This window comes from Rosa rugosa, chromosome 5 (genome assembly GCF_958449725.1).
Source record: "Rosa rugosa chromosome 5, drRosRugo1.1, whole genome shotgun sequence".
Lineage (NCBI taxonomy): Eukaryota > Viridiplantae > Streptophyta > Magnoliopsida > Rosales > Rosaceae > Rosa > Rosa rugosa.
This window is the reverse complement of record NC_084824.1, coordinates 5,228,697-5,289,644: the sequence shown is the minus strand read 5'-3', so window position 1 is coordinate 5,289,644 and position 60,948 is coordinate 5,228,697. Positions and strand designations below refer to the sequence as shown.

The window sequence follows — 60,948 nt, the reverse complement described above, 5'->3', positions numbered from 1 at the left end:
CTATATGGTCTTTAGGTCTTATATGTTGGAAAAATTTGAGTTGGGTCTCATTCCTAATTCATTACGTGAGCTATTTGCATTGGGTTTAATGGTTGATCGTAACCCCAATTGAGAGAACTATGAATTGCTTGTTTCTATGCCTCTCTTTGGTCTATTTGGCAAATAAGGAATAAGGTGAGATATGATGGCATTACTCCAGATGTTGTTATGGTTTGCAGGTTAATTAATGACCATGTTCATGCTTCTAGTCGCATAGCTACTGGACATATATTTAACAACATACAAGAGTTTTGTGTCTTGAAGAGGTTTGGTGCTACTTGTAGGCCACGTTGTGCCCCAACAATTTGCGAGGTTAATTGGCATCCACCCATTATTGGTTGGTTCAAAGTTAACATGGATGGTGCTTGGAAGCGAGGGGAAGATCGTTTAGGTTATGGTGGAGTTTTTTGTGATTTTCACGGGGAGGTTGTCGGTGCTTTTTCATCATCCCTTGATATTTCTAGTTCCATTGCTGCTGAGGTAATGACAGTGATCAAGGCAATCGAGCTTGCATGGGTTCGCGATTGGAAGCATATTTGGCTTGAAATTGACTCGTCCCTATTCTAAATTTTCTCCACTCTCCCCAAATGGTACCTTGGCAATTACAGGTGGCATGGAAGAATTGTATGAATCGCATTTCAATGATGCAATTTCATTGTTCACATGTATTTCGTGAAGGAAACCAAGTGGCTGATGCATTGACCAATTTTGGTGCTTCAGGTACGGGCTTTACTTGGTTTGATTCATCTCCAAGCTTCATTAATCAATTTTGTTTAAGAGATAAGTTGGGCCTTCCTAACTTTCGTTTTAGATGATTTCTTTTGTTTTGGAATGTGGGATGTTGTTTGTCACTCCTCATAAGTATTGTTTGGCTCCAGTTTTGGCTGCAGCTGTTCAACAGTCTCTTTTCTGCGCGGGATTGCCAGCACCTTTCGGGTGCGGTTTTTGGGGGTGTCCATTGACCTGACTTCTTTTGAGCGACTATAGACGAGGAGAGCACCAACCTCGTCGTGGGGGTCTTCTGTGCCTCGTGGCGAGGACTTTATCTTGTGTTACCAAGTCGATACTCAACGTTGTAGGTTAAGAAGAGCGAAATCACCGGGAAGTAGAGAGAACTTGCTAAAGCGTGACTTTAGCTTGGCTGGTTTGCGAGGGCGTTACCCTTGCTTAGCTGGTTCCGTAACCGTTGTGGTCGCTGTACTACAGTCGGCTCCCGAGGAGACTAGGACCGAAGCACATTGACAGAGGGTTTGGTGGCACTGACAGTTGGCTCTTGAGAAGATTAGGACTGGAGTGTGATCACAGGTAAGAGAAGGAGAGGAGTTGCTCTTACAGAGGGGTTGCTCTAGAGAGGCTTGGATAATCTTAGAGATTGTTGTTGAATTGTGTTGTTTCTTGTTACTTGTTGTAGCCTCTATATATAGGCTACCAAGCCATAGTGGTTGGCCTTAAACAAATCATGATGAGTTAGGTTTGAGCACTTAAAACACTAATAGAATGTTAGGTTTAAGCACTTAAAACACTAATGGAATGTTAGGTTTAAGCACTTAAACACTAATGGAATGTTAGGTTTAAGCACTTACTGCTCCAATTTTGCCGCAGCTATATCTCCACCAAGAACTCAAAATGGGCCTTTGAATTCTTCATATCAGATGATTTACAATGAGTGTACATCATTGTGGCAAATTTTCAGAGCTTTTTTCCATGTGGTTGGGCCGGAAATGCTGCTGGCCTCCTTACAGGTCTAGTTTTCCAGTTTTGCTTATGCAGAAAATTAGACTGATTGTTTGAAGGCTTTCCACTCATAAATAGCTCTGGAACTTTGCATAAGAAATGATCATTGTGATGTCTAGAATTAATCTGGAAAGTTTTAGCTCATTTGGATTTCATTTGATTAGTCTGCCGCCCCTCCTTCCTTGTTTAGCTCGGTTTCTCCTAGCCGAAGTAGGAAAATGTGCTAAAGTTGACTTTTCATTTGCATGCTTCCATCATTTCCTTTTCTTGCAGCTCGCATAATCTTCCATAGTAGGCTTTATTTAGCCTCTAAATAATATATTTCGAACTTGTCGACAATATATAGCTTGAGCCACTGATTTTAGCTTAATTTCTCCAAGACACGCATTGTCAGGCCAAAATGCTCATTTTGGGTCCAAACAAGTATTACTTTACTTTTGGAAGGTGTATGATATTTCCTCTTCTCCTACTTGTATTTCCCTTTTATTTTTAAGGATCTTTGACCCAAAGCACCAAAATTGGCCAAACTTATCCCACTTACCCCAGCAACAAATTTTTATTCCCAGTTACCCTGTTTCAAGCAAAATGACAGTTTTGCCCTTGATATAATTAATAAACTACATTTTATGCCTCTCATCTCTCTCTCTCTCTCTCTCTCTCTCTCTCTCTCTCTCTCTCTCTCTCTCTCTCTCTCTCTCTCTCTCTCTCTCTCTCCCCCCCCAGCATGACACTTCTCTCTCTACAGACGCTGGCTCCTTCTTTCTCTCCTCGTCAGAGTTGATGTCAACTGCCCAGCTTCCTCCCGTCATTCCGTATCGCGCGCCAACAAGCCAGACCTCCCAGATCTCTGGCTCATCACGACGACATCCTCAGGCTGCTCCGAATCAAATTCTGACAAGCTCCGTTCATTTCCGTCGGCGAAGGAATAATGGTCAGATATGAAGGCGTGCTTCACAAAATCAACACCGAATAGTCCAGGAGCCGTGGCTCCGGCTCGACTCAAACTCCGGCTTATTCTCTACCATCAGCCCCGTCAAGCTCGGCTCCGGTGTGAGATTTCCGGTAGCGTTCGTGCTCTTGCTCATTTTCCCTTTTGCCTCTTCAGGTTGCTCTGAGTGAGAGGTTTGTTGGCTGCTGAGCTGCTGCCTTCGAGTGTTGGAAGCTTGGAAATGAGAGGTTTTAAATTCAACTTCGATTTTGTTGAATTTAATCTGTCTTTGAATTAATTTTTGATACAAGATATGATAGATGTGGTTCCTGGGTCTGCAACCGCCGAAGAAGGGAGGAGAATAGGAAGACATAGGTGCCCAAATCAAATTTTTTTTGTGTGGGTAAAATGGAGGCAGAAGGTTCGGAAGGAAAGAAAGATGAAAATAAAATTTTTCTATTGGGGGGCAATAGACGTCTATTGGAAGGCAATAAATATTTTTAAACTGATATAATCTCTTATTTTTTTCTTTAATCAAAGTTTTATTTGTCTAATTTTAGGAAGATTAATTCTCATTCCGGCTATCGAAAGTTCTATTAGGGGGCATAGACGTCTATTGGGGGCAATAAACCTTTCCGGTGACCGGATTCCGACGAAAGTTGGCCGGAATTCGGCTGCCAGTGACGGGGCTCCGGCCAAGTCTCCTATGGTTTCTCTCTCTCCCTCTGTCTCTCTCTCTCTAAGTAACAAAGGGGTGAGAGTAAAATAGTCTTACAAATAAAAAAAAATTAATGGAGAATTAGGGAAGACTTCCTTAGGCCTCGTTTGGTTTGCGGAAAGGAAATCAATTCCTTAGGAAAGCTCATGGGAAAGGAAAACAAATTTCCCACTAGCTTTCTTTTCCGTTGTTTGGAAACATTAGGAAAGCAACTAGAAAATATATGTTTGTTTCCATCTTAGTGTTTGTTTGTGTAAGGAAATGAAACTAAATTATGCTAATATTCCATTTATATCCTCATATATTAAAACACAAATCATAAACTTTTCAAATAAAATTGTCAATAACAATTTTCAACTAGGATATAAATATATTTTTATTATGTAATTAATACACATTTAGTGCTAAAAAAGTGGGAGGGAAAATGAATCATTTGGAGGATGAGAGGATTCACTTTCCCCCATATTTTCCCTTCTTAATGGGGTAAGTGGAAAAAAATCCCTAAAAATGGGGTAAATAAACAAAAACTCTATTTTAATAAATCTTTTTCCTGGAATTTGTGAGGTTTGATTAAAAAAAAAAAACTTTTTGTAGATGAATATGTATTTTTAATGTTTTTCATTGTTGAGAGAGAAATATAGATCAATAGATGAGTATCATGATCTACTCAAACTGGTGCCACTTCTAGCCAGCTCCCACCCATTAGAAAAAAATAATGATAACAATTTCCTGACTTCTCCCTAAACAAAGAACAATGTAGATAGAGATAGCCAGATAGGAACGGCAGTGTAACTTTTGTGGAAAAATTTTGTAGTAAAAATAGTACTTGGTGATGTGCATCGTTAAGTTTGAAGATTCTTCAACAATTAACGGCTCCCATCCCATTCCTTTTATTTTTTTTTTGTTTTTTTTTTGTCAGTGTCAAACTTGATATATTTGTCAAAATGAGAAACGTGTATGTTTGCTCATAAAACTAAAATGCAAGTGGGTAGGGAATACCAATACATGCAGTGGTGTTCACCTAGTCAGTAAGTCAGTAAATGACCATAAAAACAATGTTCAATCATTGTTGGATATAAATTTAACGGTGAAAAATAAAATAACTCAATTAAAATATAATTATTTTCACCGTTGGATTTACATCCAAAAATGGTTGAGTAAGATATTCTTGATCAGTAATTAACCAAATGAACATTATTGCCAATACATGATCAAACTTAAGAAACTTAAACAGAGGCACTTGGTCATGAGAATCTAAGATTCACCATCATACATACCTAACTCTTTGACTCAATTTGTTATCTCAGTAGTAGCCTGGTCTTGATCAATTATCAACCAAGTTTACGGTTTTCCCTTCTCTTCTATGATTATTCAACCTGAAATGTTACTCAATGACAATTCTGTTCATATAGAAAACGACCTCCATGATATGGTTAATTATGATCAATAATGTTAACCTAATCAGTTATTGACTAAGAATATCTTGCTCAACCACCATCGGATGTAAATCTAACAGTGAAAATAATGATTTTTAAGTTGAGTTGTTTTATTTTTTCTAATGGCGATTAAGCATAGATTCATGGTCAGTTATTGACCAGGAGAACACCATTGTGGTTATGACATTTTGAAAATAGTTGAATATGGTTATCAAATTATTAAACTGAAAATTGATACACTTAACTCTATTAATAAAAGCTAAATTTTATTTCTTGTCGTAATTATCCATTAATTAATGATAAATCTCATAATTGAGCTAAGTTGACTCTAAGGTTTTGTAAAAGAGCATCTAATTTAGACAGACAGTAATGTGCCAAAGGACTTGGCCTAATTAGAGTACGTAGTGTTGAAACTGCATGGCAAATAAAAGTCAAGCTCTTCAAGCCGAACGTTCCGCCCACGCACGTTCTTCTTTGTTTGAACCTCTCTCGGCAAAAAGATGAGACCTGCCTACTAGTAGCCTATGGACTTCTTCGATTAGTTTTAAAATTAAGTTTCCCTAAATAATGAATCGAAGGAACTCAGATGCACTGTACTCAAAATTAACACCCTTTCTTCGTTAAACAACAATCAGAATTCTTACCAATTGTACGCCCACTTACATGCAGGGAAGTATTCCTCCCTACCCTAACCCTCACTTTGCAGACATAATGTTAGTAACTGAAAAGGGGTTCTCCCATTGCATGTGAACTGTAACAAGAACGGCATAGGAAACGTGCAATACTCAATTTGTTGAATGTTGAGGGAAAAGGCTGAAAGTTTAGGGTTAGGGGAGACATTGAGCGGGAATTAATTTTGTGTTGTCTAAAATACCCTCGTTGGTGGGTCCGGTCAATAGGAATCGAAAGGCCAAACATGTCACATAGGCAAGTTAACAGTTGTTTTAACGGAATGTCTAACGGAATTAAGATTTTGTAGGATTAAGAATAGCTCGAGTATTTATTTGAAAGATTTTATAGGTGAGGTATTTATTTGAAATGACCTCCAAAGTTTAGGTATTATTTTGTAGTTTTCCCTATATATATACAGACTTGCTCTGCTAAGGAACGAATTTCCATATTTTGGCCATTTTTCGATCACATATTAACCGTTCAGTTTTTGGGTCTTAATGTATAAATCATTTATGCAAATTTTCAGCCAAATTGATAATCGTTAAAGTATTGAACTAGTTTAAATCAATGGACGAACCGAATCTATCAAACATGAACCATTCATGTTTATAACTTATGGGGAGTTACAGTGAAAGAGTGTGAGGATCAATTTTATGATACCAGGGAGGACCTATCTTCTGTGTCAGATTGGGGTGCAGATTGCTCTGAGCAGATTTGGATATCTCAATAGAAACACTCAAGTTAGAAAATTTCGGAAATAGTAAAATAGTATTTTTGGTGCTGGAAAGAAATTGTCATATCATGATTAAGTAAAAGTGACATTTAGAAAATTTTCACGTCATATGAAGAAAATAAAAGAAGAATTGAAGAATTCATAAAAAAAAGTAATGCCCCACAAACATAGAGGGGTAGTCCTACAATGTTGTACCATGTTTGAATGAAAAACTTTTTGGCCGTCAAATTTTTGGTAACATAGGAAGAATTTTCTAAACTCTCGTTTAAACAACTTGCACAAAAAATGATACGAGTTAATAAATTAGATCGTAACATTGTCATTTTGTTCAAAGTTTGACAAATATTATTGAAAATATAATATTAATTATATCATTCAACATAAATGTTGTACAACATGATCAAAATATCCCGCGCTGGATATGAGGTGAAACTCATGAGTTGATCGCCTCGTGTCTATTTTTATGTTTTTGTAATTTGTAGAAAACGGATTAGTTAAGTAAAACATACGTACAAACTTATCCAAAAGTTGCACAGGCATAGTTGGGAAACTGCATTTTCTTCTTAAGATGGTCGACGGTTGGTTATTCTTCGAGGGGGAAGTAATAATTTGACCCGATTGGAAAGAAACAGATAGAAAGCAGTTAGCTGCAGAGAAGGCACTGGATCGATCACCTTTGAAGAATGTTCAACAATGGCTCCCATCCCATTCTTTGTCCAGAGGCCATGCACCTTTCAAGATTACGAGGCAACACCATCCAGACCAAAATTATATCCAAATCTGATTTTTTTTTTTTTTTTTTGGAGGGGTTATGATTTCCGACATAATCTATCAGCTGCATGTATGCCTGACCTTTTTTTTTTTTGGCTAAAAGATTGTGGATAGGAGAGGAAAAAGCCTCCCTATCGCACCATTTTATTAATCAAAGAAGAAGAGTGAAGGAGAAGGGTCAAAATCAAAACCTCCTAGAAAAAAAAACAAACAACAGACTAATTAAAACGAAATTGAGATAGACCTATACATGTTCATGTTTCTTTCAGGCATGCCGCCTAAATAGTAAATATTTAATTAGAGCCTTAATTAAGCGTGTTTAAGTGTGAAAGCAACAAGTTAATTGATTCTCGATCATCTAGGTTATTAAACACCAAATTAAAGACCTGGTCATGATACTCTAGAATCATTGTTAGAAAATTAGTCCAGATTCATTTCCTCTTAACTGGATTCTTTAGTCAATTATCATGGCAGTGTACGTAGACTGATGTCGATTGTTTTTTTTTTTCTAATAACTATCTTGGTAATCATAGTACTTTATACAAGTCAATGGGTTGAACATGACATTACCGTACCATATATTCAGCTTAAAGCCTATGATTAAGCTCAGAAAGTCAGAATAGATAACTATTCCCTTATTAAGTAGATAGTTAAATATTAATAATGAAAGTGAAGTGGGAAAATGCTGCATGGGACTTGGCTTAATTAATTACAATGGAACTAAACTTAGTGCATTATTTGTTGCCTCGGCACACATTGTGTAGGGCATACCGCAAAAGTGATCAATTTAACGATTCTTAATTTCAAAATAAATAATGTTAGGCGAACCACATTTTTAGACACCACATGCATCATACTTTACGTGAGACTTGATGTGATACAGTCACATCATTTAATAAAATTATCTTATTGATTGGACTTTGTGTTATATCAACTGTCACATAAAATAAAGAACATATTCACCTAGCATTACTCTTCCGAAATTTCAATATTTTAAAACACCGTAAAATTTTTAAAAGCGTTTTCAGAAACTGCATGGAGAATAGTAATGGGGAGTGAAATTTGCACTCCTCTTTTTGTAAACTGCACTCCCATTTCCTATTTTGTTCATTAAACTTCCCAAATTGCCCCTATGATCTTCTTATATTTTCCTTGTGACCCATTCCGTTTCACACTCACTTTCACATGACAACTACAGCTCCTCTTTCTCTATCATCTTCTCTCTCTTCCTAGATCATCTTCAAGGACTCAGATTCTCTGTTATGATTATACTAAGATTTGCTATATTTTATACGAAAGGCTTCGAAGCTAATCCTCTATCTTCTTTCAAAAACACAGACTGAATGCAGGCTGCTGCCATAGCTGAAAGCTCTTAGCTGATTACAACCCAAATAAGAGTTGTAAGATCACAGAACCCAGATGAAATTGAGCAAACCCACTTGAAATTATTCAAGTGTTTATTGGAAATGGAATACATAAAGAGCAAATCGATGATAGATAAGTTGTACCCAAAAAACAAAAACAAAAAACGATGATAGATAAGCTTGAACATTGAGGCTCTTGAGATTCTTGATTTCTGGTGGCCAAGTTAGCTTAAGTTCCTCTTCTTCTTCTCTGTAATATTTGTCCTTGTTCTTCATATACTTAATTAATTGTTATTATACTTTCTTAATTATCAAAGACAGGGGGCTATATTCCAGTACGTATCCCCAATATGAAATGGAATTAGTGAGGAAATCGTTGTTTCAATTGTTTGTTATCATCATGATTTCTTGTGTCCCTTTCGAGTTTCGAAGCCGCCGTCTGCATCATCTGCAATCTATGTTCTGCACCGCCAGACACTTTCAGGTGTGTGTATAGCTCAAGTTGAGAGAGAGAGAGAGAGAGAGAGAGAGAGAGAGAGCTAATAAGGGGTGTTTTTGGAATAGACAAAAGGGTGTGTAGTTTACAAAAGGGGAGTGCAAATTTCACTCCCCGTAGTAATTAATACATCACGAGTAAAATGTTCCATTGTGCTTCTTGTTAGTTTAAGTCTCTCTACGTACTGTAACTCAAGTCTCATGGATAATTAATGTCGTCAACCGTGACTGCTTCCACGCGTAGCATGTGATTACTTATATTTTGGTCACCATCATATCTATTATTTTATATATCTCTGCAATGGAGCACAGTCAAGTTCAGTCGTCGCTCACTGCTGAAAGCCTCAAACTATTTGGTCGTCCCTGTACTGCCAATTAAAAAGTATTTTTAGGAAAGGAATTCTTATAGACCTAGTAGCACTATGGCGTTCTGTGTTAAATTTTGAAACTTCCCGCATAATTGTTCAACCAGAAAAGAGGAGCCTCTGCATTATATATAGACTTCACTTCGACCTCATTAATTGTCATTTCTGACTTGGTTTTGCATTTTATTTCCAACTTACTAGCTCATTGTTTGTTGCTTCAAAATGAAGTTTGGGAAGGAATTTGCAGCACAAATGGTGCCAGAATGGCAAGAAACATACATGAACTACAACTACCTAAAATCACTTATAAAAGACATTCAACACTCAAAGCAAAGAAGCAAGCCTCCTCCTCCGGCGACCACCACACCGCCCCACCACCTAAAGCGGAGGCTTACATTATACAGAGCCTTCAGTGGTCTCACCAGAAGTCGGCATCACCAAGAACCCATTAGCCCAAGTCCGGACATCGAAAACCAAGCCATCCTTGTAAACCCTGTGATATCAGCAGGGTCGAATCACGAGAGTTACCAGACCACTTTCTTAATGGCTGCCGAGGAAGGCGGGGTTATGGAGTTGGAGTATTTCAGAAGGGTTGATGATGAGTTCAACAAAGTTGAGAAGTTTTATAGGGGAAAAGTTGAAGAGGTCATGAAAGAAGCTGCTGTGCTTAACAAGCAAATGGACGCTTTGATCGCTTTTCGGATTAAGGTGGAGAATCCTCAGAGGCTGTTTGATTGGTCTGGCGAGATGACTCGTCTTGCTTCGGATGTTGCAGCTTCCACAGCTCAGTTGGCTGCTTCAACTCCTAGAGGTGCCAAAGCAAGCAGTAAGTACTAATTACATTGTTATTTTGTTCAAGACAAAATGAACTAATTATAAGAAAATGATTAAATGTCTTGTGCATAATATTATGCTTCATTTTAGGACATGCGGCTATGGCTATGGATGTGATTGAGGAGGGTGGACCAAGCAGCCAAGGGGAAAATTCCGGTGAGGATGATAAAGATGAGAAAGTGAAAGAAGAACATGTTGATAGAAAGGTTGAGGTAGAGAAGCCAAAGAAGTTTAGAGGGTCTACACCTGCCCCACTAGATGTTCTAAGTCGTGTGACAATGAATCAAACCACTGAGACTCCACGTTCGACTATTAAAGGTTTCCTCAATGTGCCTCAGCAGACCGAGCTCAAATTCAGCAGGGAAAATCTCAGTAAAGTTGAAGAACAGCTTAAGAGAGCTTTCGCCGTATTTTACCAGAAACTTAGGCTTCTAAAGAGCTTTGTGTAAGATAATTTAACATGTGATGGTTGGTTAGTTTTCTTTATTTTAAGGTAACTGGTAGCTAATTAATATTTTTGATGAATGGAACAGGTTCTTGAATACATTGGCATTTTCAAAGATCATGAAGAAATATGACAAGGTATTTCCCCTGCCAATATATAGACGATTGTTAATAGGCATAGAATACAAGAAATGAACAAAAGAAAGTTCTTCAACTTTGTTCGCTTTTTTTCTTTGGTGAGTGATTTGGTTTGTAATACTTGTACTCATACCTCATTAATTTTTCAGGTTACTTCAAGAAATACATTAAAACCGTACATGAAGATGGTAGATGACTCCTATCTTGGCAGCTCTGATGAGGTCAGAATTATTGTTGCTTAAATCTTTGCGCATAGTGTTGAAAGATAATGTATTGCAAACTTTGTTGTTTTGTCCAATTGCCTTTGTTTCTTCTCTTAATTTGGCACTGCAGTTTCTTTTCTAGTCTCATATGAAATTTGTAATAGTACAGGTTACCAAGCTTATAGAGAGGGTTGAAAGTACATTCATCAAGCATTTCTCTAACTCAAATCGCCGGAAAGGGATGGCTGTCTTAAGGCCAAAGCCAAAGATAGAAAGACATAGGATAACATTTTTCATGGGTAAGACCTCTAACTAAATCAATAAATATAGAGTTAAAAGTTTCTTAGACTGATAAAAAATTTATATTGTACGTTTCCTTTCCTCTGAATCTGTTTATTGCAAAACTTTTAGGTTGCTTTGCTGGCTGCACAGTTGCTCTCACATTAGCCCTGATTTTGATTGTACGCGCTCGCGACATTATGAATAAGTCAGGGAGGACCCAGTATATGGAGAACATATTTCCCCTATACAGGTAATGTAACTAAGGTTTTGTTTTGCTTTAATTTCATCTGTCCAACTTTTAAAGAAAGGGGGTAGTAATATTCGATTGCTTGACATGTTAAACTTCCAAATGCAGCTTGTTCGGATTCGTTATTCTACACATGCTTATGTATGCTGGGAACATATACTTCTGGAGACGTTACAGAGTCAATTACTCTTTCATCTTTGGTTTCAAGCAAGGAACTGAGTTGGGATACAGAGAGGTCCTCCTTGTTAGTTTTGGTCTGGCAGTGCTAGCACTAGCTGCTGTTCTCTCAAATCTGGACATGGAAATGGACCCCCAGACCCAAGACTATAAAGCACTAACAGAACTACTCCCTCTCTTCTTGGTTTTGGTAAGATCATTGAACTATTTTAGGTGCTTTGCCTTGCTACATCATATTTCTAGAACTCTAAACTAAACTAGCTAGATTCTTTATCTGCAGTTTGTAGTTGGGATATTACTATGCCCATTCAACATCATTTATCGCTCAAGTCGCTATTTCTTCCTTGTTTGTGTGTTCCATTGTATCTGTACTCCTCTATATAAGGTAAAATTCAACTTCAGGCACCTTATTTAGTGATCAAAGTGAATTAACATCACTAACTAACAGGGTCTAACTAACTCAATAATTTGGTTGTTTTCCAGGTCACACTGCCAGATTTCTTCTTGGCTGATCAGTTCACTAGCCAGGTTAGTAAAATGTACCAATATGCGCCCCTCCTAATCTGACATTGCAGTGATATCATTTTCCTTCTTTCATTTTCTCTCTTTGAATTAATAAATGAGTGCTGAATTGGTTTTTAATTTTTTATGAATGTAGGTGCCAGCCATTAGAAGCTTGGAGTTCTACATTTGCTACTATGGTTGGGGAGACTATAAACGCAGAGAAACTAGTTGCAGATCAAGCGATGTTTTCAACACTTTCAGTTTCATCGTTGCTTGTATTCCATATTGGTCCCGCCTTCTTCAGGTACAACCAACATCCCTGGTAGTACGTTGTTGGTTCATTCCATAACAGTGTCCTAAGCTTCATTCTCAGCCTTTAGTCACTTGCTAATGTTTGCCATTTCACTAATTTTTCAGTGCATCCGCCGCCTGTTTGAAGAGAAGGATCATCACCAAGGTTACAATGGACTCAAGTACTTCTTCACAATAGTAGCTGTTAGCATGAGGACAGCTTACAGTCTTAATAAGGATGTAAACTGGAAAATTCTTGCCGGGATATTTTCAATTATTGCTGCACTGTATGGAACATATTGGGATCTTGTTGTAGACTGGGGGCTTTTGCAACGTAGTTCAAAGAATCGTTGGTTGAGAGACAAACTCGTAATCCCTTACAAAAGTGTATATTTTGGAGCCATGGTGAGTAGCATATACAAACGAGCTTCCCTTGTGTTAAGGGACCAACATTTTCTGACTGGTTAATTTTGTTAATGGGAATTGCAGGTGCTGAATGTGTTGCTGAGATTTGCTTGGTTGCAAACCGTTTTGGATTTTAATGTTTCTTTCATGCATCGACAAACAATGATAGCAGTTGTGGCCAGTTTGGAGATAATTCGTCGAGGAATTTGGAGTTTTTTCAGGTTGGAGAATGAACATTTGAACAATGTTGGCAAGTATAGGGCATTCAAGTCAGTGCCACTTCCCTTCAACTATGATGAAGATCACAAACATCTGTAGGCTTAGACTCATGAAATCATTTTGGCCTTTCTGGAAAACACAGGAATTTCACCAGCACCAGTAAAATTTTGTGGAAAAGCTGTCAAGCTGCAATTTTTGTATCCCCTTCTATTTTTTTCATTCATTTATGCTGTGAATCTAGCTGCATTGAGAGTTTCTTGTACTCTTCAATTCTTTTAGTAAACAATTATAAATGAAATTCATAAAATTTTTACGTAATGGAATCATATTGAGCCGTGAATATTTACTCTAGCAAAATCAAGTTTAGCAGATGCCTTACTCAAGCCTTGACCAAACACAATTGAGCAAAATCACATAGCTGATCAAGAACTAGACACTAGTGAATGTGAAGTTTCTCATTCAAATAAACTATAACCAGATAAAGTTACTGTGACTCACATGAACAGTTGTTCATGATCAATAAAGACCAAGCTAGGCAATTTTCATATGAGCCTATGCTGTCAATGCTGATCGGGGATGGACAAGAATTTACCACATGTTCCCAAAGGCTTGCGGTACAGAATTGTGGAAGCTCAACTTTCATGGTTTGAAGTAGGGCTGGGTTCGGATCGGTTCGGTCCGAAAAGTTTGAAAACCGAGTCCGAAACCGACATTGTCAGTTCGGTCCGGATCGGTTTTTACAGAATGAAGAGACCGATGATAAACCGACCCGGAAACAGTCGGTTCGGTCTATCGGTTTTTCGGGCCTAGAAATCTGTTTGTCCAGAATCTCCAAATTGACTCATTAACTCAAAGCATTCTGCATCATTGCAAAGTGCAAACTGAAGGAAAGTAACAAACTATACAAACTATGCAAAGTGATTGCAAACTGAAGCAAACTAGCAAAGTAACAAACTATGCAAACTAAAGCATCCAAATGGACCAAATCTGCAAACAAAAGCCAACAAAAGAAAAACTCAAGTAGATGGTTGGTCTGTGCCAGTTGCAGAAGATGGTTGGTCTGTGCCAGTTGCAGGGACGACAGCATTCTCAGCAACTTCAGTGTCGGAATCGGAATTGGGATTTGCATGATTCGAATCGGTATTTGAATTGGGCTCGGATTGGGAAAGGGATTCGATTTGTGGTGTGTTTGAGGTGTTTCCAATGGAGGAATCCATGGGTGATTCCGTTATTGATCGAGAAAATCACCGGGTGAAACTGTGATGGCGGAAATGTGAAGAAGAAGATAAGAATTAAGAACTGAAGGTAGATGAAATTGACTGAACTGACTGAAGAGTGAAGACGGCTTCGTTTAGGATTTAGGTCGATGAAATTGGGTGATTGCCTGCACCCAAGTCCACAGTACTCTCTATAGGCTTGACTGAGAGCCAATGGTTATGCTACACGTATACAGGTTCATTTACCGGTCCGGATCGGTTTTATTCGGTTCTGCAACTTAGTGAAACCGCAACCGAAACCGATGTCAGTTTAATCGGTTCGGAACCGAAGGATTTCTGTCTTCAAACCCGACCCGAATGGTCGGTTCCGGTCCGGATCGTCTCGGTTTCTCGGTCCCTCGGGTCAAACCGCCCAGCCCTAGTTTGAAGGAGCTAAATTGGTTAATGTTCAATCATCCTTGTCATCATCCTCGTCATTGTAACTGAAAGGAAGAGGGACCGACTTGAACTGATCGATGACCTACATTGTTTAGGTGCTCATTCTCTAACGTGGTTCAATTTTTACACATTCATTATTAATTGGTTAAGCACAAATTAAACAGCATCAAACAGTCCTTGTGTTTCATAGACGTACAAGAACTAAGATACCGATCAGTTATTTCAGTCTTTTTCACCAATGATGACTGGAGATAGAAATATAACAAGCCTCAATACTGTTACTACATTAGATATGTCGATGAGAGGAAAATAATACCTGAAGAAGCTCCACATGTCACGACGAATGATCTCTAGGCAGGCATAGATGGTTGTTACTGTCATTTTATGAAGGGATGGCCAACACCAACTGCATCCAAGCAAGTCTGAGTATTACATTCAAGACCTGTAATGAGTTCCCAAAAACATAATCAATTAATAGCACAACTTGTAACATGAAACCGTACCACTCACAAAATTTGATAGGAGCATAATTATGCGATAATAATGTTGTTAATTCCCATATTTACTTTGTTAGTTTATCTTATTTTCTGGTTAATTTAGTTGTTTTTATGTTTATTAGGTTTTCTGAAGTAAGGAAAGAAATAAGAGCAAAAGGAAGGAGATATGTGCAATTGATGGAGAATTGTGGACTCTTGATGAATCAAGGAAGCTTAAGGCAATATGAAGAAAAAGATATTCAGCAATTAATTCTCTTGGCTGCTCCTATTGGATAGAAGGATGTCAATGAATCCTAAATCAATCAGAACATTAATCAAGGAGTTAGAGTCCCAAAAGGAAAGAAGGAAAGAGTTACAAAATGAATAAAATCTCTCCTTGGACGTTGAAGAACCAGACGATCTCACATACGAAGAAGAATAGACGCACAAGAGCTTGAGAAGAAGAAGAACTACAACCTTGCCAGAAACGATCGATCGTTGGAATTCCCGAGATCGATCGCTGATCCGTATTTTCCAATTTTTTGATTTTTGTTGTCTTCTTTCTCCATGAACTCCTTTGTGTTTTTGATTCCCATTATGTGTAACTAAATTTCCAGTAGTTAGGGGGCAGTTGAAGCCCCTAGGCATGATCCATAACATGCTTTGACATTCAATTTGTTTTCCAATTAATAAAGTTGAGGTTTTGTTTACCGGTTTCTCATTGATGAATTCTATGTTTGTGTGCTTTGGAGGCCTACTTAGTATGCATGCTAGGGTTCTAATACTTTGATTGTTTGATGCCTAGATCAATAGTTGGATTCCTCAAATTGTCTAGAGAAGTAATTGTTATAGTTTTCACTAGCAAGTTGTAATAACCCGAAAATTAGTGTCAACTATAGAGTACGTACTATATTATTAGTTATATTCGAAATGTCTTACTTTGTTATTAAGCTCAAGACTCTCATCCATATTATTTTTATGATGCATGTCATTTTAGTACTAATTATTGATATTTTCTTTTTACCTTAAGAAAGCACTAAAGTTCTTTACTTATCAATTAGGTAAATGTGTATCTATATGTTTATGGATGTGTGTGTGTACATGCATGCATACATACATATATATATATATATATATATATAGCAAGTGGATTTATGTTTTATAATCTGATTTATGCTTTCTTTCTTTTATTATTTTTTTTTAAATTTTATCTTTTCCTTTAATCATTTAACCTAACAAGTGGATTAGTCACTTACTTATTTTATGCATCTTTCTAGCCTTTATAAACATGGATCTGAATCATTTTTTCCTTCAAGCCTTAAGATCAAGTGCAAAATTGATTAGGAAGCCTTAGTTGAAGAGAAAAACTCAAGATTCTCACACAAATCCTTCATCCTATTTCTCTTAAGAAATTCCTTTTTCTCAAAGAAGTCCAAGCTTGATTTCAAGACCAAAATCTTCACCTCACCTTCTGAGTTTCTTAAGTAAGTACATGAATACATTTCTATATTCTTTTGTCTTTAAGATTTATCAAACTACATAATCAATGATAAAATGGAAAATGATCTGCTTTGCTGCAAACCTGTATTTTCGTATATAACAAAGTCTGTTTTGTTAAAAATATTTACAGTATTAAATTCCTCATCAAAAGTTCTTCAATTTAGGCTTTTGAATCACTCAAAAAGGTTAAGAAATGAAGAAGTTATGGCTAATCAAAGTTTTCAACTTTTAAACTCGCTGGAAATCTCATACAGCCATCACAACTTCAAAAATTCATATCTCCCTCATTTCTTATCCGTTTTCTACAAACTTTATATCAATTTGAAGCTTAGGACCTCTACTTGTGATCTGGAGAGTTTGAGAGGTATTGGTAATTTTACACTGTACGTAAAGACTAAGAAATCAAAGGTCAGTAACAAAAATATCGGTTTCTGCACTGTTATGGTTCTTCACCATTTCTGGACTATATTACTCTGATCTGGACTACATGACTTATTCCATTGAATTCCTTGTGAAAAACCCTTTGAAATGGTGTACTCATTTGACTAATTCGGACTTGTGATGGACAATATAACATATTTTGAAGTTTGATGACTCTAATCGGAGAAACATGATGAACACGGTTGATGAACTTCAATGGATTTGGGCATAAGAACTGAAATACTAACTATAATATAATTTTGTTAAATTCTGTATATTTACTTATTTAATGCTTGTACTTTATTATTTTACTTTATTTCAGTTATTTACAAGCTTATTAATTGTGTATATTTACTTATTTAATGCTTGTGCTTTATTATTTTACTTGATTTCAATTATGTATAAGCTTATTTGTAATTATGTTGTTTGCTAGTGAATTTACTTAATTGTGTTATACAATTAGGTTACATATGTTTTCATATGAGATTATTCCTAAGTATATGTATCTATATGTGTGAGTACATATACATATATTATGATCTATAATTCATAAAGATTGTATGTTGTGAATTTGATTATGTTTGAGAAGTACAGTTGTGAAGCCGGGTGATTAGTACTACCCCGTGCTTAAGTGAATTACTGGTAAACGTGTTTTGGTGTTATGTGGAAGTTAGCCTTGGGCCCTAGTCCCTACAGATAGTGCACTATTATACTCATAGGAAGGAAGTAGCCGCCTTGGGTATACATACTTTGGTAGAGGTCCCTAGTATGCTGCGGCTTACCCGTGCTTTGGGTATAGTAGACATACCCTAGTACGTGGATTTATGATTCGTTACCAGTTAATCCGAAAATTCACTAAGAAGAGAAGTGTACCTATATTATTTTGTTCAAATATCTATTTGCGATATATTATTAATATGTTACGGTGCTAAGTGAAAAAGAGAATTGAGCATGCATTGCTTTGAGGTTATTTCACCTATTAATGTTGCAATATATTGTTGGTTCAATAAGGAGATGTGACTATGTGATTTATTACCAAACCATTCACACGGATGAATATATTTGTATATATGTATGTGTGTATTGTGTGTATACATATACATATTTAAGAATTCGTATGAACATATAAATGGTTCCCGGTACATTTTTACTTGGTTGTTTAGTTTTGATTTCTTATAAGATACATTAATATAAGAATGTATGTTGTGTACTTACTGGGCTTGTGTTGCTCATGATGCTACACCTTCTTGTTTTCAGGTAGCGATTAGACGCTTGGGGAAAATGGGGTGATTCTCTAAATAAATGAATGTTTTATTTTCTACTGCTTTCTCAAAAGAAATAATGTAATATATTTTGTTCAGCTTTAGTGTTGTAAAAATAATAATTTCAATTTCTAATAAAAGTATTATTCAGATATGTATATAATTTCTTTTACTTCCTATTGATTTATTCAAGAAGAAAATTTTATTCGTTTTGACTCACGTCACAAATTCACGTGCCATATTTCAGTACAATATTGGCATTGGATTTGGGGGCGTGACACAAGTAAACAAAACCCTAGGTTTAGCAAGGCTCTAAGTTATTTGCGATGCCTAGTGATTGCTCAAACTCTTTTTAGACTTAATGATCTCTGCATGTTTAATCTAATAAGCGTACCTTTAGGTTGCATTGCTTGGGAATAGTCTAGGTGTAGAGCACTTCCTGCCTAGCGTACAAAGTAAGAAAGAGTAATAGGTTGTGTTCAAACGTACCGAGCCAATCTGAGTGTCTTCAACTAAGTTAATTGGTAGTAAATTGGACAAAGTGTGTTGTGTGTGATTGTTGGGGGTGGATACTTCCTTCCTAGCTAGTTTCATCATCTTGATATCAACCAATCTCAAATCTGTCTCAGTTTCATTTCTCCTTCTGTCCTCTGTTTTCACGTATTTTACTTTCATAGTAAACGAAATCCAAAAATTCCCAAATTTTTGTATGCTGGCGCTTTGTGTGTCTAGTACGTCTCTGTAAATTTTCGTATTTTTCTGGGTTGTTTTGGTTAGATTCTTAGTTTGTTTTTCGACTGCTGTTCAGTAGGAGCTGCAGTCACGTTTTTGTGACTTTTGTTGAAGCACTTAGTTTAACTTAATCCTCTGCGGGAGACTCTTATTTCTCTATACTACGATTGACATATTTGCAGGAGAATAAGGAAAATCAATAGCTTTAAATTTAGCTATCAAAATTCATTCATTTAAACATTACCATAGCTGCAAAATACACGCCCTTCTGTGAACTTGAAGTCTATCTCTCAAAAATTTGTTCTTTGATCGCTTTTGTAGAAGTCCCCAGTCTACTACAATGTCCCAATATGTATTCATCTTTGTTGCAACAGGAGAGCTGATCAAAGCTAACACCATCCAGGAGGTCTTTCCTTTTTTCAGCTCATAAACAGTTCTTACGATAACTGCAACAATCGTCGAAAAGTACTTTAAACCCCTGCACAAGTGCTTCAAATCCTTTTCTTCACACAGTCGACGAATGCACTACGTACAAGACAAGATATGCAATCTGTTAGTGCATCTTTCCACCGAAAATACACGATTCTACAAATTTTAGTATACGGACTGGATGATAAAAATCCAAGTAATATTATGCATCTCAGATCGATACATTTCCATCGTGAATAAAGGTAGCATATGCCCAAAAATCACTATAAACTTAAAATATAATGGGACCTGCAGGAAGCGCATCCAAAATGGTATGACAGCAATAACAATATACAAAGTATTGTAGACGCCGTGCTCATGGCACTTGCTTTGCCTCCTTGAATATTCTCCCAAACCATAGTAGCAGATGTATAACACAAAACTGCTCAAGGTTTGCATCTGAGATCAAACAAGAGCAAAGAAACTACTAAAAAACCAGTCATCAATTATTTCTAATGGTAGCCGATAAGGTACAAGGGATCACTATACCTGGCTAGTAAGCTGGTCTGCCAAGAAAAAGTCTGAGAATGTCTCCTGTGAAGAAAATCAATTAAGCAAGGCACTTCCATACTTCGGCTAGCTGTCTACTTATTTATGTTCAACTCTGCATTACCGGGTAAAGAGGGCACATATGCAGCGGAATAAGGTCCGAGTGAAGAAGAAACGACTTGAACGGTATAGGATGTCAAAAGGGCAGAAGGTGATGACAAGGATCAACTGCAAAGATAAAGGAAATAGTTTGCACAAACTACAAAAGTTTTATAAGCAGAAGGTACCATGCTATAGTTCACTGTAAGAAGGTTATGTAACAGAGATCATGTGCAATAACCGAGTTCAAGGGATTCTACAAAGTATACTGTTAGTATGTTTTGAAAATCTTACAATAAGTAAGCCCAAAGGAATCATCTGATTGACTGTCTTGTAATGTTTACCACTCGAGTCCATTTCCAAGTGTAAGTTTGCTAGGAAACCGCCCAATGCAAGTACTGCAAGACCAGTGCTGAGAAGGAAAACTTCTCGGTAACTCAACTCAGTTCCTTTCTCAAAACCAAATATAAATGGATAGTTTATCCGATAACGCCTCCAGAAGTATATATCGCCAGCATGCATGAGCAAATGTAGGACAATGTATCCAAATAAACTGCAAGGAAACCCACTGGCATCTCAGAGAAAAGACGGGTCAAATGAAAAGTAGAAGTACTGACAGTACTTGCCTGTAGTGGGAAAATGTTTTCCATATACTGTGTGCCCTCCTTCTTATTCGTTATTTTTCGAGCTTTTATTCTTAATACAATAGCAACCAGTAGAGCAATTGAGCAGCCAGAAAAGAAACCTAAAAGTCAAAACTGGGAAGTAATCAATGCACACTCCAGAAAACTGTTGACTGGTGGAGCAATACATGTTTTGACATTCATCTTGTACAATGGTGGAGCAAAACTGTCAACTGGCATTAATAGGTGCTTACCCGATAAAAACGATACTTTGTGCTTCTCTCGTTTTGCTTTTGGCCTCAGTAACGTCATACCTTTTCTACGATTTGAGTGTGAAAAATTCTTGATGAAGGTAGCCTCCACCCTCTCCATGAGGTTAGTAACCTCTAAGGAAATGTAAAAGACCCAGTGAACTGTCAAAGATCCCACCTCTCCAACTAGCTTACAAGACATTTTGATTAGAATTTTTTTTTTTGGTGAATATTTTTATATCCCATGAGCATGAGGTAATCGATTATATTGAATACAATGCACAGCGAATACTTCTGATTTCTGACAGACCTCATCAGAATTTCCAAGATCAGAGTTGTCTACTATTTGCATGTATGACCTGGATGCTCTCCTTGATGAGAACTGTGTTAATGCAAAACATAGAAGTAAATGAGCATAGAAGTTTCATTAGACTACTTCGTTTAATTATAATCAATGAGAGTATGCAACTGAAAATTCTGAGACTTATAGGTTTGAAGTGTGTGTCTGACCTTTTCGTACTTCTTCATAATCTTGGAAAATGCAGAGAGGTTCATAAAACTGCTATCCATTCGCAAAAGTATAAGTACATAACAATTTAGCAACCCAAACAGGAAGACCACTATCTAAATTAAATGAGAATGCATGCTGAAAAATTTACTATTTGTCACCTGTTGTGCTTTAGAAGTTGAAGCTTATGGTAAAATTCAATAAATGCCACCCTTGGTCGTTCTTCCGCTCTCCTCAGCTCCTCTTTATCAAAGCTCAACTGCTCTTCTTTTGAGTCCTTAAAAACACCTTTGATGGTTGATATTGAAGATTCAAGTGTATTATTAATTCTCACACCCTCAAGAATTTCCAGAGGATCTTGGCTATAGTCATAGGTATGCAACACCTCTCTGCTATCACTTCTAGAAATGTTAGCATGTGGTGGATCAGCAACTGAGGCACCAGGGCATGGTTCTTGCTGATCCTTATCATTTGCTTTTACTCCAGATTCCAATGCCCTAAGCTCAACTCCTGTAAATTTCCCAGAAGATTCTATATTTTAGGAATTAGAAGATCAAATTAACAGATTAAATTCTTAATGGTTAGTAAATTCTTGAACTAAAACTTAACTCAAGTCTCAACTTGCTTAACAGTTTCATATGCTCAACTGCTCCACATTTGGCAATTCAACAAGAGTAGTTCACATTTACCTGAAGTATCAGGTGCATTTGTGTTCCTTGTAAGAGGCATTGGAGAATCAACATTGTCATGCCTCCCTGAACTTGAGCCATCTTGATGCGGAATCTTCATCTTAATCCTCAGTGCAACCAAAGCATCCATTTGTTTATTCAACTGACTTGCTTCCTGCTTCACCTCCTCCAATTTTTCCTTGTAAAATGTATTGACCTTGTTGAGCTCTTCGTCAAGTTTTCTGAAGAATGTCACCTCAATTTCTCCTCCTTCCTCTGACGGCCTCAAGAACTTGGTCTTATAAAACTGCTTGGAACCACCTCCACGCAATGTGTTCACATCTATTACTTGGTCCTCGACATCTCCTCCTCCATTCAATGTTCCGTCAGGAAGCGGTTTCTGCTCAAAGTCTCTAGAAGATGTCACAGCAGGGTGCTGCTTACTTTGCTTGTACTCTCTTAGCTCTCGCAATATCCTCTTGAGGCCATTATAATCCATGTAGGCTTCTGCCCACCCGGGCACCATTTGTTTCTTGAACTCCTTCCCAAACTTCATCTTTTTTACTTTCTTGCAAGTTTAGTTGCTTAAATTATGTCACAGTCTACACACAAAGCCATTTTACCAGTTCATACAAGTCCAAGGTCATAACATATTCAATCAACGGCTCAAAAAATCATGAAACAGGACAATCTCTATATATATTGTATATGGTAACGCTCAGATGAAGTAGATTTCATTCTTAAATTTAAGTACTGCTCAAAATGAAACCTACAAAGTTGAGGGAGCAAAAGATTACGGATCTAAACACATGTTTCAGCAAAAACCCAATGAGGGATTATACTCGCAGACAAAAAGGGTTTTTAGAATCATTCATTTTGATACTATTAGCATAGTTCAAAAGGAGAAACTAATCAAAGAGGTGAGTAAAAATGGGTTCATTGGGGTAATTTGCGTTAATCGACAGCCATGCATCCACACAGAATCACATTAAGCAAGTTGATTAGACAGTGTGAGTAAATTGATGATACCTGGATTCAGTATGAATGAAGATTGAAGAGTGCAGAATTGAAGTTTTCAGAGACCCATCACCGAAAACGCCATTTTAACAGTTTCTTAGTCTTGAAGAACTGGAAAATAAGTCTGAGCTATCTGCCAGAGGCACGTGACCGAGTTGAGCAAGTTATGGCTACAAGTAGGCCTCATCATATGGCCCTTGGGCCCTAAACCCGCCCTAAGCCCGCCCGGCCCGGCCCTTCCATTAGGGCGGGCCGGCCCGACCCTTTCTCAAATAGGGTAGGGTAAGGGTCATGCAAATGAAACCCGGCCCTACCCTACGGCCCGGCCCGATTGAGCCCGAAAGAGCCAAGCCCGGCCCCGCTCGGCCCTAAAATATATATTTTATTTTTATTATTTTTCTATATTACATATTTACATAAAAAGAAATAAGAAATATGTTATTTTAGAGAATGGGTATTAGATTGAAGTATTGAACATTTGAACCCAATTAATTTATGTAAATCTAATTTTTATATCATACACTCCAAAGAGAATGGACACTAATTTTTTTATAAATCTATATTTATATATCATACACTCCAAAGAGCAACTTCTATCAATTCAAAGAAAATGAGAAAATCAACCGTTGGATGTGATTATTACAATAAATTATGTGTGTGGTTAAAAATTTAGTCAATTTCACCATAGTTTCGGACCCGATTGGATTGGTCAACCATATTCACTTGTATGTTTTATTGGTTGACCGATGGCATGACAACCGCAAAACGTGCTAATTTTTTTACATCACATTTTTAAATATTTCATCAATGGATATGCGTAGATATAAGATAAAAATTTCAAATTTAATTACAAATATGTTGGTCTATACCAATTTGCCTCCTAAAGTTGTATAACTTATACATTGCATTTAAATGATTGAGGTTATCCTCCATGAGCAAAATGGGGGACGAAATGGAATTTTTAAAAATGAACCGCTGGATGTTGTTTTCATATGAATATATGTTAGTGGTAGAAATTTCAGCAATTTCCGCCTTCGGTTGGACCCCGATCTACCCGGTCAACTCAATACCCTAAATAGAACATAAAACAAATATGCTCTTAACCGGTCCTTGGCAATTCACTTTTTTCGATCTTTCAGCTCCCACACTCTCATGGGTAGGGGGTCTACTTACGGATGTCAAAATTCCGCAATGTTTGTCCGCGCATGGTGCCGCTCCCCTTAGGGAAGTTTGCTTGTGCAAAGCGTTGACCGCTACGTTGGACGCCTTATTCACGGCAGATCGGCCTAATTTCTTTACACAATACCTATCAATGTTGTATAAACATATGAGAATTTTCAGATTGGTCGATTTTCATTTCAAAATTTTTGGATCGCACATAATCCTTATATGCCTTGTAATGTAGTATAACTAGTTTATTAGGCTTGTTACCCTCTATGAGCAAAATGGGGGACGAAATGGAATTTTTTAAAATTAACCGCTGGATGTTGTTTTCATATGAATATATGTTAGTGGTAGAAATTTCAGCAATTTCCGCATTCGGTTGGACCTCGATCTACCCGGTCAACTCAATACCCTAAATAGAACATAAAACAAATATGCTCTTAACCGGTCCTTGGCAATTCACTTTTTTCGATCTTTCAGCTCCCACACTCTCATGGGTAGGGGGGTCTACTTACTGATGTCAAAATTCCGCAACGTTTGTCCGCGCATGGTGCCGCTCCCCTTAGGGAAGTTTGCTTGTGCAAAGCGTTGACCGCTACGTTGGACGCCTTATTCACGGCAGATCGGCCTAATTTCTTTACACAATACCTATCAATGTTGTATAAACATATGAGAATTTTCAGATTGGTCGATTTTCATTTCAAAATTTTTGGATCGCACATAATCCTTATATGCCTTGTAATGTAGTATAACTAGTTTATTAGGCTTGTTACCCCCCATGAGCAAAATGGGGAACGAAATGGAATTTTTTTTAAAATGAACCGCTGGATGTTGTTTTCATATGAATATATGTTAGTGGTAGAAATTTCAGCAATTTCCGCCTTCGGTTGGACCTCGATCTACCCGGTCAACTCAATACTCTAAATAGAACATAAAACAAATATGCTATTAACCGGTCATTGGCAATTCACTTTTTTCGATCTTTCAGCTCCCACACTCTCATGGGTAGGGGGTCTATTTACGAATGTCAAAATTCCGCAACGTTTGTCCGCGCATGGTGCCGCTCCCCTTAGGGAAGTTTGCTTGTGCAAAGCGTTGACCGCTACGTTGGACGCCTTATTTACGGCAGATCGGCCTAATTTCTTTACACAATACCTATCAATGTTGTATAAACATATGAGAATTTTCAGATTGGTCGATTTTCATTTCAAAATTTTTGGATCGCACATAATCCTTATATGCCTTGTAATGTAGTATAACTAGTTTGTAATTGATTTCATAAGTTTTGTTTTCTTTAATTTCTATTTTCTTTGTTACACAACAATTAATATTGGGAGATTTATATAGATAGTTAATTGAATATAACCACCTTAAGTAATATTAATAAATGTTATAAGTTACAAGTATTATATGAATATAAAATATGTTCAATAAAAAACAATGAGTGTTTTATCACCAATATATACCATTAAGCCATATTTTGAGAAGAAAAAAATATTGTTTTTTTTTTTGTTAAACAAAATAAGGCCATTTTTGGCCCATTTCGGCCCTATTTGAGGGCCGGCCCTTTCGGCCCTAACGGATCGGGCTTTTCGGGTTAGCATATTTAAGCTCCGGCCCGACCCTACCCGGCCCTAAATTTTGTTGACTTTGACTAGGCCCGGCCCGGCCCGACCCTAAGCCCTAAAATTTAGGGTAGGGCCGGCCCTAGCCCGGCCCATGATGACCCCTAGCTACAAGTCAAGTAACACGTGGCCCAGTTTGGGATTGATTTTGGAGCTGCTTCTGCTTTTGGGGTTTGGGTATGGTGTTTGTAAATTGTCTAGAAGCTGCTAAAAGTGAGAAGCAACCCAGGCCTAGCTTTTGGATTCTGCTTCTGTAGAAAACACGAGTGAATAGTATTTTTTAAATGAAATTTATGAAATGACCAATTATGTCCTCATCATTTTCTAACAATTACATTGAGTCAATAGGGTTACTTTTAGCATCTCCTTTCTCTCTTCCCAGCGTCCTCTGCCATCAACGCATCCCAGCTCGAGATATCGCTCTGTGCACCGACATCTTCAAAGCCGAAAGTGGTGAATTGATTCAGCGAATCAACCTCACTGTAAGTCGTCTCCTTCTTCCACTCTCCCCAAATTTATAGTATATTGATCGATGAGCTTTGATTCGCTGCGCTTCTTATTCTTTCTCTCCTCTAAAGTTCTTAGTTTTCTCTATATGCGTCCCCTGCAGAACAAGTAGTGACAGATCGAAACAAGAGCTGCGGCCCTGTTGTCGATTTGTGGTATTTTGGGTACTAAATTTCCGCAGGCAGAGACGGGGTAAGTAAGAATCACTCTTTCAATTCAATTCCAGTCCCTCCACATTTTTGTAGTTTGATTTCGTTTCTTTGATTATGATGCTACCTGGGAATTCATGTGTAATATTAGCTTTTGTAATTCTCCGTTATAATGAGTTTCAATATTATGTAATAAAGCATTTTTTTAAGTCCATTATCGATCTTATGATTATTGAGTACATACATAATTTCTTTCTTCTTTTTGTTCTTCAAAATGGAGCGTCCAGCAATTGATATCAAGTATATAGAAGCTATAGCCTAAGTACTTGCTAGTTTCTGAATTGGTTTTCCTTAATCCCACTTGTACTAGTATTAAATTGGTTATGTTGTGCATATATGAGAGAACTCAGATTTTTTCCAAAAGTAGTTTAATCACAGTACGACAGGGTTCAAAGCTCAATATATAGCAAGTACAAGAATCATCATATATTATATTTTGAACAAGTAACAGAGTAGATCTAGTCTGAATCTGAAAAAACGATTAAATTTTGTTGCAGTAGGTTTAGGATGCTGCTGTAGCTCAATAATATATATCGGTCAAATGATCAATATGAGCTGTGCTTATTCTCCCAATCTCCCTCATCCAAGTTTAAGAAGATAGATCAGTGAATTGGTTGGGATCGCATGTGGTTTCTTGTTTACCATGTGTGTATGTCATGATATCACATTAGTTAACGTTCTGATTGAAAATCTTCCTAGGTTCAATAATGCAAGTCTGCAGCCCTCCCCATTACTTGTATACCTAAAAAAATTTCTTCTTCTTTAATTGTAGTCTCACAGTTGACAGTATTTTGTCCGGAAAAAAGAAAAGAAAATTCTACTGCACATTACCAATGCAGTTTCAGAACCTTCTTTCATTCTACTGCAGTTTCTGAAAGGTGATCTACTCATTGTTTCATTCTCTAGCTTGTATGTTTAGAAAATCGGAAATAACCTGTTTCCATTTTGCTTTACTTCTTAGGTGCTTACTCAGTACCATTGATTTCAAGCCGCCTCAATTATCAGCTGCAAGATCATATAATCTTGGCTTGAAGGTTTGATTACCTCTTGTCAGTTCCTTTCTGTTTCTTCTCTCTGTACATTATTGTGAAGGTGTACTACAAATATGCATATTAGATGATCTGGCTAAAATATGCATATCAGATGATCTGGCTAAATTTTGAATATGGAAAAGACTTGTCTTATTTCCTTTTATTTTGCTGCAAAGTTGAACTATGGTTGAAAATATATAGAGAACATGTTACTCATTTATATTATCATTGTAAAAAGTAAAAAGACATTGGTACTTGTCAAGAATTTAAGTTAGGAAGAATTGGTATCCTTTTTTAGCAAACTAGAGTTGATCTTCGCTTATATGCATAATTTAGAAAGAATTGCACTCTTGCCTAATGGTGTACGGTTTATGGAAAGATTGAAACTTTGGCTATTTGTGATTAAGATAAGGTTATGTAGTTGAAAAGCACCGTTCATCTTTGTGTTCCCACATCTTACGGTTTACGGAAAGACTGAAACTTCGGCTAGTTGAAAAGCACTTTTCGTCTTCTTGTTCCCACATCTTTTTCAATGTTAATGTAGTTGTTGGTTAGCAATCTGACAAAGTACTGTCTTGAATGATGCTCTAAGTGAGGTTTGAATTGGAATTTGTGATGAGCAGTGTTAGATTTTGGGTCTTGGGTTTGATTTGGGAATGAGTTAGAACTATGGTGCTTTCAATTTGTGAAACAAGAAAAGTACAGGAGTTATGTCATAAACAATTTTCATATGTGTACTGTACTCAGTCATTTATGCACTTAACCTAATCAGTTCTGCCCTTACTTAATCATATATGTACTGTACTCAGTCATTTATGCACTTAACCTAATATGTTATGCCCTTACTTATAGGTTCGCGAACTTCTTATTGTGACCGCTGCAGCTGCTGCTGATAAGGTCATTGATGTAAAGAATGCTGCTGAGGTCATTGGAAAAGGTCGTCCATGTAAAGAATAGTGGCCACGACAGTCCTCCAGCTGCTGTAGATTTTGTTTCTAGTTGAAGGCTTATGAAGCTCAATTTGTTCATGTTAGTTAGAGTTGAAAAATAGTTGATGTTATGGCTTTGTTTATCACTACATTATTCATAATAAATTTGAACTTTTTGATAAATTTTTTGCCTACTGTCATTCAATAGTTTACTGAAAATTAAAATTAATCTTGGAAATAATTTAAAATTTTAGGTCACAATGTCATGATTCCCTCAAGTGAAGAGACTACTGAAGAAATGGAGGATAATGAACATGATGGAGATGGTCTGGGAAGACAAGAAATGGAGGTGTTAAGAAATGCAATTGCACAATTAAGTTTAATGAATGCATCTACTTAGTATTTAGTTACAAATTTCAAGTGACTTTAATATATTTTTTGTAATGGTTTCCGTTGAACTATGGTCGGGAAATTAATCTAAATATTCTAGACTTATTTTGTGTAATAGTAAAACATAATATGAATATTGAAGGGTTTAAAGTAAATCTTTTATTCTGTCCAAGAAAGGGTACAAGAATAATACATGAAATTTTTTTTTATTTGGTATGGTTACATAATCAAAAAAATAAAATTATGTATTTTAGTAGCATATTTTAGCATGTATGACCATTTTGGTAATTATACCCAGCCAAATCACTTTTGTCTTGCAACTTACCAAACACCTAGAAATTGCTTTTCGTTCTCACAGCACTTTTAAAAACAGTTTACCAAACACCTCAGCTGCTTCCTCTCACAGCAAGTTCGGAAGTGTTTCCTCTCACAGCAAGTTCGAAAGTGCTTCCCCTCACAGCACAGCAATCTCAAACTAAGCCGTAGTCAATTACATGCAGCTCCGTGACTTAAATTCGTCTGAAATATTTTGCAATAACCATAGAGTGATCTAGAATTCAGCATCTCGTATTTATTGGCGGGCTGGGTTCGAGTGCAACGCAGTTTTAAAAGTCAGTTCTACACGCGTCACCATTGACGGTGAATCATCTCTTGGAAGAGATGAGGATTCAAATGCCCAATGCAGTGCCCTAGGGATCACCACATGCAGATTCTCTGTGCTGCGGGTTAGAAAGTGAATCGTAACTTGTGGACTGTCAAATATTTGATTCAGGCCTAGACTCGAGGTGAGGCCCAAGAGGCAATCGTCTCAGGTTTTTGAGTTTGTTCGGGTCTCATTTGATATTTTTAAGTTGAGGCCCAAGAATTCGTGGCTTCAAGCTCTTTCATAGTTCGTTTGAGCCTCAAAATTTTCTTTTAATACTTACGATTTTGTGAGGCAAGTATAAAATTGTGGATACTAAATTCCTTGTTGCTAAATTGTTTAGTATTTTATTTTTTCGCTACTACTTTTCTTTTCTGCTATACATGTGTAGACTAAATTTCATAACTCGCTTGAAGTCTCAAAATTTCAGGTCTAGATTTGAATTGATTATACATGCTTCTTGTTTTTTCTTTTTTCTCTTTTAAATTATACAACAAGTGATTCTACCTAGTCAAACTCAGAACCTCTCATTTTTTTGAATCATGCCCACGGGGCGAAAATAGTATATTCATCACAAGCCAGAATATGACATTACATACCCTTCCGCTGTCATTTAAGGACATAGACAGACAAGAAGGTAGTGGTAGTACCCATAGTGGTACATAGACTAGACCTACTCATTATACATTTCAGATCGTAGAGATAGCAGAGATCCTTCATTGGTACTACGCCGGAGGCGCTAGTGATTTAGGTTCCTAATACAAGAAAATTATTGAATTTAGATAAAAACTAAAAACATATAGAGTTGGGCCAAGAGCCCAAACCCTAGCCCAAATTGACACTGGACTAGAGTAGGACCCCAGCCTAAAAACTTAAAGCCCAAATAGAGGACAGCCACAAACAAAAGGTCCACCAAGGCCCATCAGACTGGTCCGGTCCAAGTCCACCAGCTCCAGCTCCCTGTCGCACGAACCAGCTCCGGCAAGCCTCTCTCCGTCCACCGCATTCCGCTGCAACCTGCCCCCCACGATCGCAACCGTCAGCGACTCAAAACCGCACCACACCGGCCATACTGCCACAGTCACGCCCCACACTGTCGCCGCCACGATCCGCTCCGCCACGATCACACCACTGCGACCCAAATCCCATTGGCCACGCTATCTCAGAACCTCTCATTTTGTGTATGGTTCTAGAACAAATAATGGTAGACTTTTTTTGAAATGTGGATTTCATTAAACTCATGCTAAGATGACCATTACATATCCTTCTGCTGTCTTCGACTAGATAGATTAAGAAGTTGTAGGAGTACCTACTGTGATACATAGAAGATAGACCATCTATATTCGAACTAATCGCTTACTTAAAAAAGTGAGCTTATAACTATGAACAAGCTCATATTAAATAGACACAGAACAACACATACAAGTGCATACCTCCCAAAAATGGAATTATTGGAAATAAAATAGCAAAACTATCTAAAACCTTAGCAGTCCCACAAGGCTGAATCTAGTCCACCAGCAAGGCCTAGAGCCCAAGTCTGGCCCATCCCCAAACACCCCCGCAAACGCCGAAGCTGCAGACCACCAATCCGCCGTCACCCCCTCCGCCAACGATCCGGCCCCAACCAACAAGGATCACCACGCCAACAACCCTCACAGATCTTCGCTGTGAGCAGGATAATGACCTAGATTGCCAAAGAGTTGGTGACCCCCCCAATCCCGTCACCGATCAACCTTACCCCCACATTGGCCAGCACCCGTAAATGCCCACGAAGAGAGAATACTAGATTGGAAACGATCTACACATCCCGACATCCGCCTCCCCTCCACCTTTCTTGGACCACGCTTGAGCCAAAAAACCCCGCTAGTGAACACTTAGACCTCAGAAATCCGAGGAGGAACAACACCCGTCCGGTTGCACAGGCCACACGCCGACGAGGCTGGAAGCCCGCGCTGATGCGGGTGCGCCACCAGACGAGACAAGTGTTTGAGAAGGGGGTGGAAACCCTAGCTTTTTCTGTTAGTAGTACGATTGTGTCTTAATTCAATCTTTAGTAATTGGGTAATAATGGTAGGCTTTTCAGATTAGGAGACCAACTCATAAAGCCAACAGTCGATAAGCCCAATCCAACAGCAAAGGCGTGCATGCCAAAAATGCATATCATATTGTTGACTTCCCTCTGCCGTCTTCAACGCCATTTGTTACGAGTTGAAAACCCAAAAGTCGAGTTGAGTCAGTTTGATATTTGGAAAATCTCCATCTCTCAACCATTTCGATACTCGTACTCACCCAAATAGTAAACGGCTCTACTCCTTATCCTTTCTTTTTCCCTTGTTTCTTTGCCACGACTGTGACCAAGTGACTTCGTTGTTGAAAGAAGAGTATGAAGCAAAGTTGAGCTCAAGGTTGATTATGAACGAAATGTCATTGTCGATTTGTAATCCTTTGATACCAAGCATTCATCTTTTTATTAAACTACCTACTATACTTGTAAATTATAATCTTCAATGAATTTGATAAAGATCTTCGTTTCACTTTTCGTATCTCTCCCAGTTCTCATCACGCTTTCTCTAGTTGTCCAAAACCCACCTCCTGATCGAATCAATGCATTTGGAGATGCCAGGACTTTGCAAACACCCTCTCCAAATCCCAACTCATCCACCATTGCGGTTTGTGAAAGATCACCTTCATCGAATTTGGCGGGTAACATATTATTCACTGTAATTAAGTGCTCAAATTTATTCCAAAATCTGATCTCAATTTCAACACGCAGACAATGCTTTATATGATGGACTTGCAGCTCCTGGGTTTGATGAAGGGTCTTGTTTAAGCAGATACCAATCAAGTTTATATCGGAAAATCTCACCCCACAAGCCTTCTTCTTATCTTCCCTCTTCTTCAAAGTTATGAAGATCTTCATAAACGATGTGGGCCAAATACCAAACCCTACAAGACATTACTAAAACGACTCGAGGAGAAGTCTAATGGTAAGAGTACTAATGCAACAGATGAGTGGAACTATGTGGTTTGGATAGCTAATAAGGCTTGGGAAACAAAATGCTGACTATAGCGGCTGCTTTCCTTTATGCTCTTCTCACAAACAGAGTCCTTCTTCTTGACCCCAGAAAAGACGTGCCTGACCTCTTCTCTGAAACAATTTCCACATAAATCATGGCTACTCCCCAACAGCTTCCCCATCAAAAATCAATTTTACAAGTTTGATCAGAACTCTCCTAGTTGTTTCGGGAATATGTTGAGAAAGACTAATAACCCATCAGAATTATCACTACCGTCGTCGTATGTATATCTCCATCTATACTTTGATTATGATGATGAAGACAAACTTTTTTCTGTGATCAAGAACAGAGTCTTCTTGTGAAAGTCCCTTGGTTGATTATGAAAATGGATAACTACTTTGTTCCATCACTTTTCCAAATGCCATCTTTTGAGCAAGGAGCTTAACAAGTTGTTCCCTCAGAAAGAAACTGTTTTCAACTTGGGAAGGTACCTTTTCCACCCCTCAAACCATGTATGGGGACTAATCACAAGGTACTCAAGCTTATTTGGCAGAGGCAGACCAGAGGATTGGGATTCGAATTCGAAGTTTTGAACCGCAGGGCTACGGTCGATTTCACCATGTAATGGACCAAATTTTAGCTTGTGCTTTCAATGAGAAATTGCTGCCTCTAGTGGAGAAGAATAAGCCCATTGTGACAACTCCTCTGAACCCAAAACTGAAATCAGTACTGATTACTTGTTTATTACCAGAATGCTATAAGAAAATGAGGAATATGTATTCGGAATACCCAACTTTGACTGGTGACATAATTGCGGTTTTCCAGCCAAGCCATGAAGAGCTTCAAAAGACAGATGAAGTGCATGACAGAAAAACCTTGGCAGAAATATTCCTGCTAAGCTTTTCTGATGTGTTGGTCACAAGTGCGAAGTCTACATTTGGGTATGTGGCTCAAAGTCTTAGAGATCTGAAACCATGGGTTCTATTCATTCCTGAAAATCAAACGGTCCAAAATCCGCCTTGTCGTCGGGTCATGTCATTAAAGCCTTGTTTTCATGCTCCCCAACTTGGGACTGCAAAGCAAAGAAAGAAAGAAATTGATACAGGGGCACTTGTACCTCATGTGAGACATTGTGAGGATTTCAGCTGGGGTCTTCAGCTAGTTGAGAGTCAATAATCTTACGAGTGAATGTAATGCAACATAATCATAACCAAAAAACAAAAATCAAAAGGAACGATGTCGTTTTCGTTTCTCAACAAGCTTATAGATGAATTTGACGAAGATCTTTGCTTCACTTTTAGTGTCCCTACCTAGTTCTCCTCACCTCTCCCTGGATGTGCGCAATCCAGCACCTCCGGATCGAATCAAGGCATTCACAACTGAATTCATCTGGCATTGAGGTTTCCAAAAGATCAGATCCAGATACCACCTTATCCAATTGTGCTGGTAACATAATCACTTTAGTTCAAATGCATGTAAATTTATTCTTTGTTTGGCAGCTGAGTTTGATCGTTCTACTTCTCACACGCAGAAAATGGTTTATCCAAAGGTACCTTCCCAAATCCTCAAAGAAGAAGAATTACATGGTGGACTTGTTGCTCCTGGGTTTGATGAAGGGTCTTGTTTAACCAGCTGGGGCCTTCAGCTAGTTGAAAGTCGTGCATGATGACTTGTAAGCCTTCTTTTCTTGAATGAAAACAGTGTTTAAAGAATAGTTTAGTAAGAAGTATGTGTTTACGTGAGTTATACTCAATGGGATACTTCTACTTTAGAAATAAAAAGAAATGAATTAATTTGCCTTGCACTAACATGGTCAAGACTCAAGAGTTGGGTGTGTTGATTTTCTTACTATGGAGTATTTGGAAAGAAAGAAACTCACAAGTCTGGGAAGGGAAGAGTGCTTTGGCTTGTGATGTTATGCTTAGAGCTGCTGCTCGTCTGCAAGAGTTTCGAGCTCACAATACCAAGTCTGCTTTTGCTAGTCTTCGAAGAAGAAGAGTGCAAAAATGGGTGGCTCCTTCAGCAGGGTTGTTAAAAATCAATGTTGATGGCTCCTTTCATAATGAAACTAGGAAAGGCGGTTTTGGTTTTGTGATCAGAGATTCAAGTGGTGCAATGTTAGCTGGTGGTGCAGGTCCCTTGCGCGGACTGATATCATCAGAACATGCAGAAGTTTGGCGTGTAGGAATGCAATGAACTTTGCAATTGATCATGGCTTCGTTCCAGCTTTGTTGGAGACTGATGCACAAGAGGTGCAACGTCAACTCGCTTCCCAGGCTAGCCTCAATACTTTAGCTTTGGGACGATTATATAAGGATCTGAATTTACTTTTGGCATCTCATAATAATTTGAAAGTTAGTTATGTTAGTAGAAAGGCAAATGTAATTGCCCATATGTTAGCTGCACATGGTAGTGATCTTGTGCAGGATTGTTTTTATGTTTCAGTCCCAAGTTTTCTAGCAGCTGCAATATTCCAGCTTGGTAATCTGAGTATTTAGTATTATCAATAAAGGGCTTACCTCCTTCTATAAAAAAAAAAAAAAAAAAAACATGGTCAAGAGTCGTTGGTAGTGGGATTTGAAATTCTAGAACCAATATAATTTTGTTGAGGACTTGAGGATGAAGTGGAGAAAATGAATTAAAACACTTCCTAACAAACATGGTCTCCATGCACTTGAATTGCAACATTTTTATCTTTTTACAGTATACAAGATCAAATTGTTTCTGTTTGCAGAAATAATTAGAAATTTTCTTTCAAAGTCACCAAGCTGATATTCGAACCCCCAACTTCACCCATACAAGTCAAGGTTTATAAAATTTATTTATATCTACTTGAGAAATACAAATTTACTTAATCAGTTAATGAAATAATAAAACTGCTTATTAGTAGTTAGTGTCACTAAAGCATCATATTAACCATGATGAAACTAAAAGACTAACACATATTATACACTCTCAAAACGCCTATTGACCTAAGCCACACAACTGCCTCGCATTTAGTCCAAACCACTTATGAAGTAGCTAGAATTGCAAGAAAATAAAACCCTAAACGATGCCAAAAGTGGCATGTTCTCGTAAACTCTCACTAAGTTCGATGATACCATCTCGTAATCCAATTAAGCCTTCAAATTAAAAAGAAAAAATGTATTAGAAAGCAAAATCAGTCACTTCTCCTTTTTTTTTTCCCAAATCTAGTACTGATGAGTGGATTTGTATTTAAAGATCTCTATAAAAGAATTGGTTTATGATCCTTTGCCTAGTTTTTTTTTTAACCAAAAGTAATCAATTTCATTCATCTCAAGCCAGAATGGCACGGATACATACCTTCTCTTACCAACTCTAGGGCAAGTTTAGGACGTGATATGCTAGCACCACCCATTAGACAACCAGTGCTCACTTATTATAAGCAAGCCTATAACTATTGTTTCTGGTGACTTTCTCCGGGTACCTCACTCAGAATGCTATACCACTTGGGGTACCAATCCAACTCCTAAATCCTGTACCAGGAACACAACGTTAGAGGGATAAACCATACCGGATGGTTTATACCTCTCTGATGCTTGAGTAAGATACCAATATATATAAATGAGTCAAGTAATAGTAGATAAAGGAGTTATTACCTTCAAAAGGTTGTTGTGCTGATCCCTAAATACTCGAGTATGGGAAAGGAGTTCCCCATCCTCGCGATGTGGGACGCAGGTTGTCATTCTGTAGTTATATCAGCCTTCTGGTGTGTAATTAGATGGGCTGTGCTGATCAGGTCCCGGGCCTTGGGTGTCCGTGGTGTCGTCTCCGATGAGCATCGTCATGGTGGGTTGTGAACCCGACCCATGGTGTGGTACCTGGGTATCCGTACGGGACCCAGTTGATAGTGCCAAACCTAGTGAAGTGTTCCCTAGTGTACAAGTCCCCCAAGTTCCCGTTCAAGATATTTCTTGGGTGGGCACTTGATAGGTTTTGTCACAGGGTTTGGCACTAGTGTGCCTGTAGGGAGTCCCCCAAGTTCGCGTGCAAGGGATGTCTTGAGCGGGTTGTTCAGCAGTTGGGGAAGAGGGTTGGTGTCTCGTACCTGATAGGGTTTATGTGGCCATGGGCCTCTGGTACCCGGTAGGGTTAATGAGAGTTAGGCCTCTGGTACCCGATAGGGTTGGGCTGAATCTTGTATACCTAGTGGAGTAGATAGGGGAGTAGATAGGCCCGGGGCCTCATGTACCTGATGAGGTGAGTAAGCCTTTGATCCCGGTGGGATTGAGAGCTTGGTGTCTCGTACCTGATAGGGTTTGTGGTCATGGGCCTCTGGTACCCGGTAGGGTTGATGAGGGTTAGGCCTCTGGTACCCGATGGGGTTGGGCTGAATCTCGTATACCTAGTGGAGTAGATAGGCTCGGGGCCTCATGTACCCGATGAGGTGAGTGAGCCTTTGATCCCGGTGGGATTGAGAGCTTGGTGTCTCGTACCCGATAGGGTTTGTGGCCATGGGCCTCTGGTACCTGATAGGGTTGTGCGTGCATGTCAGCCACTTGGGGGGTAAAGAGTGGGTTGTTCAATAAATGCCCGTCCCATCGACTGACGGTTTCGAGGCGTGGAGAGATGCGTGGGACACGTGTAGTGATCTTACGGTTGAAGGTCTTTCGTCTTCAACGGGTGTGATCTCTCCTGGAGGTTGAATTTAACAGGGAAATCGACTGTTTCCCTTCACTTGTCGCGAAAAACTCTCAGAAAACCCTGTCGATTTGCAGTGAGGAAGAGAAAGATCAAGGGGAGAAGTGGTGTTGGTATTTCTGGAGTGAGCGATCGATCGACTGTTGAAGGAAAGGTCAGAATCGTCTTTGCTTTGTTTGTGGGATTTTGTTGTTTGTTTCCTCTCGTTTTTCCTTCTGCCATGGATGCTTTCTGGTTTTCAGTTTATCTTCCTCTGGGTTTTTTTTTTGTGTAATGAAAAGGAATAGGAACAATGCTGGTGTGGGTTGCCTGTAGGTAGTGCCTGGGGGAAACACAGGGTTTGATTTTTATATTTTTTATGTAGCTTTGTGGGTTTGTTTAGTTTTTTGGGTTTTGAAGTGGGGAACAATCCGCGCTTCAACAAGACAGTAGATCTAAATTTCTAGGATGGAATCAGAAACCAAGGCTGGGGACTCTGGATCGTCCTACCAGTCCTCCGCGAGACAATCGGAAGTGGATATTGATCGGTACCTGGCCGGCCGTAGTATCAACATGGGGTTGGCAGAGAGTACCGGATCTTCGACTGGGGTGTTCTCGGAGAGCAGTGAGAGTACCAATGGAGATGACAGCAAGGATGATTCTGGGGCGAAGGCGCAAGGAGTTACGGCAGCCATTCTCGAGGGCATACCTAAGCCGAGATACACACTTGTACATACATGTGCATTTGCAAGCATAATTAGCTATAATGGGCCACACTCATTGTACCGCCAAAGGTACTAATTCCAACCAAAGGAATGACACGCAGACACACCGCCAGGCGGGCTACAACCCCAGCGGCAGAGCACCTCCAGAGCGCCTCCGACGCGCCGCCACGCGCTGCGCCAAGATGGCATCAGAAGCTTCTGAAACTGGGAACCGAAGCACATCAGTCCCACATCGAAAACAAGGAGGAGGTCAGCCTCCTCCTCACCTATAAAAGGTTCTCTCCTCTCTCCTCATTAATTACGCATTCAATACTTACCTACTGTTACTTTGTCAACATAAATACATTGACTAACTTAGGCATCGGAGAGTTGAAGACCGCCCAACGCGGTCTCCCTCTGACGCCCTTTGTATTTTACTTGACAGGTAGCGGAGGCTTTGATAACATCATAAGTACCGATCCGCTCATCAGATCAGCGTTAACAAAGGTTCAGCTACCGCCGGACTTTTAGACATTAACATCCGGCAACCTCTTCCTTCGGTCTCGGACGAACAGAGCGAGAAGACGACGACTGAGTTTGAAGCTTTTACCAAAGTGTCAAATCTCGCTGAGTTTCCCCCCCTTTTATGTCAACATCAGCGCGTTCTCAGCCGTCCGCTCAAAAACGACATCTCACAGCAGCCGTACACGTGTCGCAAACCCCCACTTACTCTCCGGATTAACCGAGGCGTCGCCTCGGTTACGAAATCCATAATTACTATCATTAATGGCGAGAAGATGGCTAGCCTTAGGAGACAAACCTCCGCACGCTAACCCTCTACGGGTTGAACACGTGTCAACCACTACTAGACGAAGCGTCTGACGGAAGTAACCACTGCGGATGACTTCCCCAACCGCCCGAAGTCACCGCTGAGCGAAACCCCGCCAGCGGAACTTCTCCCTTGTCATCTTCCAAGAGACGAAGTCTCCGCTGAGCGAAACCCCGCCAGCGGAACTTCTCCCTTGTCATCTTCCAAGAGACGAAGTCACCGCTGAGCGAAACCTCGCCAGCGGAACTTCTCCCTTGTCATCTTCCAAGAGACGAAGTCTCCGCTGAGCGAAACCCCGCCAGCGGAACTTCTCCCTTGTCATCTTCCAAGAGACGAAGTCACCGCTGAGCGAAACCCCGCCAGCGGAACTTCTCCCTTGTCATCTTCCAAGAGACGAAGTCTCCGCTGAGCGAAACCCCGCCAGCGGAACTTCTCCCTTGTCATCTTCCAAGAGACGAAGTCTCCGCTGAGCGAAACCCCGCCAGCGGAACTTCTCCCTTGTCATCTTCCAAGAGACGAAGTCTCCGCTGAGCGAAACCCCGCCAGCGGAACTTCTCCCTTGTCATCTCCCAAGAGACGAAGTCTCCGCTGAGTGAAACATCGCCAGCAAAACTTCTGCCTTGCCACCCTGCAAGCGGGGCGTCTTCCGCCACATACAGCTGGCGGACCCCCTTTCATCTTGCAAATTGCGTACTTTGTTCAGCGCAGTATCGCTCAATAAAATACCGCCAGGCGCGTCTACTGGACGCTGCTTCCTGCTGCAATCAGTGGGGGGATATCCGCCAGCGGCGGATCCCGAGGCCACGCCTCACTCTGACAACGACCGCCACGCGGCGTTACGGTCAGACCGTCCCTACGGGACACGGGGACTTGTCAACAGTCTACGACGGCCCTGATCAGGCACGTTGACCCCCGTCACTCGGGTGCTAAGATTGGGTTCGCTACCCAACACCCTCTGCTCCGTGCAGCTCCCCCTCAACAAACAATTTGCCGACCATCCGGAGGTCTATCTTAGCCGGGGAGTGGGGGACTCCCTGGGGGGCCTAGCAGGGGCCCACCCGAAAGGGTATAAAGCGTTTGCTCACAAAACCCATGGTTGACAACGCACTGACGCTAATTATGCTCTTGCAATACTAGCGGAACAAAACGCTTCAAACCGCCGAGCAACTCCCCAACCAAGATTGCCCTCCTTGACTGGGGACTTGGGGGACTTGTACATACATGTGCATTTGCAAGCATAATTAACTATAATGGGCCACGCTCATTGTACCGCCAAATGTACTAATTCCAACCAAAGGAATGACACGCAGACACACCGCCAGGCGGGCTACAACCCCAGCGGCAGAGCACCTCCAGAGCGCCTCCGACGCGCCGCCACGCGCTGCGCCAAGATGGCATCAGAAGCTTCTGAAACTGGGAACCGAAGCACATCAGTCCCACATCGAAAACAAGGAGGAGGTCAGCCTCCTCCTCACCTATAAAAGGTTCTCTCCTCTCTCCTCATTAATTACGCATTCAATACTTACCTACTGTTACTTTGTCAACATAAATACATTGACTAACTTAGGCATCGGAGAGTTGAAGACCGCCCAACGCGGTCTCCCTCTGACGCCCTTTGTATTTTACTTGACAGGTAGCGGAGGCTTTGATAACATCATAAGTACCGATCCGCTCATCGGATCAGCGTTAACAAAGGTTCAGGTACCGCCGGACTTTTAGACATTAACAACACTAGTGGACGGGACTGTGTGCGACGAGCCCGGGAGAAGTATGACAATGAAGGAGATCACTACGATGAGGTTGAAATGGGGAATACCGGACGTGGTAGAACTCAGGCCTCTAAAGGCTGGAGAGACTGCATCGAATCCGCCTCCGGGATGGGTGGCGCTGCACGAGAACCAATTCCACCAATGGCTGTCACTACCGCTGCCCCGGTGCCTACAGTATATCTTGAGGATGCTGAATCTGTCACCGGGGCAGTTGACTCTGAATGCCTGGCGAGAAATTTTGAGTATGATGGCAATGTGGGACTTGTGCCAGCAAGGGTGGCCCACCATCAACGAATTCCGAGTTGTGTACCGGGTTTTATACTCGAGGAAACAGTTTTGTCAAGGTACGGTGACGTTTGCCGCTCGGGACTATGAGCCTCTAGTTACCGACATGCCCACCTCCCAAAGCAAGAAGTGGAGGAACAATATATTTCTCGCTGGAGGGCACTTAACGGGTCCGTTTCAGGGCATCGGGGATCAATCGTACTCATTGTCAGAGGTCGAAAGAAAATGGATAGCCTGGGTATACGTCGTATGGAGCGAAGAAGAGAGAAGCTCGTATAGGTTCATTCGGTACTCCATATTAGATAGGCTAGGCATAGGAAGACTACCCGGTGAGGCTTGTTTTTTTTGTGAAAAATTTTTTTTTTTTTTTTTTTTTTTTTGAACTCATCTGTGTTTGACTGACCTTTCAAATTGTTTGTAGTTAAAGTGCCGAAGAGGAAACCCCGTAAAGGTAAGGAGGATGACAAGATGAATGACAACAAGTTGATGGACATGCTCATGAGCCAAGGAGAGGATGCACTTCATATTGATGTTGACCTGGCATCAAAGGCTATGGGTCGCTCAATTGAAGAATTTCTTCTCGAGATTCCTGATGAAGAGTACGGTAACCCTGATCCTGACGCCCCAGTTACTCAGAGCGAGCAGCCTACTACCGGGGACGTGGTTACTATTGCTGATCCCGGGAGGGGAAAGGCACCGGTGTCTGGCTCTGTCTCTTCCCGTTCCGCTGGGTCAGCTGGAAGTGAGAAGGTCCTACTTCCAGGCGAAAAGAAGAGGTTCCATAGGCATCGCCATCGGAGTGGGGATAAGCAGGAGGTTACCTACACCAATCGAGATGTTACAGGGACGGGACCCAAGAGGCAGAAGAAAAGTCATCCAGGACTGGAGTTGTCGCCGTCACTTGGGATTTTATCTCCGGCCATACCGCTAGTTCCCAAGAAGCCCATAAAGCAACTGTTAAGCGAGTACGGGGTTGCTGATGAGAAGTTCGTGCGTTCTATGCTTGCCGATCTGAATGACATAGACCTTGACCGGGTACGGGCAAAAGACAACACACCCCAAGAAAATCGGCGTATAGCCCGGGAATCAATGATGCGGGTACTAGTATTTCTATATTATAAATTATTTGCCAACTGTTTGCAGTATTCGTGTGTACTGACAAGACGTTACAGGCATTGTTCAACGTATACGCGATCGACGCTAGTGAGGAAGATACACAACTGAAGAAGGAGGTTAGTAACCTCTTCGAGCAAGTGAAGTATCTTCATGGGGAGAAGGCAAGGCTGGAGAAGGAGCGGGACTCCTTGAAGAGGAAGGTAGAGTCCTTAACTCCCAAGGTAACCGAGCTGGAAGCGGGGAAGAAAAGGATCTCGGAGCTTGAAGGTGAACTTACTGAGGCAAAGACTGAGATAGGAAGTGCCCGGGACTTCACGAAAGAAGCTAAAGAATCTGCCAAGTCATGGAAGGAAAAAGCAGAGCATCTGGAGGAGCGCCTTCCTATTGAAAGGCAAGAGGCCATTGCCGGGTTCAAAGGCTCCCAAGAGCATGTTGATATGCTACTCGCTGCTCAGGACAAAGCCGTGATCATAAAGTACAAAGAGTGGGTGGCAGCGGGGTACCTAGATGAAGCCAAATTCAGGCGAGGATTGCTTGAGAAAAAGAAGAAGGAACATGAGGCCAAGGATAGAGAACAGGGAAGCCAGAATGCTAGACACGAGGGAGGGGCAACTGGTGGTCATCCGGATGTTCATAATTAGGAAGTTTGCCTTCCGGGGCCTTTATTTTGTTACACCCATTTTTTGAACAATGGCCTCGAGCCAGTATTGGGGTTGATCCTTTATTAAATTTGGTCTCTTTTTTTATATTTTGAATGGAAATGTTTAAAGGGATTAAAATTGCTTGTATTTGATGCCTTGCTGAAGCGTGTATGTTAAAATTACTCATTACCGGAATCAAGTAACTAACAATATAACTTGGTTGTCCGATACGTCCAGTAACTAAGGCCAAAATGCAAGTAATGGTCTGAATAATCCATTTTTCCATTCAAAGCAACACTAGTGGCTTACACAAAATGAGTACCTGATGGGTAGCTTGCCATAGCTAGATGATCAAAAGCTAGGGTAAGATGCTTCGGGAGCTACTTGTAATAGTACCGGAGGCGCTACGTATTCCATGGGTGTCGGGAGACGACTCCGTCCATGCCCCAGATGTAAAAGGTTGCGGGGCCTACCTTCTCGACGATCTCGTAAGGGCCTGTCCATGAGGGATCCAGTCCCTGGGGTTCCGGGTAAACCTGTTTCATGACCCAGTCCCCCAACTTCAGTGTCCGGGACTGTACCTTGGCATCGTAATAGCGAGCTATTCTCCTCTTGTTTACGAGATTATGCACGTGTGCTACATCCCTCCGCTCTTCGAGCAAATCAGCGTCAAGCCGTAGGCCCTCTGCGTTGGTACCTGCGTCGAAGTACTCGATCCTAGCACTTGGGATTTGTGTTTCGATGGGAAGAACCGCCTCAGACCCAAAATCCATGCAGAAAGGGGTCTCTCCGGTAGCCTCTGTCGCTATGGTCCTGATAGCCCACAATACCTCCGGGAGTTTAGAAGCCCAAAGACCCTTAGCCTCGTCCAGCTTCTTTTTGAGTATCTTTTTTATTATCTTGTTGACAGCTTCTACTTGACCGCTGGTCTGGGGGTGAGCTGGGGATGCGTAGAGGATTCTAGTGCCCATGTTCTAGGTGTAAGCTCTAAGTTCATCGTTGTCAAACTGGGCACCGTTGTCCGTGGCTATGGTGTCTGGGACTCCGAATCTGCAGTAAATGTTTTTCCATAGGAAGTTTTTCACTTTCTTCGTGGCGATAGCAACGAGGGGTTCTGCTTCTACCCACTTTATTTGGTAGTCAACAGCTACAATGGTGTACTTGAATTGTCCCACTGCTGTGGGAAGCTTACCGATCATGTCCAAGCCCCAATGGCAGAAAGGACAAGGTGCGAGGAGTATGGAGAGAGCAATAGGCGGTGCCCTTGGAATGTTCGCATACATTTGGCACTTGTGGCAAGAGCTTGATATTGTTTGAGCTAGGGCCGACATGGTTGGCCAGAAGTATCCAGCCATCAGGGACTTGTGTGCAAGAGACCGGGCCCCTGCATGGTTGCCGCATACGCCGGCGTGTATGTCCTTCATTATCTTGTGGCCGTCCTCTGGTGTCACACACTTGAGGTTGGGGAAGCAATGACCTCTTCTGTATAATTTTCCATTCATGATCGTGTATCAAGCTGACCTTAATTGGAGTCTCCTGGCCTCAACCTTATCGTCTGGGGCCAGACCGTCAACCATATACTTCAAGATTGGATCCATCCAGGAGGCAGTGTGGTCCACCGTAAATATTTCTGACACTGTTTTAGAAGTGCTCAGCTTTTCCAGTATTTCGACCTTGGTAGCCCCGTAAGCAAGACTAGGAGAAGATGCCGCAATCTTAGCAAGGGCGTCTACCTTGTCATTTTTTGCTCTGGGTATTTGAGTGATGATGTAGGAGATAAATCTCTGAACCAGTGCCCAGGCTAGGGCCTGGTAAGAGGACATGTGGGGCTCTTTTGCCTCGAAGTTACCGCTGACTTGGTTCACAACCAACTAGGAATCGCTGAAGATATGAAGGTGCTGGACGCCTAGTTCCGGGGCGCTCTGTAGACCTGCTATGAGTGCCTCGTACTCTGCAGCATTGTTGGATGCCTTGAAGGCAAACTTGAGGGCGTACTCGTAGACTTGATCCTCCGGGCTGATTAGCAAAATGCCAGCGCCACTTGTCTTTTTGTTAGATGCGTCGTCAACGTACAATCGCCAAGTGCTTGGTGGTTGTGGGTTCGGGGCTGGTGGTTCAGGTGTTCCCGTAGGTTGATCATGAGGGGGAATAAGTTCAGAAATGAAATCTGCCGCTGCCTGGCCCTTAATAGCTGTCTGAGGCTGGTACTTGATGTCGAACTCTCCCAATTCGATGGCCCATTTAATTAATCTTCCCGATGTCTCTGGTTTCTGCAAAACCTGTCTCAATGGGTGATTAGTGAAAACGGTGATTGAGTATGCTTGGAAGTAGTGTCTGAGCTTCCAGGCTGATACCAGGAGGGCCGCCAATTCTACCTTCTCAATGTCCGGGTACCTGGATTCTGCACCAGTGTAACCTTTTCCAGCGTAGTACACTAGGTACTCGCAATCGGAATCCCGCCTGATCAGAGCGGAGCTTACGGCGGTCGAAGATGCCGCTAGATATATGTAAAGCATTTCTCCGGGAACATGTTTGTAAAGCAGAGGTACCGCTGCCAAGTATGCCTTGAGGCTGAGAAAAGCTTCTTCGTGCTCAGCGGTCCAGGCTATTACCTCGACGTGTTGGGTTTTCAGTAACTTGAAGAAAGGAGTACACTTGTCCGTGAGTCTTGAAACGAATCTTGACAGAGCGGCCACCTTACCCGTAAGAGATTGGACCTCGTTCCAGTAGGTGGGGGATATCATGTCTAATATAGCCTGCACCTTCTCTGGGTTCGCCTCTATTCCCCTGTGGCTAATGATGTACCAGAGGAACTTCCCTACTTCGACCCCGAAAATGCACTTCTGTGGGTTAAGTCGCATACCGTTGCGTAATATGATGGCAAAGACAACTGATAAGTTAGTTACGTGGTCCTTGGCGGTTAGGCTTTTGACCAGCATATCGTCCACGTATACCTCCATCATAGTACTGATGACATCTGCAAACATGGAGTTGACAAGTCGCTGATAAGTAGCACCTGCATTTTTCAGTCCGAAAGGCATGACCTGGTAACAATAGAGACCTTTGTCTGTGGTGAAAGCGGTGTGTTCCTCGTCTGCGGGGTTCATCTTAATCTGATTGTACCCGCTGAATGCATCCATAAAGCTGAGTAACCGGTACCCAGCGATGGAGTAGATTAATTGGTCAATTCGTGGGAGAGGGAAGCTGTCCTTAGGGCATGCCCGATTGAGATTTGTATAGTCTACACACATACGCCATGATCCCGGCGCTTTCTTTGGTACCATGACCACGTTGGCTAGCCACTGGGGATACGTCACTTCCCTGACAAAATTGATGGCCATTAACTTCTTCACTTCAACCTGGATAGCCCGGTACTTATCATGTGTGAAGGCTCTGCGCTTCTGTCTGACCGGTGCCGAGAAAGGAACAATGCTAAGGTTGTGCATGGCTATGTCAGTTGGTATACCGGGCATGTCGTCATATGACCAAGCGAAAGCTGATGCATTAGAGTCGGGGCCAACTTGGTACCTATCTTGACAATTCTGTCCGGGAATTCTTCGGATAACACGACTTCCTCGATGTCCTCCACGGCACCGGGCCATTCTTCGTCAGAGTCCGTATCATATCTGGGGTCCTCGTACCTGTCTGTGAGAAGGTCGGTGTCTACGGGCAACATTTCTGACTTTCCCTTACCCCGAGATACCGTTAAAGAATAGCATTGCCCTGCCGCAGCCTGATCACCCCGTAAGGTCGCTATTCCCACTGGGGTTGGCACCTTCATCATGAGCATGTGGCCTGCAATGAATGTCCTTAAATGCCAGAGTTCCGGCCGGCCCAAGATAGCATTATAGGATGAAGCATAGTCGACCACAATGAACTCTGTTTTGATGGTTGAACAGTTTGGACTTTCTCCCACTGTGATCTATAAGTAATCTGATCCGAGTGGTTGGACTATATCTCCTGAAAAGCTGATAAGGGGCTCATTATCCTGTGACAGCTTGGCCCGTCCCCTGTTCAAGGCTTTGTACGCATCACGAAATAATACACTAACAGAGGCCCCGGTATCCACAAGCACCCGAGAAGTGACATAGTGGTCCATTTGGAGCGTGATCAGGAAGGGGTCATCATGGGGCATCTTGAGGTCAGCTTCTTCTTCCTGCGAGAAAGTAACAGACTTCCACCTAGCGTCGCCTCCTTGCTGCGGGGCCTTGTGGAAATTGAAAACTTCCGGGTGGCCGAAACTGAAATTTCGCTTCTTCCTCCGGGGAAGTAAATCCTTCGGGCCTCCACCGTGGATCGTGAGGATCCGGTCATATATGTCTATAGCTCCTATCTCTTTAGCAGGCAGGTACCGCTGAAGCTTGCCTTTCTGAATAAGCGATTCGATCGTATTCTTTAGAGCCATGCAAAGGTTGGTATTGTGCCCGACATCTTCATGATATGTACAGAATCTTCTCGTATCCTATTGGGTAAGTTTTCTTTTCGGGAACTTCCGAGGTGGTGGTCCAGGTATCTCCTCTTTGTTCTCGTTCCAAATATTTTCGTACGAAGCGTTTAGGAGAGTAAATACCTCGTACCGGGGTGGAGGTGGTGTTCGTGGGCCTTGCTAGGCCCTTTCTTCGCGGTGGGACTGAGTGGTCACGTAACCACTAGACCTGGATGAGGACTCCTTGGTCCTCTTGCTCGAGTTGTGGGGTAATCGTCCCTGATCATGGATCCATTCCGGCTTTCGTGGCTCATCCCTGACCACCGAGGCCGGGTTGGAGACCCTTCGCTCTGGTCTGACGTTATCCCCGTATGTTTCGAATTCGGCCTGAGCGTGTCTGATGGTTGTGGCCATCAGCTCGTCATAGCTAGCCGGGGGATGATGATTAATCCCGTAGAGGAAGTCCCCGGGCCTTAAGCCCCTCCTGAAAGCCAGTTCAGCCAGTTCCTTGTTAAGGTCCCGACACTTAGTGGTAGCCGCCTGCCACCGGTTGACGAAGGATTTCAACGTTTCATTCTCCCCCTGTTGAACCTTCAGCAGTCCCTTCGGGGTGTGTTTCCCATCGGTACGTAGGATGAATCGAGCTACGAATTTGTCCGCGAGCTCCTTGAAATTCCCTACAGAACCGGCCGGCAGTTCGTAGAACCAACTCAAAGCTTCCCCTGATAATGTCTCCTGGAACATGTTACAACACACCTCATCCATGTATCCCTTGGCACTCGTTTGTGACCGGAAAGCCTGTAGGTGTTGGTACAGGTCACCAATTCCAGTATAGTCAATCTTCAGCGGCTTTGATATGTTCGACCGAATTGTACCTCTAACCTGTTGGGTGAAAGGACCCGGACGGTCTTCATAAGTGGTTAGGGGCCACCAGGTGTCCCTATTATCGGCTGCCTCTACCCTTGCCTGAAGGCATGCAAGGAGTTGCTCACTTGTAAGAGCAACGCCGTGTTTGTATCAGTTACCGGTGGCTCATTTCGAGTTGGCTGGGGCAAAGGCGGTGGTGGCATATGCCTCATGCTTTTCGGGTACAGATCTATCGGTATCTGGATGACCCGGTGACCACTTCCCGTGGACGCAGTTGGCGCGGCATCGGTTACCCCTGTAACTGGGGCAGCATTTAACTCTGTCGTTATCTGAAATGCTCTAGCGAGGGCCTGGGTGAGTGCCTCGTTATGTTGGTGCCTTCGGTCCAGTGCCCGGGCTAGCGCAGTGTTTTCATCCTCCAGCTCCTGCAGTCTCTGTTGTGAAAGGAGGTTAGTCTCCCTATCGATTCTTTGTTGTTCTTGATCCTGGATTGTTCCCGGAAGGCTGCGATCTCTGCTCGCATGGACTCCAACTCTGAGACCGGGGCCAATTGGTCCGGGATGACTGGTGGGTTGCTTGCGTTCTGCGGGTCCAAGAATCCAAGACCATGTGCTTCTCCTCCGACACTTGGCGTCCCTGCTGATGAAGTGCCTGGGCTGAATATTAATGATCGGGCAACACTTCTGCCCTCACCTGCCGTTTCTTCCGGCTCAATCATGATTCGGGACCCCTATCTAGCGCGCCAATGTTTTTGGTGGCTTTCTCCGGGTACCTCACTCAGAATGCTATACCCCCTGGGGTACCGATCCAACTCCTACAGTTTGGCTTAATTAGGTCTCCCCTATGATGAAGAAAGGGGGGTAGAAAAAAGGAGTTTACAAGTCCCCGAGAAAAAGAAGAGAAATTGAATAAAAACGGGAACTTTTAGTAAAAAAATACCTTGAAATAGGTCGCGGGGAATAGTTGCCGAAAACTGGCCGGAATAGTGCCGGCGGCCGGCTGCCGGAGAGTTGACTGTGGGCTGGGTTGGATCGCTGGGCCGGACCTTCTCCCTTTTTATTTTTTTTTTCTCTCGGCCCAGGCCTATTTCTCCTTTTTTTTTTTTCTTTTTTTCTGGACCGAGCCTCTTGCTGGGCTGCGTCAGTGGGCTGCACGTGGGCTGCGACTCTTTCCTTTTTTTTTTTTTTTTTCTTTTCTTCTCTCTGCCGGTTCAAGGTGCAGCAGCAGTCAGGTGGCCGGTTCACGTGCTTTTAGGCCGGTTTCGGGGAGAATTTTTATGGTTCTCGTATTCTGGGACTGAGATACTACTGCTGATAAAATTTGGTAGAAATTGGAGGTCCGGAAGTTGGTGAACTGGTGGAATATTTGCTGTTGATGGTTTGGAGATTCCAATGGCCGGTTCGGTTAGTTTCCAGCCGATTCTGGTGGTTCTGCCGCCAGTTCTGGATTCCTGGGGTCGAGGGCTTCAAGTTATGTGGCGAAGGCAGAAAACGTTTCAAGGAACATTCGGGTTTAGGGTTTTAGCTTCTTGAATCAGGGGTTTGGCTATTTGTTTCAGGGTTAGGACGTCCGACGTCGTGCTGATAACGTGTTTAAGGAAAACCAAAATTAGGAGAGAATTCAGTCATCATTTCATTGATAATAGGGGCCTCTTTATATAGAGGATTACAAGACATAGAATCAGAGTTGTACAAGGAAAGATAATCGTACAATTAATCGGATGTCTATGAATATTTCCGAGAATATCTCTAATTCTAAACCCTATTACAACTAGGTCAAATAACCTAAAATTTGGGACAGACACATATTCTGGACTTACTTGAACATAGCTTACATTTTCGGATTTTCTTGATCATGCCAATCTCCAATCATTTAACTTTAGGTTTTTATAGCTATGGATATTTCATTAATTTCTAGAAACAGATAGAATGTGTTTTACTAATCAAATATTTGACTTTTATAAATTATTTTGGCATATAAAAGTCATACATAACTTGGTCCAGGAACCGAAATACCTTGTAATATAAATTATCGCCACGTTTGGACCGTTGAAGACGAAACGAAACCCGCTCATTTCTAAGACCAGGACTTGGTATAACCACCATCTCCGAAACAGAGCCTCTTCTTCAACCAAACACTCCGAAATAGAGTCCTCCCAGTCCAACCCAGCCCTACTTTCTTTCCTTCCGTGTGTTCTTTACAAATCAAACAGCGAGTAATATTACATGGTTTTTGGCGATCTGTTGAGCTCAGGGTTTTCTTTTGTAATGAATCTGATGAAGATCTTTGCTTCTCTTCTGGTGTCTCTCCCAGTTCTCATAACTATCTCTCTTGTTCTTCGCGACCCACCTCCCGATCGGATCAAGGGTTTCGCAGACGCAAGGGTTTTGGAAACGCCGTCGTCTCCGGTTACCACCTCGTCGAATATTGAGATTTTCCGAAGACCAGCACCTGTCTCAAATATCACCTCGTCAAATTCAGCAGGTAACATATCTTTTTTTCGTTCTTTTGGATTTGATAGGAGTTATGATCCCTGAAATAAATGGACATATGGTCATCATCAATTTCATACACAACTAACTATAAAATAATATCGTTTACGTATCGAAACGTTATCTCTGTTTTATAATTTCATATCTTAGTCGTAAACATCATTAAGTTGGTTTGGTAGCTGATGACGATGTGGCGCGAAAATGATATCACAGAAGGTTCTGATTTCAACCCTAATAATTTTTTACCATCTCGATCGGGTAAAATGTTCAAAGTGTACAAAACGTACCTAAAATTGTTTGAAAAATTCAAATAAGGTGGCTCAAGTCGTGCCATGAGCCCATGATGTTAGTTTAGTAACAAAATTCATACACCTAAAAAGTTGATACTGTATGTAAATGACAAAATTTAGTTGACTATGAAATTGAAAATTGAAATCCTACTCCATTTTTTTTTTGGCTTGCGGAGAACAAAATTTGATCTTTTCAGTTCCCCAATGCAGAAAATGTTTTACCTGAGATTGAATTACCTACCCAAATTCCCAAAGAAGACAAATTATATGATGGACTCCTTGCTCCTGCGTTTGATGAAGGGTCTTGTTTGAGCAGGTACCAATCAAGTTTCTACCGCAAAATCTCAACCCACAAACCATCTTCTTATCTTCTTTCAAGACTCAGAAGCTATGAAGAACTTCATAAACGGTGTGGGCCGAATTCCAAACCCTACAGCGCATCACTGAAACAACTGAAGAAGAAGTTTAATGGTACGAGCACTGGTGCAACAGATGAGTGCAAGTATGTGGTATGGATAGCTAATAGTGGCTTGGGAAACAGAATACTGAGTATAACCGCAGCATTCCTATATGCTCTGCTCACAAACAGAGTCCTTCTTCTTGACCCTGGAAAGGACTTGCCTGACCTCTTTTGTGAGCCATTTCCAGAAACATCATGGCTTCTCTCCAATCACTTCCCCATTAAAAGCCACTTTGACAAGTTCGATCAGAAATCTCCTCGTTGTTACGGTAACATGTTGAAAAAGACTAGTAATTCATCGGAATTGTCACTACCATCGTCGTACGTATATCTCCATCTAGGCCATGATTATGATCAGCAAGACAAGTTGTTTTTCTGTGATGAAGAGCAGAGTCATCTTGGGAAAGTAGACTGGTTGGTTATGAAAACGGATAACTACTTTGTCCCATCACTTTTCTTGATGCCATCTTTTGAGCAAGAACTTAACAAGTTGTTCCCTGAAAGAGAAACTGTTTTCCACCACTTGGGTAGGTATCTCTTCCACCCTTCAAATCATGTATGGGGGCTAATCACAAGGTACTACCAAGCTTCTTTGGCAAAGGCCGACGAGATGGTTGGGATTCAAGTAAGAACTTTCGAGCCGGCTGGGCCTGGTCCTTTTAAGCATGTGATGGATCAAATTTTAGCTTGTGTTTTTAGTGAGAAATTGTTGCCTCGAGTGGATGAGAACAAGCCTATTGTGGACTTCAGTTCATCGTCAGGGACCCCGAAGTTGAAATCGGTACTGATGACTTCTTTAAAACCAGATTACTCTGAGAATTTGAGGAGTATGTATTGGGAACATCCAACTGTGAATGGGGACTTAATTGGGGTTTTCCAACCCAGCCATGAAGGAGAGCAAAGGACTGATGATAAACTGCATGACAGAAAAGCCTTGGCCGAAATGTTTCTGCTCAGTTTCTCTGATGTGTTGGTCACAAGTGCATGGTCAACATTTGGGTATGTGGCTCAAGGTCTTGGAGGTCTGAAACCATGGATTCTCTTCAAGCCGGAAAACCAAACAGTCCCGAATCCGCCTTGTCGTCGGCTCCAATCGATGGAGCCTTGTTTTCACGCTCCACCATTGTGGGACTGCAAGGAGAAAAGAGGAACTGATACAGGTGCAATAGTACCTCATGTGAGGCATTGTGAGGATATCAGCTGGGGCCTTCAGCTAATTGATACTCATAATGATCACTTGTAGAGCTTCAGTCTTTCTCTTGGGGCCTCCAGCTAGTTAATACTCATGAATTCATTATCACTTACAGAGCTTCTATCTCTCTTAATTTATTGAATTGTAATGCGACCATAATTAATTTTTCTGCACATGAACGTTCGATCATATGGTTTATCTGATAGCTAGAATCATTTTGCTATATACCTGAAGCTAGGTCAAACATCATGCATTCATTATTTTACCCAACTTTTAATTTCTGATTGATCTGAGTAGGAAAAGTATAAGGGTAGCGGTGGCTTTTGTCTCTACGAGTATAAAATTATGAATACACAGCGTATGGTCATGTCAAATTTATTGGGTCCTTGACCCAAAGCACAAAATTGAGCAAATGTATTCCCACTAACAAAATTTTATTCATGTTTAAGGAAAATTGAAATTAGAAGAGAATTAAGTCGTACTTTCATTGATAATATGAGTCTCTTTATATAGAAGATTACAAGAAATAGAATCAAAGGTAATATTACATTGATTGGATATCTCCAAGATTCTCTGACATTATCTCTAATTCTAACCATATTACCACTAGGTCAAGTAACCTAGAGTTTGAGCCAGACACATATTCTGGATTTACTTGAACACTCCCCCTTGTGTCCCCCAAACGTGGTGCTCCTCTCGTTGCCTCATTAAAAACCTTGTCGAGTAACAAAAACCCTGTGGACAAAAATAACCTCGGTCGAAGGGGAAAAAGAGCACAAGACACCCTTCACGTTTCGAGACCATATATGTAGATATCTCCCCCTGATGTCTGCATCTCCCCCTGATGACTACAGTCATAGGAGTTCGGATAACTTCCACAAACGATGCTACTAACATGTTTCTCGAAAGTGGAATTTAGGCAATAACTTAGTAAGCAAGCCCGCCATACTGTTCTCAGATCGAACCTAGTTCACTTTAATCTTGAGGAGAGTCCGTTGTTGCTGATTATGCTTGGTGTTGTCGCTTTTGATGTAGCCTTGCTTCATTTGTTCAAAACAAGCGGCATTGTCTTCATAAATGCTCGTAGGCTCATCTGTGGCAGACTTCAAACCACAATTGCTTCGAACATGCGTAATTATAGATCCAATCCTTATACATTCACAAATCGTTTGGTGAAGAGCAATCATCTCTGCATGGTTCGAAGATATAGCGACTAGGGTCTATTCTATAGACCTCCAAGATATCACAGTCTTTACTCATGGTGAACACTTAACCATTTTTGGGAATGACCTTTGTGTGGATCAGAGAGATACCAAGTATTAGCAAAACCTTCCAAAACACTAATGTCGTTTTGGGATGGGGATAGAGAATATGCAGGCCAGTGTTGGTGGCATTTCTGGTGTGTGATGGGTCCATCATCTCTCTGTAGAGATAAAACGTGCCCATAGCAGTGGTACATCTCTAGTATGGAAAGATATCTTTTACACCGGTCCAATGGCGTCGCGTTGGCGCAGAGCTATACCTAGCTGACAAGTTCACTGCAAATGAGATGTCAGGTCTTGTGCATTGGGGTAAGTACAATAATGTGCTTATTGTACTTAAATATGGCACTTTTTCCTCTAGCACATCTTCGTCATCATCCTTTGGACGAAGAGGATGCTTTTCAGGATTAAGACTATGGACGATCATGGGGGTGCTTGAAGGCTTGACCTTGTCAAAACGCCTAAGCATTTATCAATACGATGCTCAAGTTCCAAACCGAGATATAATTGTGTTCTCCCAAGATCTTTCACTCAAACTCGGATTTCAAGTGTTCAGCGGTTTCCCTTCTTAAAGGGCTTCTAATGAAGATCATGTCCAACATGAACCGCGATAGAATTCGAAACTTGTTATGGAAACGCGTGGGCATATCCCTTCTCAATCAAGTAGTCACTTTAGTGAGCGTTTCAACCTTATTGTAAACGAGCTCCATGGTCTAGAGCCGCTTGAATGAAGTTCACCATGAACCTTCATGTATATTCCATATCTAGATCCTCATAGAGATACGTAGTAACCACATTCATGTATATTCCTCACCATGAACCGCTTGAATGAAGTTCACCATGAACCTTCATGTATATTCCATATCTAGATCCTCATAGAGATACGTAGTAACCACATTCGTAAGCTGCATGTTCAGTTATTCAAAAACTACCAAACTGACAGGGTAGTGGAGTTCGATGACATCCATTATGAGAGAATATGTCTCATTGTAGTCGATTCCAGGGCGTTTTTGTGAGAAGCCTTGCGCCAAAAGATGAAATTTACTATCTCTTTTTCTCATTACGCTTTCTAACAAAGACCCTTTAGTCAATAGGTTTTATGTCAGGAAGTGTTGGCATCACTGGCTTAAAAACCTTCGTCTTCATTAGAGAATCCAACTTAACCTGGATCACATATTTTCATTTAGGCCAATTTTCTCTACGTTGGCATTCATTCATCAACGGAGCGTGATTCAATATCATCGGACTCAACGAACTCATGCGCAATGAAATGCATGAATACATCATCAATCATGATGGAGTTTCTATCCCACATCTCATGTACACTAGTGTAATTTTTAAAGAGCTCTATATTCTCAGGAATAGGTTCTGACGTTGAGGCATCCCTCAACGATAACCATAATCCGGAAGATTCTCATAAGACGGATTTTGAGTGTCATTGATCTAAGGATTGGTTTGTGCCAAAGTATCCTTCGAACCCACGAGCCTCCCACACATCCTAGCTGGGGCCATAGCCTATAACGCCAGAGTGCCACTCTCTATGGCGTTGGTGCCATGCCTAGCTCCGTGTAGGGTGACTCTACGTCCTCTCGTAGGGACGTCCATCCTTGCAGGCATGTTTGCAACAGATATGTGTGATCCCGTCACTTTAACAGGGATCAAGATGAGACATAGTGGGGACAGACCATGACAATTTCTGTCGTTCCTGTGTTCTTATCTCCCCTAACGACGAGAAGACTGTTTCATCAAAGTGATAATCCTCAAATCTAGCGGTAAGGAGATCGCCTAGCAAGGGCATTAAGTGGCGGATGATTGTTGGAATCTCAAATCCAACTTAGTTGCCCATTCGTCTGTAAGGACCCATCATAGTGCACTGTGGCGGCGCATTTGGCAAATAAATGGCACACTCAAATATGCGTAAGTACGATATACTTGTACCTAATCACTAGCTGTAACGCAGAGATAGATTGAGTGGCAGTGGGTCATAGACGAATTAGCATAGCTACATGCGATATTACATCACCCCAAGCGGATATAAGGAGATTGGTGCGCATTACAAACATCTGGGCTATCATCGTAGTCGTTTCCGCGAGACCATTTGGCTGTGTTCATGGGAATATGATGTCCAACATCAGTCCCAATGCAATAACCATCGAAAGTTTTTGATGTAAACTCTATAGCATTGTCCAATCCAATTGACTGAATAGGATGATCCGGAGAGTGAGCCTGTTGTCATATGATATGTGTTAGGAGTGTAGCATAAGCAGCATTACAAGTGGACAATGGCACAACATGTGACCAGCGTGTTTGCATGTCAACCAACATCATGAGATATTTAAACGTCTGCAAGTTGGTTGAACTAGTCCACAGAATCCCCACGGACTCTATGTAAGAACAGAATGAGTATTTTCGTATCCTTTGCATAGGACGGTCTCGGTCCTAATTTCTATAAGGAACAGGATTTGTAGAACGAGCGGGGGCCTTAGAAGCAACCAATGAGGATTTTGGTTGGGCCTGAGTATCTGAAAAGCTATTTGAAGGATAGTTGGTGATTGCAGCATCACTCGGGGGGCTGTCACCATGATGGATGTCATGGCGTCATGGATATGGACTGTGCCAGCCCTAGGTTAGTGGTGGACGGCGGCGGCGCCAGAGGCAGCAGCAGGGTCACACTTAGTCCAGGAATCAACTTTTAATTCATGCTTCGTTTTGCTCGAAAGAATGGATGTCCGTGTGAAGTCTTTAGTAGATGGATCATCATATCATGACTAGGATGACCTATCATGTCGTGACAAAGCCAATATGTGTCTAAATTCAAAAGATCTTCTCTCATAACTTTATTGGATTTAATAGCTCGAATAGTGGCATAGAGTCCACTAGAGAGACACATAAACTTCTCTAAGATACGCATTTGTTCGCAATCATTAGAGGTATTGCAAAGGAACTCATTCCCGTTCTCTATATAAGTTCCCGCATGGAATCCGTTGGCTCGAATGGCTTAATAGGATTTGTTTCGCCCTAGGAGCGTAGAGAGTTTCTGTGACAATAATCAAGGTGCCATTTGGCAATTAGAATTTGGGCTATTCCATGTCCTTGAACTAATACGGATGGCCCAGCCATCGTAGTCACAAAGTAATATGCTCATAATCAAAATGGAGTCATAATGAAAAGAACTCGAAATTTTATTCATAAGCCAACGGTGTACATCATTGTCTCTTAACCATTAAGATAATCTAATCCAAGTACTAGATAATGCAAAAAAATGGTAGTCGTTTAACTTCTTTCTGTAACTCCAAAATAAATATGACCAGGTGAGTAGAGAGATGTCGGCGGAGCAAAGCTCGCTTAAGCACCACTTATCTCAAAACCTTCCTAGACATCATACACATTTTGGATAAGCCTATGTGAAGAAAAAATAAACCAATCGCATTTACTACAAAGTATATGGCAATTGTAATAACCCGAAAATTAGTGTCAACTATAGAACTATATTATTAGTTATATTCGAAATGTCTTACTTTGTTATTAAGCTCAAGACTCTCATCCATATTATTTTTATGATGCATGTCATTTTAGTACTAATTATTGATATTTTCTTTTTACCTTAAGAAAGCACTAAAGTTCTTTACTTATCAATTAGGTAAATGTGTATCTATATATTTATGGATGTGTGCATATATATATATATAATTGGCAAAGCTGCTTTATGTTTTCTTTCTTTTACTACTCTTTTAATTTTACTCTTCCTTTTAATCATTTAACCTAACTAGTGGATTAGCCACTTGCATTACAATATTAGTCACTCACTTATCTTAGTGCTTAATTCTAGCCTATATATATCATTATGATCTGATCATACTCAACTTGAAGATCAAATGCAAAATTTGATCAAAAACTCCCTTAGTTGAAGAGAAAACCCAACTAAAAGTTCCTCACACAAATCCTTCATCCTATTTCCCTTAAGAAGTTTCCTTTTGTGAAAGAAGTCCAAAGTTTGATCACAAGACCTTCTGAGTTCCTTAAGTAAGTACATGAATACATTTCTATATTCTTTTGTCTTTAAGATTTATCAAACTACATAATCAATGATAAAATGGAAAAGGATCTGCTTTGCTGCAAACCTGTATTTTCGTATATAACAAAGTCTGTTTTGTTAAAAATATTTACAGTATTAAATTCCTCATCAAAAGTTCTTCAGTTTAGGCTTTTGAATCACTAAAAAAGGTTAAGAAATGAAGAAGTTATGGCTAATCAAAGTTTTCAACTTTTAAACTCGCTGGAAATCTCATACAGCCATCACAACTTCAAAAATTCATATCTCCCTCATTTCTTATCCGTTTTCTACAAACTTTATATCAATTTGAAGCTTAGGACCTCTACTTGTGATCTGGAGAGTTTAAGAATTAATGGTAAAATACACAGAACGTAAAGACTTAAACATCAAAGGTCAGTAACAAAAATATCGGTTTCTGCACTGTTATGGATCTTCACCATTTCTGGACTATATCCCTCTGATCTGGACTACATGACTTATTCCATTGAATTCCTTGTGAAAAACCCTTTGACATGGTGTACTCATTTGACTAATTCGGACTTGTGATGGACATCATAACACATTTTGAAGTTCGATGAACTTCAATGGATTTGGACATAAGGACTGAAATACTAACTATAATATAATTTTGTTAAATTCTGTATATTTACTTATTTAATGCTTGTACTTTATTATTTTACTTTATTTCAGTTATTTACAAGCTTATTAATTGTGTATAGTTACTCATTTAATGCTTGTGCTTTATTATTTTACTTGATTTCAATTATGTATAAGCTTATTTATTTTATTATGTTGTTTGCTAGTGAATTTACTTATTTGTGTTATACAATTATGTTACATATGTTTTCATATGAAATTATTCCTAAGTATATGTCTCTATATGTGTGTGTACATATACATATATATTACGATCTATAATTCATAAAGATTGTATTTTGTGGATTTGATTATGTTTGAGAAGTACAATTGTGAAGCTGGGTGGTTAGTATTACCCCGTGCTTAAGTAAATGTGTTTTGGTGTTATGAGACGTTAAGCCTGGGCCCTAGACCCTATAGATAGTGCACTATTATACTCATAGGAAGGAAGTAGCCGACCTTGGGTATACATACTTTGGTAGTGTCCTCAGTATGCTACGGCTTACCCGTGCTTTGGGTATAGTAGACATACCCTAGTACGTGGATTTATGATTCGTTGCCAGTTAATCCGAAAATTCACTAAGAAGAGAAGTGTACTTATATTATTTCGATCAAATATCTGTCTGCGATATATTATTAATATGTTACGATGATAAGTGAAAAAGAGAATTGAGCATGCATTTCTTTGAGGTTATTTCACATATTAATGCTGCAATATATTGTTGGTTCAATAAGGAGATGTGACTATATGATTTATTATAAACCATTCACACGGATGAATATATTTGTATATATGTGTGTGTGTATTGTGCGTATACATATACATATTTAAGAATTCGTATGAACATATAAATGGTTCCCGGTACATTTTTACTTGGTTATTCACTTTGATTTCCTATAAGACACATTAATATAAGAATGTATGTTGTGTACTTACTGGGCTTGTGTTGCTCATGATGCTACACCTTCTTGTTTTCAGGTAGCGATTAGACGCTTGGGGAAAATGGGGCGATTCTCTAAATAAATGAATGTTTTATTTTCTACCGCTTTCTCAAAAGAAATAATGTAATATATTTTGTTCAGCTTTAGTATTGTAAAAATAATAATTTCAATTTCTAATAAAAGTATTATTCAGACTTATTTGCAAATTCTTTTACTTTAATTTATCCATTGAGGAAGTTTTATTTGTAATAACCCACATCACGAATTCGGGTACCATATTTCAGTATAATATTGGTCTCGGGTTTGGGGTGTGATAGCAATTGCCTATTACATCTCTTGGAAAAATAAAGACTTAAACAAAATTGGTGATCTATAGATCCCAGCCAGATTTGAAGTCTTCAACCCTTCACTCTAGATCATCTTCTTGATCTTCTTGTTTCACATAGTGAGCTTCTCTTGCTTCACAATATGCTTTATAGGCGGTGACAATTTCTTCACGAGCTCTACAAATGTGTGCCCAATGACCGGATACTCCACATCAGGAACATTCATCTTTGTGCTCAGACTCCACTAATTGAGGCGCTTTGAAAGCATCATTTGGATGGCTCTTAGTGTTGGTGGCGCCACCAACATGGTCAGGGGTGTTGCCTCCCTCTCTCTTTCCACGTTGACCTATTCGGTTCCGTGTCCGCATATTTTGGTGGTTGCCTTCCTCATTAGAGCGAGAATATGGACCAAAATGACTAAAATTGTCCCTAGATTTAGGGTTTCTTTCTTGCCTCCCTCCCTTAGGGGCGCGACTATAATTGGACTCCGGAATATGCTATGTTTCCACGGGTCTCGAATTATAGTTCTTCACAAGGATGTTGTCATGCTTTTCAGCGACATTTATAGCTCCAATGAGCTCATGAAACCTTGTGATCCATCCTGCAATAACATCGATTTGATAGTTCTTAGCAACCATCAATGCAGAGACGGGGAAGGTAGATAGAGTCCTCTCAATCAACATCGCATCTGTAATATCTTTTCCACAGAATTTCATTAAGGATTTAATGCTAAGTGCTTCCAAGTTGTAGTCAATAACTAACTTGAAATCACAGAAGCGGAGGCTATGCCATCTCAATTCTAGTTCAGGAAGCAGGGAGTCATGGACGTTGCCAAATCTTTCTTCGAGTGAGACCCACAGCCTTCTGGGGTCTTCTTCGTTCATATACTCGTACTGGAGCAAATCATCCATATGACGAGTCATTAGGATGATGGTTTATTTGCCTTTAAGGCTACTCTATTTGCTTCCAAAGCTTAAGCTTGCTCAACAGTTAGCACGTCCTAGCTAGACTCGAGAATCGTATCCAGGATTCCATCGGCCTTGAGATGCTGGTGGACATCACAAACCCACTTGTGGTATCCAGAGCCAGTTGTCCCCAATGGAGCGAAGTCCAGTTTATTCAGGTTACTCATACTGAAAGAGAACAAGAAAAAGGGTTAGTTTCGGAGCAGAAAAAACTACCACGAAAACATATAAAATTTCTTAGCGTAGTCGCTCCCAAGAAATTATGAATTTCCGAGCGTAATCGCTTCCAAGAAATTAGGGATTTCTAAGCGTAGTCGCTTCCAAGAAATCTGATTCCAAAACGTATTGGATTAGATCGAAACAATTATG

At 40.6% G+C, this 60,948-nt stretch overlaps 3 protein-coding genes, 2 long non-coding RNA genes and 1 pseudogene across 6 annotated transcripts; 5 read left to right on the top strand and 1 right to left on the bottom strand.

The window, feature by feature from the left end:
- Window positions 1–9,285: 9,285 nt before the first annotated feature.
- Window positions 9,286–13,279, top strand: LOC133710257 (phosphate transporter PHO1 homolog 3). Its single transcript, XM_062136280.1, has 12 exons — window positions 9,286–10,081; window positions 10,180–10,534; window positions 10,623–10,671; window positions 10,821–10,892; window positions 11,044–11,173; window positions 11,286–11,406; window positions 11,512–11,770; window positions 11,861–11,965; window positions 12,064–12,108; window positions 12,239–12,388; window positions 12,502–12,780; window positions 12,865–13,279. The coding sequence occupies exons 1-12, from the start codon at window positions 9,478–9,480 to the stop codon at window positions 13,096–13,098; spliced, it is 2,403 nt and encodes an 800-aa protein (XP_061992264.1). The 5' UTR covers window positions 9,286–9,477; the 3' UTR covers window positions 13,099–13,279.
- A 5,994-nt stretch (window positions 13,280–19,273) lies between these two features.
- On the bottom strand, window positions 19,274–23,314 carry LOC133711089 (phosphate transporter PHO1 homolog 10). Its single transcript, XM_062137260.1, is given in 14 exon segments — window positions 19,274–19,317; window positions 19,320–19,569; window positions 19,762–19,911; window positions 20,002–20,046; window positions 20,126–20,139; window positions 20,142–20,229; window positions 20,395–20,656; window positions 20,728–20,845; window positions 20,978–21,107; window positions 21,285–21,356; window positions 21,485–21,533; window positions 21,644–21,992; window positions 22,172–22,752; window positions 23,180–23,314. Coding segments are annotated over 13 exon segments (2,106 nt in total). The 5' UTR covers window positions 22,707–22,752; window positions 23,180–23,314.
- Window positions 23,315–26,279: 2,965 nt separating this feature from the next.
- On the top strand, window positions 26,280–29,099 carry LOC133712051 (uncharacterized). Of its 2 annotated transcripts, XR_009847131.1 has the most exons (6): window positions 26,280–26,438; window positions 26,567–26,655; window positions 27,445–27,550; window positions 27,634–27,706; window positions 28,556–28,732; window positions 28,887–29,099. It is a non-coding gene; the product is annotated as an uncharacterized LOC133712051 (long non-coding RNA). The 2 variants fall into 2 exon arrangements; XR_009847130.1 differs by lacking the exon at window positions 28,887–29,099 and having other exon boundaries at window positions 28,556–28,815.
- A 3,064-nt stretch (window positions 29,100–32,163) lies between these two features.
- LOC133712050 (galactoside 2-alpha-L-fucosyltransferase-like) lies at window positions 32,164–33,858 on the top strand (annotated as a pseudogene).
- Window positions 33,859–49,905: 16,047 nt separating this feature from the next.
- LOC133710234 (galactoside 2-alpha-L-fucosyltransferase-like) lies at window positions 49,906–52,616 on the top strand. Its single transcript, XM_062136250.1, has 2 exons — window positions 49,906–50,444; window positions 50,953–52,616. Exons 1-2 carry the CDS (start codon window positions 50,186–50,188, stop codon window positions 52,443–52,445), a joined length of 1,752 nt encoding a protein of 583 aa, XP_061992234.1. The 5' UTR covers window positions 49,906–50,185; the 3' UTR covers window positions 52,446–52,616.
- Window positions 52,617–57,540: 4,924 nt separating this feature from the next.
- Window positions 57,541–59,486, top strand: LOC133709602 (uncharacterized). The gene is made up of 2 exons (XR_009846323.1): window positions 57,541–57,679; window positions 59,326–59,486. It is a non-coding gene; the product is annotated as an uncharacterized LOC133709602 (long non-coding RNA).
- Window positions 59,487–60,948: the final 1,462 nt, after the last annotated feature.

What these genes read in the sequence shown, in the direction of transcription:
- LOC133710257 (XM_062136280.1), top strand. Translation starts at nt 9,478, where the DNA reads ATGAAGTTTGGGAAGGAATTTGCAGCACAAATGGTGCCAGAATGGCAA. An exon ending in TCCCTCTCTTCTTGGTTTTG is followed by an intron (nt 11,771 to 11,860) that starts GTAAGATCATTG and finishes CTTTATCTGCAG; the next exon opens with TTTGTAGTTGGGATATTACT. An exon ending in TCTGTACTCCTCTATATAAG is followed by an intron (nt 11,966 to 12,063) that starts GTAAAATTCAAC and finishes GTTGTTTTCCAG; the next exon opens with GTCACACTGCCAGATTTCTT.
- LOC133710234 (XM_062136250.1), top strand. Translation starts at nt 50,186, where the DNA reads ATGGTTTTTGGCGATCTGTTGAGCTCAGGGTTTTCTTTTGTAATGAAT. An exon ending in CACCTCGTCAAATTCAGCAG is followed by an intron (nt 50,445 to 50,952) that starts GTAACATATCTT and finishes TCCCCAATGCAG; the next exon opens with AAAATGTTTTACCTGAGATT.